Below are 72,089 nucleotides of genomic sequence, written 5' to 3'. Positions count from 1 at the left end.
TGCCTAACCCTAACTTGGTTACTCACAATTTGTGCCTAATCCTAACACCTCTCTCTAGCTTAAGCCCTACCCTGAGTTGCTTATCCTAACCCTAACCGTATTCGAAGTAGTTGCCTAACCCGCAACTGGGTTCGCATAGGATGGCTGGCCTTGACCTAAATGACCTATCCTAACCCTTACGGATTTGAGTCGGTGCCTAATCCTAACCGACGCTCCTCAAAATAATTTGAACAAAACATTGCAGAAAAGGCTCCAAAGCCACAATAACGGAATTACAAAAATATCTTCATGAACAACTTGCCAAATAATTTTGAATAAACACACAGGAGGCACACAGTGTCCTATTCGGATACACAACACCACATTTCATAGGCAACATAGGAGCATTAGCTATAATAAACCACACATCACCCATACAACTACAGTTCATACTTACCAAAACTTGGTAAATAATACACAAAACACAATCCTAAAAACAACATCACCCATAAAAACAAAGTTCATATTTACCTAAACCTGAAAAAAATATACAAAATACAAAAACAAAGTTCATACTTACCAAACCTGGAAGACAAAAATACACAAAACACAATCCTAAAAACAAAATTCAAGCAACACAGTTCACAATACTATTGGATGATTAAAATCCAGGTAATACGACCATCAAAGTGAATAAAAACCCAGCAACAGCCACACAAGTGTAAAACTCTTTAATTAAAAACATTCAAAAAAAGAGAAAAAACAAAAAACAAACAACATACTGGATTAAATACCAGAAAAAGAGGAATGTTAGTGAAGAACAGTGTTTTCTCTTTCCCAGATGCAGGCTCCTCCCACAAACTTCACTCAGTATAAAGGGAGGGCACTGCTCCACTCCTCACTTTCCCCTGGGATTGCAGACAGAGAACACCTCCTCACAGAGACTATATTAGATTGCCTACTGGCACTTTCAATTTCACCTTCCAGAACAAGCCAGCCTGAAGAAGGTTCTTTTAAGAACCGAAACGTTGCAACAAGGCTTGTTCAATCATTTACACTAGCAAGCTAAAAGGATAAACGGATATAAATACATAAAATTCTAATAAATAGCAGACAACACATCATTTTATATTGCATAGCTTAATAAATAACATATATTCATTAATAAATATACAAAGAATAAATAACTCAGATATATGTATGAACAACTAATTCATAAATAATACAAGAATTAAAAACAAATAAATATATAAATAAGAAACTCATTGCTAGTTTGTGTTGTCAGACTCACGAGCTCACCATGACAAGGCAGAGAGATGATGGGGGTTGGAATGTGGTCAGCTATAGCCGAGGGCGCAGGCGTGTTGCTCCCTTCGCTGACCCATCTTACCAGCCACCTCTCAGTCACGACCGTAGCAGACACCCCAACCCTGGGCGTTCGTACGCGTCTGTGCTTCGCTTTGGTAGAGCCACAAACGAGAGAAAGAGCTCTCAAAACAGACCACTTCGACAACAGGGCCATGAGCCACAATTTTTTGATCCCAGGATCCAGAGAGGACCATACTCTGCCGTGCGCAGAAAACAATTACACAGTACACCAAGCACAAACAACAGACAGACACACACATCCAAACAAAAACAGGGGAATGTAAAAAGATCAGAGGACCCTGATTTTGCCATTAAAGTGAGGATCATATATAAGGTCATCAAGATAATCCATCACTTGAACAATGTCTCCTCTGAAGACCAACCACCCACTATCACCCGACTCACACACCACCTATCTACCATAATCAAACCAGCAATTCCCAACACAAACACACAGACTAATAGTTGGGAATGCCAAAAACTGGGCCTACACCACAATGCTAATACTGCGCAATCATTATGAACAAACACTGGACACAGAGGTGGACAAACTGACCAAAATGTCCACTCATGACTGGAGAGACCCCTTTCAGATTGCCAAAGCATGGGCCAGAAAATATCTAGGCCGACGGCTCAGCAATGACACGATCGACCACGCGGAAGCAACTCTCGTCGCTAGACTGCCACCACCTACACACCCCCTAGTCGACTTTTCTGTAGCTACAACTGACACGCCCCACCGAGGCAATGCAACACAGGCCCTTTGCTTGGCCAGCCGAGGGGCTCACTCAGAGACCACAACAGCACAGGTCCACATTCGGTTACACACAAGCACGCACACAACAGACACACAGACAACAGACACACAGACCTACACACCGCAACAACCTGTGAGGCCCCACATACACACGGAGGAAACTAAGACAGTAGCTACTATGACAGATCAGGCTTCAGACTGGTCCCCATTCAGACAGGAAGAAAGGGAAAATTCACCCACTCTGACCCACACTACGCCTCCTCCTCCAATGGTGACTCACACAGATGTGGGGCCCCCTCCCAAACCTCAAAGGCCTAAACGAGCCTCAACTCAACTAACAACTCCAAATCCTTGTGTGGTCACTGAAAACGACTCAATCTTAGATCTTACAATTGAGGAACTGGAGGAGCACATAGGCTCTGAGGCTGGCACACACACCTACCCGCCCGAGTTCCACAGCAGATACACCACGCTCACCCCACGCAGAATCACTAGGCTCCAGTCAGCGATACAATCGCAGCTAAAGTTGAGCGACATCCCAGCAACGACTTTGACAAACAGCCCACAAAGCCAAGCACCGAGCACATCCCAAACTCCCACACGCAGACCCACCAGACACCTTCAGACAACCAAAAAGCTGCAGGACTGGGGGCTCAGTGTGGGAAAGAAATGGCTCATTATGGGGGACTCTAATGTGAGCAGGTTCCCACCTTTTCAGGTGCCTGACCTGCAGATCGACAGTTACCCCGGGGCGACATTTAGGCACGCTGAGGTCATCTTGACCAAGGCGACTGTCTCCACCGCAGTGGAGAAGGTCATTTTGTCATTCGGCCTCAATAACAGGGGTCAACATGTGAAGGGGACCACCATCAAACAGCTGCAATCAGCTGTCAGGGCAGCCACAAACAGATTTCCACACGCTGAAATCTGGATCCCTGAAATCAATTATGACAGAACTCTCCCTCACAGAGAGCAGAGCAATCTCCTTTCACTCAACGCACACATTCTCCGAAACTACAAATATATACCAGAACTTCCCATGGACACATTTGAAACAGAAGATGACAAAGTACACTGGACCAGAGGGACAGCTGCACGCATGCTGGAACACTGGTGCAAGTCGGTAAACTAGTCATCCCCGTAAGCCTGTGCGTACAGGAGGGGAACAAAAATGTCATTGTTTTGGCCAAAAATTTCAAACTCAGAGCCTCAGCTTGCTCTGCTTAGCAAAGGGCTTTCATTTATCCCCACCATGGGTATTAATAAAAACCAATTGCAACAGATTAGATGGGACCTACAACAATACCACAGAAGGTTAAAATTGGCTATACACTACAAAAACACACCAGACTCTCAACCTCTCCCTTTTACTCCAAAATCAGACTGGACTCCTCCTAACAATACACTGCCGACTGAATTAATCACACTGATAGAACGGGACATCAAAAGTTTTCAGTCCACTTCCCGGTTCATCCAAGAGAGGCACAACCTCACCATAGACGAGGCTGTAGCCCTCCGAGAACTGAGTAGGAATAAACAGATTGTCATCAAACCGGCCGACAAAGGCAATGTAGTGGTTATCATGGACAGACAACAGTACTTGTGGGAGGGCTATAGACAACTCCATGACCAAAATTATTACTCAGTGCTACAAAGTCCCATCTACCCCGACACCATTCCTATGGTGGAGAAAATAGTTCAGTCATTGCATGACAAAAGATTCATCAATGCCAAGCAGAAAACCTACCTCTTAGGTGACCAAGAGCCAAGGGCCAGACTCTTTTACATGCTGCCCAAAATCCATAAAGACCCTGCTAAATGGAGCAAACCATATGAGATTCCCCCCGGCAGACCCATAGTCTCCGACTGCAACAGTGAAACCTACTTCACAGCTGAATACCTGGACTACTTCCTGAACCCACTGTCAGACACAACAGCTATATCAAAGACACCTATGATTTTGTGGAGAAAACAAAGCAGCTCCGCATCCCTCTGGATGCTATTTTGTTTACAATGGACATTGATAGTCTCTACACCAATATTGACATCCAAGAAGGCATACAGGCTGTCAAAAATGTCTTCCAAAAATATCCTGACAGGAGAAGACCAGATAGAGAGTTGCTTCAGCTCCTAGAAATTAATCTAAGGAGAAATGATTTTGAATTCAATGGCGAATACTTCCTACAAACCAAGGGCACTGCCATGGGCAAAAAGTTTGCCCCGGCCTATGCAAACATATTCATGGCAGAATGGGAAACCCCAAGAAACCTCTGCATTATTATAGATATTTGGATGACATATGGGGGCTCTGGACGCACTCTGGGCCAGACTTTGAATTGTTTTTGGCTACTCTGAACAACCACAATTCTTCCATACAGTTAAAATCCACTACCAACAACAGATCAATCGACTTTCTGGACACAACCACATTTAAAGGGAAAAATTTCACACAAACCAACCAATTAGACATAAAAGTATTCTTCAAGGACACAGACACACATGCACTACTCTTCAAAACCAGTTTCCATCCAAAACACACTTTTGCCGGGCTGGTTAAATCCCAATTACTCAGATTCCACAGAATCTGCACGCAGGAAGAGGACTTTACTCAAGCCACAAAAACCTTATTCTCTGCTTTGAGGAAGAGAGGCTACGCACGATCCTTCCTCAGAAAATCATTTAAAACCTTCCTAGACCTCAAACCTAGATTAGACACAAAAATATTACCCTTGGTCACCAAATACTCTTCATTCTCAGTGAAATTCATCAGAGCAATCAAACACAATTATCAGAACCTGATTGAAGCAGCTAACCTACTACAAGGTCACAGGCTTATTGAGGCCTTCCGTAAAAATAGTAGCCTACAAGACCATTTGGTCAAGGCAAAACTACCAGCACTACACACCCCAAAGTCCAAAGGACACAAAGAATTTTTTCAGCAACAAACCTGGGTGCAAAACAAATACAACAACAGTGTTTTCTTGACCTACCAAAGAGGAAGTCCACGCACAAAAAATTGTGTTTACCTAATTACATGCAAAGAATGCAGCCTACAATACGTAGGGGAAACAGGCAACACTCTGCTTATACGATTCACACAACATAGACACAATATTTTGAAAAACAAAGAGAGTCACACTCCCTTGGTCCGACATTTTTTATTACTAACAAGACCTACCAAAGAGGAAGTCCACGCACTAAAAATTGTGTGTACCTAATCACAAGCAAAGAATGCAATGTAATTTAACAGGCAACACTGCTTGTACAGTTCACACAACTTAGACATAATATTTAAAAAACAAAACAAAAGAGTCACACTCCTCTGGTCCCACATTTTTATTGCATGACTGGCATCAGTTCAAGCCAATATTTTGTAATGTGACCCAAGGTGAACGCTGTCACAGAGACAAAGAGCAGTAAACACATGCATTCAGAAACTGAGCATGTTACAGCCTACGGGACTGAATGAGACATGGTGTTGAACTGGCTGCATGGGATGATGTCAGCGCATTACATTCTGCTGCTGTTTTACATTATATTTGTGTTTGATGTCCCAGCAAAATTATTAAGCTATCTGGGAGGGATTTGTAGGACCCAGAAAGGAGAAGAACACGGAGGGGTTGGAAGGCAAACAGCAGTTTTTTTTGGTGGGAACAGATGGGACCGCAGGGGTGGCAATTCTGAATGGATGAGCATGGAGGAGGTGGCCAGAAGGCAGTAGGGCGGCCTGAGGGGGAATAAGAGACAAGGTGAGTAAAGGTAGAGTCATGGAAACTTACTCGGGACAATAGAATAGCTCAATGATCTGGGAGTAGTGCAGTAGCAGAAACTAAGGGGGGTGCAGGAACGCAGACAGCTGGAGTCAGGGAGAAAGACAACTAAAGACGGCTGAAAATACCAGAAAGAACAAACATAACAAGAGCCTAACAAAGTAACAAATAAAAAGACAAAGTAGCAAACCAACAGAAAGTCTTTAACAGGACAAAAACAAAGCACTCAGAAGGCAAAACACAAAAATCACCAAAGGGCATAGACAAAGCAGATAACCAGAGATAACTCTTACATTTAACTCTTACCATACAAAAAGAGTGACTGGTCGCTCGGGAAAAACAGGAACACAATCTGACAAAGGAGAACAGGTGAATAGGGTTTATATGGGGAAGCCAACAGGTGAAACACGTGAGGCTGATTGGGAGCCAGGAGAGAGAAAGAGGCAGGAGAGAATCAGAGCAGGGAAGAGACAGTGCTGATCACCAGGGCAACATGAGCCAGCCTCACAACTGTGACAGAAGCAGCTTAATACACTCAATGAGCTACAATTTGCTACAAAGAATGGTACAATAAGTTAAAAACTCATCTGTGTGTTTACAGAGAGATCCTGTGACAGCACCACATGATTACCTGAAGTTTTATTATTTATTAAAAAAAATTCTAATTGATTATTTTGGACAATTTTTTTTAAATATTACATTCTACAATGCCCACAATATCCCAAATCCACTCATTGCTAAAGTTACACCCTAGACGTTGTCCTTATATGCCATCGAAACTGATAATAATAAACTGACCATTTTCTAATAACATTGAATTTCCATTAATGGGCTATTCAGGAGCTCAGTAGATGCTCAGAGATGCCCCTGGACTTTATCCTTGGGATAAAGGAGGACGGTAGACAAGCTCTGATCCTTGTGGCAAAACCAATAACATGAACCCTGGTGCAGTTGTTTGTTTGATGATTGTGTACTCATTTGTACTGTATGATTGTAAAATTGTACCTATTTTTATTGTTTTTCTTGCTGCGCATTTGCTGCTGCTGTAACATGAAAATTTCCCCACTGACGGATGAACAAAGGTTTATCTTATATTATACTGAAGTAGTTAGGGTTAGGGTTAGGGTTAGGGTTAGGCAAATGTAAATAAATAAACATATAAAGCTCTGAATGGTCAAGCTCCCTCATATAAAAAAGATCTCATAGCACCATATCATCCCATTAGACCACTTCGATCTCAGAATGCAGGCCTACTTGTGGATCCCAGAATTTCCAACAATAGAATGGTAGGCAGAGCCTTTAGCTGTCAAGCTCCTCTCCTGTGGAACCAGCTCCCAGTTCAGATTCAGGAAGCAGACACCCTCTCTACTTTTAAGTCTAGGCTTAAAACTCTTTGATAGAGCTTATAATTAGTTATAGTCATGCTGCTATAGGCTTATATTGCTGGGGGACCCACCCCCTGATGCACTGAGGTCCTTTCAGAACTGCACTACCTTTATTGCCTTTATTGCTCTTATTTTTTTTTTATCTTATTTTTTATTTTATTTGTATTTTTCTTTCTATTTTTATTTTACTTTACTGTATGACATGTAGTGTGGACAGCAAATTAAGAATTTCATTGTGCAGGGAAACATGCTTTCTGTCTGTGCATATGACAATACACTCTTTGAATCTTGAATCTTTCCTCCTCTTGACCCCCTCTGCTCTCACCCCACAATTATCACCACTGTATGACATTAAATTTGGGTGTTTTCTCTGGTAGTTGTCTTTCTCCTTCTCTGCCTCCCCCTCTCTGTCCCTTTCTGTCCCCACATTTGGAGCTGTGAGTTTTCCAGTGTGCAGCTACTGGTCTTACCAACCTGTCCAAAGATCTGTTGTTGCTTTGGTGGATTGTTTTGCTCTTTTCTCTTTCCACTTTCCACTTACCCCAACAAAGCAGATGGCCGTACACCTTGAACCTGGTTCTGCTGGAGGTTTCTTCCACTAAAGGGACGTTTTCCTCTCCATTGTTGCCTAGGGCTTGCTCAAGGAGGAATTGTGGAGTTTTATTTTTTGGGGGGGTTTTAAGTGCCTTGAGATGACTTGTGTTGTGATTTGGCGCTATATAAATAAAGTCAAAAATGTCACTATAACCAAGATTAAGTAAAGCCTACTCCTCCTAGTTCAGCAGTAAGTAGAACGACTGAAGGACAGAAGAGCACATAGACAAACACAGTTTTTTAAAAAACATATTTATTTCTGTCATCACAAAACAGTCACAACAATCACACTGTTTTTTGTCTCTTGACTGATTCAATAAAAATAAAGGCTCTGTGATAAAAGTCTAAACTCACTTAGCGGTTTCTCACAGTGCAAACAACAACATGCCCATACCCCTGCACAGGTATGGGCAAATACAACCTGTAGACCAAAGGTAAAGGTGAAAGACATTTACTGGCACTCAGCTCATGTACAAACTCATAATAAAGACTTGGATGACAGTGATAACACAAACTCAACTCTTAATTTCATTTGTTTATTCATTCTTTTTTTGCATTTAATTTTTTTTCATTTAATGAATATCTTCATGAGCATCATCACTGTTTATATTATAAATGTATTAAAAAAAGACTGACTTTGTTCAGTCATCACCTCCTCTGTCAACATTTCATGTGTTTATTGGAAATTGAAAGATCATGTATGAGGCAACAGGAGTTTCTCTGTCCTAATTTACTTTTCTGTAGTCATTGTGTCCTGGAAAGGTTAGGTAAATTAGGAAGTTTATGTTTACAAGATACCAATGACATCATCAATGACATCACATAACAGCCTTTGAAGTGTTTACCTTTGAAGTTTGCCTAACCAGTTGTCAAGGAAACATTGTTTGTTTGGGCAGTTTTTGCAGGCTTACTAATGTACAACTGGAGATCTGTAAGAGTCCAACAACCTGAACCATCTCAACACGACTACCCGATACCATGAATATCCTTATCCAAAAAAGACTGAGCTACATACGTTGAGGCCTTTGGCAACATGGACTGATTAAACTGCATTGCAAGAGGTTCTCTTTGTGCATGGGATGATAACAGATGCAGAGATGGACAATATCTACTGTATACAAGGCACTCCTGACAAGTCCCAGGTCTTGATCGATTCTGCAAGGAAGAAGTGAGATGCTACTTGTAATCTGTTGATGACAACTACCCATATTGGACAAATAGCCAGCCATTGATCCTCCATTGCACCTGAGGATGATAGCATATCGGCCAAGGATGTGTTTGACATCTCGGAGGATCTGGAGGACAATGAAATCAACATGCTAAAGTTTTACTTCAGTATATTATTGATTATAAATCAAGATCCCTTCTATGAGGCAGACTTGGAATGTATGACGCATAGAAAGTGCATAGCAGAAGCTATCAAGCAGCGCCGTGTCAATAAAACAAGATAAGTGATAAGCATGCTGGTGGGAAAAATCCATAATTTTGACCTGGTGAAAGCAATCAATCCGAAGGTGGACGTAAAAACCTACCAGCACAGATCTGAGTTACCAAGGGGATCCATCATTGGTACAGTCTAATGATACTGATGTGACATAGAAGCTTTGGAAACAGTGTTAAATGTCTTCTAGGACTTTACTGAGGACAATCTGATTGCTTTCAAGTGGACATCACTCTTGCCAAAGAGCAAGTCTGAACACATCAAGAATGTATTCACTGAGTGCTTCACTGACCTTGCTAAAGCACTCAGGGAATATGTGAATCGTGACACCATTAGGTACCTGGAAACAACCTGCAATAAACTGCATAACATTGGACTAAACAATTTTAATCATGCATCTACTTGGCTTTAAGAAATGGTGATCTATTAATGCCTGTCTTGTGTATTTGTTCCTTGCAAATTTGTAACATGAGATATGTTCTATGTTGAATGAGTTTTATGAACTATTTGTTTGAGATTTTACATCTTCAACATCTTGACAATTGTTGGACCACCGAACACGAGTAAGCCTGCCTCCACATTAGTAAGAAACCATCTCTGCATTGACTAAGCATGTGGATTAAAACTCGGTATGAGTAAAGAAAGGGGAAATGGATCCAGATATAGTGGGAAAATGACTGGCAAAGCCAAGTTTTAAGGCCATGGAGAATGATTTGCAAAGCTGGACAAATGCAAGAAAGGCCAAATAAATTCTTCGTATAATGGACGACAATTGCTGAGTGGAGGAGGTGGAAACCAAACTGATGACAGAGTTCAACCAAATGTTTGCTCAATTGTGGAACGACAAACTCATCAAAATTGTGGAACATCAAAAAATTTTAAGTGTTGTGTCAACAACAACCTCTGAAGTGGATAAATATTGGACCACTAGACAAGAGTAAGCCTGCCTCTACAGATATGAGTAATAATAAAGTTATAATAGAAAAGACTGTGGTGGTGGTTTTACTTCACTGGTTCACACAAAACCCTCTCTACAAATTAAAATATTTTATGTGGATTGGCTGAAGAAGAACAAAGTAAGAACATCTTATTAGAATAAAAATTTAAATGCAAGTTTGTTCATGTTGACTGATTTCTTTAAAGCATATTAATAACCTTTATGTTAAATAATAACAATGTGTGAATGTGTCTGTGTTTTACTCTAATAACACATCCTTTGCTTCTGCATCCCAGAATGCTTTACTTTAATCTTATATTTTCATGCTAAATAAATAAATAAATCAATACACTACAGATGCTTGCAACTCATCAACTGCTCCCAAAACATGACCACATGAACTTCTCGTGACCTGAGAGTGACTCTCAACAGTTTCATACAACCATTACAATAATTTCACAGCTATTATTAAATATTTTGAACCGAAAAGGTGGTTTTCATCAGAGATTAAAAAATCAGATTTAATAACAGTTAGTCCACATAGACTTGTGGCAGATAAACCTACAACATGAAAATGTAAAAATTTATGATTGATCTATTGACACAAGTATCTCATGAAATCTTCTTTACATCCTGAATAAACTGCAAACACCAATCAGCTGTAGTAGAAAAGAATAAACATAACAATGTGCTAGAATTTGTTTTCAGCTGGAACTAATTTCTGTGTTTATTCACTTTGATGTAAAACATCCTGTGTCAGCACAGGTTGTGAGGGGCTTCAGTGGCTTAGTACAGTGTTGTGTTTGTTGCTTATGAAGTTGAATTTTGTGTGTGTTTATGTAAAATTGTCATTAGATCTACTAGTGTTGTTGCCATGGCAATTTGTATTAATGATTTACACTACCATAACTGACAGAGATGTGTTTTAATTAGTTATTTAAAATCCTGCCTGTCAAAGTGGAGGTAATCTGAAGTCACACTGGACAATAACTATAGGTCAGCAACAGTCAAACTGGAGGTACATTGAAAAAAAACCTCAGGCCAGTTTGTTTCTGGGCCAGAGGATTGAACCAAACAAAGCAACAACAAAGTATTCTCAATTTGAATTTTTTTGTTTCAATATAAAAACACCACCACACATTTCCTTCACACAGAGACTAACTGATTATCTTTAAAAATAGGGAAATTTGACAATAGATTTTTGAAGTCTTTTTACACAGATTTTATAAATACGTCCTTTTACAGCATTCTGCTACACAATTGTGAGACTTGTAAAACAACTCTGAATTTTTTAGAATGGTCAAGTACAAAAATAATGACTAGAAAGACAACATGCTACACTGGTATGGCCACACTTCCCTGCGTTCTGATCAGACCAACACCTGTTATGCTGTAGCCACATAAGCATATGATCCTTTTTCAGACATACTCTGAACTTAAACAAACAATACTGAAACATGGTTTAAAAGGAGGTGACATTCTTACTTACAAAATAATATTTTTCTTCTTCTGGTTTTACAGTAAGTATGTGTTGAAATAATCCACGCAGCACAGGACAATAGTAGTACAGAAGTAGTACTGCAGTAACTGTGCGGACAGTGACAAGGTAAATGTCAGTGAAAAGTCTCATACATGCCAGTGTCATCTTCTATGCTGAGGTCTGCTGGGTCAGCAACAAAAAGATGGCCAACACTAAGGGTTGGGAAACACCAAGCCCACCATCAGCCAGCACAAGACTGTTAGGAAGCCTCTGTCGGCCGGGGCTTGTTGCCTCTTGTATCCATTTAATGTTCAAGCATTACTTGACAGACCAGACCAAGGGACTGACCCTGCACCATTCTTTGTCAGCACTAGTTCTTGGGCATGGACTTGGTGTATTACAGTCCTCACAGACTGGTAGGGCTCTCTACATGTCATGGCAGAAAGGAAGATGTTGTCTAAACTCTTCTCATCCTGGACAATTTCCCCATCCACTGCTGGACAGAGGAGCACATTAATCTGTACAACTCTTCAACTTTCTATGGTGGAGGGGAAACTTTAACTGGACCAAGAGCTCACAGATTATGTCTGTTTCTATCATTGTGCAATACAGTGCTGTCAAATTAAGGATAAAATTTTTTTAATCAAAATACATGAATCTTTTTCTTCCTGTTTCCCAACTTAATGACACTTTGTCATTATGGTGAATTGGGTGATCAAATAAATCAAGCTTTTGACCATCATCATAAAAACTTACATTCTATCAATACTGTTCATTCATCATTCATCATTACTTGATCTTATTGACAGATTGATTTTAAGTTGTTTTTGTTTTGTTTTTTTGTTTTTTATTTTAGTGTTGCTATTCTTTTCTTTGGAGCAGAGAGCAGCTGTAACAGTTTCCCTCTGGGATGAACTAGCGATGCAAATTCCTGCAGGTTATGTTCATAAAGTACTCGGTATATTGTCTGCCCCCTCTTTTGCCAACATTTCAGCAAATTCTCAGATTGGTGATCATACCTTCGTGCCCTTTGACATGACAGGACAACACCTGCACAGTGTTTGTGAGTAAAGATTTGGGTGATTTTTTTTAAATGTAACCCTAACCCTAACCCTTAAATGTTTAGAGATTTACAAGCCAAAAGTGCATCTTAAATATTAAAAGAAATGCAGGTCATGTGGATGTTTATATCTTGGCTTCTCTTTCATATCAATTATTTCTTATGTATTTGTAATTGTCCATGTTTTATTTCAGAACAAACCAGATTCACATGACACCATGTGAACAAGGACCTGAAGAAGGCAAGCAAACAAGGAAAATATTTCAGTCTTGCTCCATGATATCCAAAATCAAAGTGTCCATAAAACAATCTTTTTTTCTTTCGCATGACCAAGGGACTTCATGTTCCGGCAGTGTCCCAGACCATTGTCTATATTTCAAATGGCGGTGTCCCAGAACACCGTGGTGGTTGTCTGTCCGGAGGTGGTAGGTGGGGCTGAATATGGAGGCGGCTGTTTCCTTTTCCAGCTTGGTAAAATGGGCATACTGTCCTGTTTACAAAGATTCTTCTCTGGTCGCTGTCGAGCTTTTATCTCTCGACACAAAACTCTTTTCTTCTCAATTATGTCCATCATGGTGGCGTCTCCACAAAGCCATGGCATCTGGTGACACACAACAGCTCAACATAATCATGTAAGGGTTAAGAGACACAGATACATTCGGTCAAGAATTCATGTCAGTCTTAAAGATTGAATGATTGATGGTATCAAAAGCAGCACTGGGAATCAATAAGAGGATCACAGAGGGGGGATCTGAATCCATATTAAGCAAAAAGGGAGTTTCAGTGGAGTTACAAGACCTAAAAGCAGAATAAGAAGCTTTAAGAAGTTTACACAACTCTTATCATTACTTTAGGAAAAACTACTTTCTTCCATGAGTAAGGGTATAGACCTCCTCGACCATCTGGTTTTGATAGTGAGAGGCTCAGCTTTACGAAGCTTTACGATGTCTGGTGCATTATTTGATATATTCTCTGATACAGAAACATGTTGAATGATAAATGCTTTTGCATTACTGCTACAAGGACAAGTTAGTGTCACTTTGAATTTGATGAGGAAAGGAACTGACATAACTGATGTGATGGGGGAGACAGTACGGACAGAAACTACCATCCAACAGGACAGAATGAAGTCAAGCGCGTTACCACTGCAGTGAATTGGCTCATGTATGAACTGGCTGAAATCAAGAATAAGTGTGAGAAAAGATTTAATTGAAGGATTTACTTACTTCTACAATATTTGCTATTTGCGGATTATGCCCAGATGCTTCTGTTCCCATCAGTTCCACTTTTGATTGATCTCTCTCTCCTAAAATGTCATCAAGGTATGTTTTGGTGAAACTGAAACAGGCTTCAAGGCCTTCTTGGCTAGTTTCACGTCTATTAAAACTATTCCGGACCAGTGCCTCTCTACAAGCAGAATCATGCACACTGACCTTCACTGACATGAGAGAGGCCTGCTAGTCCTTGGATGTATTCTGTGTTTTCCTTGTGTAACTTCCTGCATAAGTGGCTGCTGTGTTCTTGAGGGAATGTTTGAAGGTGCATCACTCCGGCAAAGGTTCATCACTGTGTTTTTAATTTGGAGATCATGATTCCCAGTGAAGTCCTTTGGAGTCTCGAGAAAACAGTTTGTTACCCTCCACTGAATTATATGTTTCAATCACTTTCTTCACCTTTCTTCTGGGATTTCCTCTGATTGTGCCATAGACCTTTGAAAAAACTGTTCGCTGCTGACAAAGATGTATTGATGTTATGTTGAAAAAAGAAGGGCTAACAGCTCCGGGTGTGTTTAGAGCAAATGAACTTGAGATTTCTTGATTATAAGGGCAAATACTATTTCACGCTGTGTCAGGGTTCAAATGTGTTTGGTTCATACAAAACGTTCTTTTAAAACTTGTATTTTCTGTTTACTCTTATTTTGATGATCTGCAACAGTTTATTCTAAGATATGGCTAAATGTATACAACAAAGATGGGTACCTTTTCACACAACTGTATGTATAAACATGCAGACGGTTACATCCAGACCAATACAGACACATAGATGTAAAATGAGATTAAAGTTTATTTTATATAGTCGTGTTCTCAGGACCTTAACATTTAAATTGTTATAGATGTGTATAAGAAGCACCAGAAAATGTAAACTCTTTATGCTTGAAAATATTTAGTCTGATAGTTCAACTTTTAATTGGGGAAATTAAACATGTTATTGTTCGAGCTCCATGAACAAATATTTCATTCTGATCACAAAGCCATTAAAAGTTTATAGGACAAAATCCCAAATTTTTAATTTCACATATAGGAGAATAAAGAAAATCCATTAAAACAAATGATAAAACTTGACGTTTGTTAGTGAATCATGCAGCAGTATTAAGGTTTAATGAAGAAGAGTTATAGAGAGTCCAAGTGACACCAGAAACAGGCAAACTATGTTCATATCTTAGAAAAAGTCCATTAATTCTTGGAAAAATGGTTTAATACCGGTTTTCAGTATTTGGGTTTTTTTCCATAAGCCTTTGATATCTGCAGGATAAAGATATTTTCCAGTTGCTGAACATAAAGAAGTCTAAACATAGCAAACGCTGTTCAAGTTCTCACATGTTCTCTGGCCCACCTTGGATGGCATGCAGGTGGACATGATGTGAGCTTACTTTAGTTACTATCTTCACTTTACCACTTCAGTGTTCTTTAATGGCATGCAGAAAAAGGCTTCATTTATTCTAATGCCATTTAACTTTCACTGGTACATAATTTCCAATAAATTACAAAACTTAAAGCAGATTTTGCTAAACTAGATTATTACCTTCCAACCTCTTGCTAACCTCAGATGGAGCTTTAGATGTTTTTAGTTTCAAGCTGCAGGCTCAGTTTGCAAATTAGGTCAATTTGTTGTATCTCATGATACAACACCTGAACTCCACACCCTGCAAACTAGGGTTAGGGTTAGGCCTAACCCTTATCTGATCTCATTATTGTAGTGAATGGGGATTTGTCTCATAATATGGATATGAACTCCAGGAACACGCTTAACCACATGTGACGCCATTAGAGTTAGGGTTAATCTTTTGAAAGGGGGGTAGGGGGAGTTTAGTATCATTTTACAAAGGAAAGGTGGCAGTTAATAGGATTAGGGTTTGGTGACATCAAAGATTTTATTTTAGAAATGGTGAAGTTTAACATTTCATAACATTTCATGCTTTAGATTGATGGTAAGTTAAGTTAGTTTAGGGTTAGTTTAATGTTAGTATTATTACACTGTACATTTCTAACTATTGGTTGTTAGTGGCAGTATTAAAAGAGCCAAAATACAAAAAAAAACATTAAATCTAAACATATTTTACATCAACATTACAGAAAAATTTCTTTGAACGGAGTAAAAAACATGTTTTACAGTTACATGTTAACTGTTCAGATGTCACTCAGTTGATGTATTGGATCTTCTGTCCGCCTGAAAGATATTTACATCCTGTTGTTCAGTTACTGCGATGATTCCATTTTCTTTCTAATCATTTGTCTGTTTATTATAAACTGCTGTTGTTTATGGTCAGTGTCCTAAATGAATAGACAGACAGATGGACTACATAGAAACAGACAGGTGCTGTACCTGGCTGAGGGCGGGGTGATGCATCTCATGCAGGTGACGTTGTGGCATCCCGCCTGGTAAAGGAACTCCTGACGTGGAAGCTGAACGACCAAGTTTACACACAGACTTTGATTCTGCAGATGATGAAGAGAAAAACACAAGGAAAGAAGACAAAAGGATGAATTCATGCTGTCACCCGGTCCACTAATGTGACACTGTCATTTATATGTAACAGCAACTACAAACACAGACACTTTGTGTTAAAGTGTAGTGTTTGAGTGGCTCTTAGAATGGTGAAGTCACTTTTCTTTTCTTCGTACATGAAGAATTACAAAAATGTGCAACACTTTTTTTATGAAAATGCTTTGGCAAAAATTATTCTATTTTATTATTAAATGCAGTATCTCAGTAATTGTTTTTCAAGTTATTATAGAAACTATATAGACTATACCTGTCAATTCAATTCAATTCAACTTTATTTATATAGCGCCAATTCACAACAAAGTCATCTCAGGGCACTTTACAGAATAAAGTCAAGATTATAAAGATATATAAAGAGAACCCAACAATTCCCCCTGGAGCAAGCCATAGGCAACAGTGGAGAGGAAAAACTCCCTTTAACGGAAGAAACCTCCAGCAGAACCAGGCTCAGGGTGGACGGCCATCTGCCTCGACCGGTTGGGGTGAGTGGAAAGGGGAGAGAGAAAAGAACAGAGCAACAAAAAGCAACAACAAAACATTGGGCAGATTGGTAGGACCAGTAGCTTCACGCTGGAAGACACACAGCTTCAAAGCCGGGGGACACCTGCAGAAAGGGACAGAGAGAGGGGGACAGAGGAGGACAAAGACAACTACGGGAGAGAACACACAGAGTTAATGACAGAGTTAATGACCTGTAACAGATACATTTGGTAAATCAGATTTTTACATACATGTCTAGCCAGGCAGGCACATTATCATTGAAATCATATGAGACATAAATAAAAGGTATATCCAAAATCGCGCTCTCATTGTGATTTTTGTGTATATTATTGCCGGTTCTTTTCATGTTGAGAATCTAAATGCATATTATATACATATATATATATATATATATATATATATATATATATATTTATATAAACACTGTATATATATATATATATATATATATATATATATATATATATATATATATATATACACTGTATATATACAACAAAAAACAGTACAATTAACACAATACAAAATATAACAGCTAGTGTAAGATAGGACAAAAGGACAAGGCACATGTGACCTATGTTCAGTGAGTGTTTGCTTGTGAAAGTGCATCAGGGTTGGAGGATTGAGGAGGGGTAGTGAGGCGATCAGATAAGAAACATACAGGATAGAATTATGTTCCTAGTGTTACAACACCTGTTTGGCATAACCACTCCAGCAGGGGGCATTGTCGGCTCATACGGTGTGGCAGACTCAGCCTGCAGAGCAGTGGTGAAGCCCTGCTTGTTTTTCAGCTCAAGTCAAGTCAAGTCAAGTGGCTTTTATTGTCATTTCTACTATACACAGTGGTACACAGTACACAGTAGAAACCTAGTGCAACCTAGTGCAAACAGTGCAGACGAAAAACAGTACAGACAGACAGTGTAGACAGACAACACAAAATAACACAGGACAGGACACAGAACCTAAGAGAGTGCCGACCAGCAAACCTATTGTATACTATTTTACAGTACAGTACAGTCAAGTCTGCTAAAGGTGCAAAAAAAGCAGCATGTAAACAGTATAGTGCATTAGCGCATAGTGCATATAGCTAACACCGCCCAGCCACGCACCCACCGCTGACTGACTTAACACACCTATACCAGGTAATCAGCATTGGGTAGGGCAGGGAGAGTCCTGGACCTGGAATGAGCGTCCAAGGCTTGACATTTAGCTTTTTCAAACATTTGCCCTTTGGGTAGAAATGTTTTGATAGGCCCACAACAAGTACCTTTGGCTATTAAAATATAAAATGAACAAGGATTTGGACAAATGTTATACTTTGATAAAATACAAAACATCAAATTGAGGGTTAATAATAATTTATTATTTCAAAATAACTTTTAAAGTTGAGGCAACTATAATTCAGTTGGTCATTCACAGATAGGGTCAGAAAAAGTTTCATGTGTTTTTCCTATGACTAAGTGATTTTATTTTTTAATCAATTGCTGAATTTGTCTTCAAATGTTAGCTCTTGTATTAAAAGTCGAAATTACCTAAAATATTCAATGTTGTATCAGTACGTTTGTTGATTGAGAAAGCAGAATTACTACAGTTTTACAGTGAAGCATAAATACTGATCCCAGGTCAGGACAAAACCAGAGAATAAGATGAACATGTCAATCTTAATATATAATATCTAAAAACATATGTTTTCTAACTTTAAACCTTATATTTATTAAACTAATTCATCAAAATGTAGTCTAAACCATTAATGTGACACACATTGAATTTATTTATTTTTGTCCTTTCAGCTTATCTTGTACTTTCAGGGTTGCCACAATGGATTTTTAGTCTGCGTGTTGATTTGGCAGTTTTTATGCCGAATGTGCTTCCCAATGTTTACCAGGGTTGTTACCGGCACTGCACAGCTGGGGATTGGCAATGGGCTGTTGGGGGTTCAGGGCCTTACCCTGGGACGCTTTGACATTTGGTTGGGAGGAGCCGGACACAAACCTCTCACCCTATGGTCAATAGGCGGCCACTTTACCAACTGAGCCACTGCCACCCCTTGTAAGGGTCTTTTGAATAGCAGAATAAAATACATATAGGCAGGAGCGTTATTCCTCCCTTTTAATATCTAAATTAAATGAAGCCTTTTGTGACATATCCCAATTTGCTAGTTTGTGTAGTGAAGATATTTAAAGCCACTTTAACACAGTGGAGTGTATTTTACCAATGGCCAGAAAATAAAAATGGTTTACTACTCATTAACAACCAGTAACCGTGGCACAGCCGTTCTTGTTAGATCTCAATATAAACTTACAGTAATCACTATTTTCAGTGGCCACCACCATTTAAACCAGGCTGACTAAACTCGAGTGTGAGAAATTTCCTATAAATGCAGCATGCTTGTTCATGGTGCCTAAATGCACATTTTGAACTCTGCTTTTACACCTCACACAGACCTTGTATCTGCACTGTCTTTAGAGCACTGTCCTCAGGAGACTGACAGACATACTGTCCCAAGGACTTACCAATGAGTTCCATGACCAATGGTATGTTTGTTTTGTAAGGTTCCTTTGCATTGACTCATTTCTTTGTTCTCTCGTGGGAACTCAGCTGTTGAGCTGAAAAGAAAACAAACCTATAGGCCTTGACCCAGAGCAAAATCTCGCCATAAATAATTTGTAAGCTGCCTTTTGCCTTTAAACTTGCACTTTGCCTTGCAGTTCTTGCCACTGCACTGAGCAGGTCTGATATTGTGGTCCTGTTACCAGGACAACAAGCACAGGGTGGCTTTGTGTGAACTACCACATCCTGGATCAACAATAGTATCAGCTAATTTGTTAATCTATGTAACAGTCACATGATCAACCCGTTCTCCTCTAACATGTAAACTGGACTGAACGTCATGTGCCTGTAGTAATGTGCTCTTACTCACCTCCTCCTCCTCCAGACAACATCATGGTTGGGCTGACAGATGACCTTCCCATTCTGCTGGCAACTGGACTGGACTGTCCATCTCTGTCTTTACTGTCACCTCTGGGCAGAGATCTAGACTCTCCTACAGGGACATAAAAGAAACAGGAGCAATACAATGAGACATTATGGATCAAAACCACAAAATCCCAGCCTGGCAACAGCAATTAGTAAATTTTTCAGTTTCTTACATACACGACAGAATCTATCTAAAAGGGGAAAAAAGCACCAAAGTCATTATAGCAGCTGTTGCTAGGTTACCAATGTTGGTTACCAAGAGTGAATATGTAGGATTTCCTAACTTGAGATGAGGATGAAATGTGAAAAGACAGAATTTGCTTCTGATTGGGAAAAATCTTTTCCTTCTGTCTTAAGACTAAGAGGTTTCTGTGATACATCCTCTGTCCATCATGGTCTTTTGTCTAATCACTAACTAGTTAGTGGGACCCAGACAATAAGGCAGGACAGACAAGGCAGTAAATGTAATTTATTGAGGTAATATTGGTTAGAGTTGGATTGTGTGGCATGGAGAAGAGGTGAGGACTGCAGAGGTAAACCAGGAGGTAACGGAATACGATATGGCCATCTAGGAGGGAAGGCAGAAGGTGAGTAAGGTGTCTTGACATAAATACAGAATATTGCTGGAATTAGTGCTTACATTAGAGCAGAGAATAAGCCTGCAGAAGGTAGATGAGGAGAGGCAGTAGAACTGAAAACAGTTCTTAAGGGTACAAAGTAACAACTCAAAGTAGCAAACTGAAAGCGAAGAGAATAAAACACTGGGAAACAGTCTACAGTCTTGCCAAAAGTCCAACAGGGGCGACTCAGAAGAGACAAAAAACAGGTAAAACTCTCAGAAGACAGGAAACCATCACAGCATAGAAGAGTAGGTGAATGGGGCATATATAGGGGAGGCAACAGGTGAGTTGTGACTGATTAGGTAGAGCAGCTGGGAGGGAGAGAGCAAAAAAACAGAATGGAGAGATAGAGATGGCCACCAGGGCAACATAGATCAGAATCACAGCTATGACACATTCACTAATTCCTTTTCTATTTGTAAATACCACACACTGTCCTCCGGGCAATTGAAAGATTTCTTTTAACACAGATTCACCTTTCAGGCATTTTCTATTACCTGGTTCATTTGATCCTTTTTGACAAAGTGTTTTAGGCCAGATAAATACTGCTAGGTGAGTGTTGGTCGGTGAGTGTTGGCCAGCTGCATAGCAGCTCCCCCATTGGTGTATGAATGTGTGTGTGATTGTGAGTGTGAATGGGTAAATAAGAAGCAGTGTAAAGCGCTTTGAGTGCCAATAGGTAGAAAAGCGCTATATAAGTGCAGACCATTTACCATTTACCATATCCCAACTAGACTGCTCAAGCAAGCTTTACCCTTAATAGATAAGTTTGTATTAGATATCATGAATCTATCTTTAGAAATAGGCTATGTACCACAGGCCTATAAGGTAGCTGTATAATTAAACCACTACTTAAAAAACCCTGTGTTGACCAGCTGTTTTAGCCAATTACAGATATATAATCTCGTCTTTATTTCGAAAATCCTTGCAAAATCCTTGAAATCCAAGTATAGAGACTAGCCCATCTGATAATGGGCTAGTCTCTTTACTTGTTAGACTAGATAGGCCGGAACATGAAATTGGGTTAAAAGTACTGCACTAGGTTGTTTTAAAACGTATCTATTTGATAGACTTGAATTTGTTCATGTTAATCATTAATCCTCTATGTACACGAAGGTTAGCTATGAAGTTCCACAAGGCTCTGTGTTAGGACTAATACTTTTTACTTTATATATGTCTCTTTTAGGCAACATTATTAGAAAAAACTCCATAAATTTCCATTGCTATCTTGATGATACCCAGCTACTGTATATCTATCTATGGAATTCCAGATGAAAAAAATCAGTTAATGAAGCTTCAAGCCTACAAGACATAAAGGCCTGGATGTCCCACAATTTCTTATTTTACTCAGACAAAACTGAAGTCATAGTATTTTGGTCTAAAAATCTCTGTTACTCTAGATGGTATAAGTCTGGCCTTCAGTACTACTGCAACTAACCTTTTTTTTACCAGGATTTGTCCTTCACCTCACATATAAAACAAATCTTTAGAACGGCCTTCTTCCATTTACAGAACATTGCCAAAATTAGGAGCATCCTGTCACAAAGTGATGCCGAAAAACTAGTCCATGCATTTGTTACTTTTAGGTTGGACAACTGTAATTCCCTACTTTCAGATGCCCCAGTAACTCGCTAAAGAGCCTGCAATTAATCCAAAATGCTGCAGCAAGAGTGCTGACTGGAATTAGCAAGAGAGATTATATTTCACCTTCACTAGCTTCTCTCCATTGGTTTCCCATAAAATATAGAATAGAATTTAGAATCCTGCTTCTTACATATAAAGCTCTGAATGGTCTTTTATATATGAAGTCTCCTATATAAAAGACTTCATAGTACCATGTCATCACAGTAGACCACTTCAATCTCAGAATGCAGGCCTACTTGTAGATCCCAGAATTTCCAAAGGTAGAATGGGAGGTAGAGCCTTTAGCTCTTCTCCTGTGGAACCAGCTCCCGGTTTAGACTGCTGGGGGACCCAACCCTGATGCACTGAGCTCCTTTCCTCCTCTTGTCCCTGTCTCCTCTCCTCTCACCCCACAATCGTCACCACGGTATGACATCTCTGTGTGTTTTCTCCCATAGTTGTCTTTCTCCTTCTCTGTCTCCTTCTATCTGTCCCTTTTTGCAGGTGTCCCCAGCTTTGGAGCTGTGTGTTTTCCAGCGCTAGGCTACTGGTCCTACCGACATGCCCGATATTTTGTTGTCTACTTTCCATTCAGCCCAACCTGATCCTGGTTCTGCTGGGGGTTTTTTCTGTTAAATGGAGTTTTTCCTCTCAACTGTTGTCTAGGGCTTGTTCAAGGGGGAATAGTTGGGTCTATACATCTTTATATTCTTGACTTTATTCTGTAAAGTGCCTTGAGATGATTTTGTTGTAAATTGGCGCTATATAAATAAAGTTCAATTGAAAGTTATATTTTCTCCTAACCTCCTCCACTGCTCATGTACCTCTTAACAAATTCAAGTTAATTCTTGTACATTTTTCTGGTAATAGTATAGTATAATAAGTTTTAATACTCCTGCTAGTATTATAAGACTAACACTAGTTTTAGTACATTCTGCTATTTAATAGCAAACTAAAATTAGTTGTGATCTTAGTGCCCTGTTAGGCTCATAAATATAAGATTGTGGTGTGTTCTATGTGTATTAATAAAGTGTAAAACAACCAGTTTGATCCATAATAGTTAAACTAGCATTAGCTTGTCCACTAATCATCCCAGTTTGCCTTTTTGAGGTGGCTCTACAACTCCATCACACAACCCTTTCCAAATATTTCTCTAACATACTACACATACACTCACTGGTCACTGTATTAAGTACAACTGCAGAATCTAATGCAATCCAATACACACTATTTAGAATATGTGGTGGCCAATTAATTAGTATTCATTAGAATAGAATTATCACCTTTCTGACAACTGAAAAACAGAAATTATAACCTTGTAAAAGTAGAATTAATGGTAGAGCTGCTGTATTGGATTGTATTAGATTTTATTGGTGCACCTAATAAAGTGGCCAGTGAGCGTATATAGATACTGATTTACATGAGATGTTAGGGGTTTAGGGCTTCCCTAACCCTAAAATAAAATCCACAGGTGTAGTTCTTACCTTCAGCTTCTCTGCTCCTACGACTTCCTGATCCTCTCTTCCCCTGTCTGCCTGAAGTACACAGGTTGTTGACATCATCCAATGGGCTTGTTGGAGTATGTGACCTCGTTGACATGTTCTGCATTGAGCCATGGGTGGAGGAGGACCCACTGAGTTTAGCTCCACCCTCCCCTAATCTGTGTGAAGATGATGATGATGAAGATGAAGAGCGAGGCATACTTCCCCCGGCCATCAGGACGTCATATGGTGGTGGCCTCTTCAGACTCAGAGGTGTCAGAGCACGCCCCATGCTGACGGGAGATGGACATGCTGATTGGCTGCGGGGGTAACCATGACCACCGTGGCTAGATGACTTGTACAGGTTGGAGGGAAGTGGTGGAGCTGATGAGCGGCCAGAAGATGTAATGGTGTGGGTGGAGGGAAGGTCCCGCTCCCGGTCCCTGTCTCTGTCTTTGCGATGGTGTGCAGAGCTCTGTTGGTGTTCAACACCACCAGATTTGCTGTAGGAGACATTGTCTAACATGGGCAGCCGGGTGACATCTAAGGGAGTGAGGGGAGACTCATCAGAGTTGGGGGAGCACTGAGCAGGAGCCGGGGGGAAGACAAGCAGAGGTGGTCGGTGAGTAAGGAGGTTAGGGAAGGGTGGAGGGATGTCACAGAGGGATCCACGGGATGACCAAGCTTCGGGGTCCATCATGGCTGAGTGAGCATCCTGCAGGAAGTCCTCCAACATTGGGTACTTCATTTCTTCATAGACAGACTCACTCTGATCGTCCTCAATGCCATCCTGACCTCCCAACTCTCGCAGAATGTTTCCCACCATCTCGATATACACTGGCTCCTCATCATCTGTGTCTCTGGATACTAGATTCTGACTCTGGGACAAAGACTTGTCCCAATGTAAGGAAGACTTCTTGTTGCCATGATTACATATACAGGACTCATCAAAGGAGGTACTGAGCTGAGTGTTTGGGTTCCTCTTGGGTTTAGGTGGAGGCATCTTCTTGTTGTCTTCAGCGGAAAGGTGGCTCCGTGCTACAGAGACAGACAGACACAAAGAGAGAGAGACAGAGACAGAGAGACAGACAGATGGTCCTGTTAAAGCCTGACTGATCCCACAGAGATGTGAGACAACAGCAGCTCAGAGCTGCACTTGTACAGACATATTAATCTCATCAGTTCTACTAACATTTTTTTCTTTGAATGTAGTAAAAAAAAAGTTTGCAACTTCATGTTTGTATACTTACAGTTCATGTAAACTGCTCTGTTTGTAAATGCCTTGATATGTGTATTTATGTTTACTGAATTGTCCACAGAATGTTTTCATGTCCAACGAAATGCGTGTTCATTGTATATTTAGACAAGGTGGCAGCAGAAAATATTACATTTAAATTCTCACACCAAGATTTATCTCCCAAATTAATTGGGGAGCTTCAGCTACACAGTCTGACCATTCTGTCAATCACAGAAAAATTCTGTGTAAATTCTGCAAATGGGCTTATTTTAAAACAGTGACCATGTTCAAAATGTCTATTTAAAGATATTATAACTAAGAAAAGTGATGTGCAAACAGTGATAAGATTAAAAGTGAGCCAGTTTCACAGGCTTTGCTGTGACAGCTGGTCAGTGCGAAGGCTTTCTGAAATATGTGAATTGTGGATAAACAGAGTGATACCTCCATTCAATTTTCTGATCTGTGTTTTGCTCAATTGAACTCACCCTCTGCCTGCTCTGATGTCTCCTTGATGTCTTGATGGTCCCTCTTAGTGACTTCAGACACCCCATCCACTGTCTCAGAGCTGCTGCTCAGTTTGGTGTTTGGGTCTCTCTTGGGTTTAGGTGGAGGTTGTTTTCGGTTGTGATTAGAGTCATCATCCACTCCACCAACTGAGTGGAGGGACTGGGAACGAACAGTAAAGCCTTGGCTGGGGGGGGGCAACCGGTCCTGAGGTGCTGGCATCGTCATAAAGCCCATCCTAAAATGTTTCCCCGAGTATGCCCCTTCTGTTGCCATGGCAACATCTTCACCAATCCTGGATAGACCAATGGAAAGACACGTTAACACAGCCTTCATGTTGATATGCAGCTAACCTGGTTGACAATGTACTTTATTTACTTTATTTTACCACATCCTTCTTACAGAAGAAAAATAATGTGACAGTGGATAGTTCAGAGAGACAAGAATACCAAAGAACAGAGTGTCATTTGTCAAAGCCACTAGCATCAGAATCTGTTGACACTGATGACATGTTGTATTTCTTTCTCTTTCCCTTGAGCATGTTACAGAAACACTAAATACTGTATGATGAGGATAAATTAACTTGGAATGATGGAAAAATTATGCACTTGTATGAATACTGACCCAACAGAACTGCTATATCCCAGTACAGATACAAACTGACTAAACTAGGTTTCTGGCAACCTGCAGTTTTTAAGAGGGAATCAGCTTTTACTTATGGATATTTAGATCAGTGTTTGCCTCTCCATTGTTGTTTCAGAGTGGCTCTATCCAAAACCTCAGGACTAAACTGAAGAAATGCTCTAAAGAAGCATTTCATCAACATCAACCAAGACCAGAGTCAACCAAGTGGCTTTTTTGACAGCTGATGTGTTTGTTTGCCTAAAGCTCTATTTAAACTCTATCTAAATCTAAAAGTATTACAGCAATGTCTGGGTGTGTTGGACAATAATATTAATACCACTAATCAATACACGAGACACACTTTAAATCCCAGTTTCACTGATAAAACTGCTTCAGGGAACTACATATTAACACAAGTTTATGTTAGTTTATATCCGTGAAGCACCTGGATAACAGAATGATTACAGCGACTACTGTAACATACATAGCTACAATGTCCTGGGTTCCATATTAGCTCAGGATCTTTTCTGCTTGTTCAACACCATCTTTATTATCATGTTTCCTAACTGCTTTTAATGGGACCTATCTAAGGGCACATCAAACTCTTTAACAGTGTGAGATTGTTTTTCTCTACTCAATCTCCGCTTACCCCAGAAATATTGCCACTCCTTCATATTGAACAAGGTTTCTCATATATTGTGATGAGGATCGAGGAGCAATGTCTGAGGAATGATAAGCAAGGATACAGAAGAACATCTTTGCAGAAGTCTAGCAAACTGACACATGCAGCTGTTCAAACTGATATGCAAGTGCTTAACAAGACAGCACAGTTTTTACATTTCCATTTAGATTTCCATTTAGTAATTTAACAGACGCTTTTATCCAAAGTGACTTACAAGTGAGGTACAAGGCAAGCAAAAATCTAAGTCAAAGTTTTATTACTGAATTACAGTAACAACAGATCCTACTTACCACTGCCAGGCTTTAACATCCTCCATCTTAATAAAAGTTGTGGATCTGTGTGAACTATTGATCACACTCATAAGAATCACCAACAACTTTCTATATTTATTAAAAAATATTAAAGATCTATCATTTTTTTATCAAAAATTGTCATAGACAGAAGGAGATTGTGATGGTCATCAAAAAGCACATTTTAATTATCTGTCAGTATGTCAATTATTCAGTCATGTGAGGCTGAAAATGTTGCGTAGAAATATATGTGAAAAATAAAAACACAATTTACATTTGTTTAAATAAAAAAATAATTCCTCTATTAAACTTTATTACCAATTATTACCATAACTAGTAATGAATACTGAATTTCTAAACACGGTACCAATCATTGCAGGAACAAACAAGAAAGCATTACAAAAATGTATTTAGGGTATTTATGTTAATGTATGCTCATGTATTCAGTGTCTACACAGTGTGGTTTGAGCAAAGTAAAAATACACAAGTGCAAAATGTGCAATTTTAAAATTTATAGATGTGAAACATTTTAAATACAAGCAGATCAGAAAGAAACATCACTGTATGCATCCTAATTACTATTTGAACAGTGTGTATTTGGGTAAATATAAAGTCCAAATACTACAGGTTGACTGAAAGCTGATTCAACCGAGTCGCCATAACCAGAAACAGACCTCACTGCAGATGAAAGTAAAGGACATCTCATGTCTCTAATAATTTATTTTCACCATTTTTCTCCCTGTGCCCCTTTTTTGCATCCCTTCGTGCATCTTTATTAGGAGGGACTTTGAAGAATGAAAAAGACATGAGTGAGATTAACTGTGCTTATGGTGCCTAAAAGAGACCTTGGATGTACCTTACCCCAATAAAGGCACAAATACCACCATCCATGATGTCAGTGATGCTGACAGGATCCAAACTCAACCATTTAACAGAATATAATAGTAGAAATTAAAACAATGTTAACCAGATGGATCTTCATCAAAATCAGTTATTAACTGCAGGTGGGAGCAGCTCACCCCATTTGTTGTGTTCCATTATGGCTGAGGGTGAGTCCAAGGACACCCCCCTACCTGGGCACATCCTTCTCAGCTGTTCCTCTTTGGTCACCACATGTTTTGAAGTTGACATGAACAAATAAAACATGTTTATTCATTCATGGACTCATGTCCATATATGGTAATTAACACAGCAGGGTCAGCCTACATTTCAAAATAAAGCTAATTTGTTGAGGCATTTTCACTCTGAGTTTAGAGGAAATAACCCAACATAATCCCAGTTTTGTCTCAGGTGTTTCTGTATTTTCTACCTCTTTATGGCTTCATCCTGTCGTCTTTTCTTCTGGTGTTTTTCTTGCAGGTACTCCCAATTTGTTTGATTACGAATGCGGTCGCTTTCTCTGGAAATGTCAGAGGCATTCTGGATCACCAAACCGTCATAAGTTCGAAGTCCGCTGTCCTCCACATACTGAAAAAAACTCCTGAACATGTCCTCCAGAGACGTCATGGCTCCTAAACACCTAAGAGGACATGAGATTGTGTTTATGAAGTTTTTGCTTTATTTTCAGAATCATAAATTTGCTGCAGCTCCATAAAAACATGAAATCAGAGGAACAGAACTGTTCATTTGGTTTCTCATCAGATTCCGAAAATGAGACAAACCAAAGGACTGGAACACAGTCATCTGATCTGATATAAATGGGTTTAATGGAGCATGTGATGGGTGAGTGGCTCAATAGGCAGAGTGACAGCAAGCTCAACTCCCGGTGGCCAAAGTACCTGAACAAAACTGAAGTTGTCAAAGCCCCCAGTGATTAAGGTTTTATAAACTAGTGCATTCTAATGTCAGTTCGGAGGAGGGTTGCATCAAAAAAGGCTTGTAGTGTAAAACCTCTGACAAATCAACGTGCAAGCTAAATGATACGATGTCCAACAGAATAGCTTCAGAAAGACTCCCTGTATACACCTCCAGCAGCCCTGTATGAACTCTGAAAAGATTTCATGTTCTTTTGTTCCACCATCTATGTTATTCTCCCAAGCTAGAGAGGAACAACTCCATCCTCAAAAAAGGTCAGTAGAGGAATTTCAACCTATCACAGGATCTGCTAATGCAGTTTTACTCTGCTTTCATTGACCCCGTCCTGTGCTTATCAGTCACAGGCCCTTTGGAGGAGAGTACTGCAGTGCCCAGACTCCAGGTCCAGGTCTGTTCCCTTTCAGGGGTCGCCAAAGGGAATCATGTGCCTCCATCTAACCCTGTCCTCTGCATCCTCTTCTCTCACACCAACTAACTTCATGTCCTCTCACTACATCCATAAATCTCCTCTTTGTTCTTCCTCCAGACCTCCTGCCTGGCAGCTCCAAACTCAGCATCCTTCTACCGATATAATAACAGTCTCTGTCTGAAAATGTGTAAACAACCTCAATTTGGTCTCTCTGAATTGATCTCCAAAACATCTAACATGAACTGTCCCTCTGATGGAGTCGTTCCTTATCCTGTCCATCATCGTCACTCGCAAAGAGAACCTCAACATCTTAAGCTCTTTTACCTCCAGCTCTGCCTCCTGTCTTTTCTTCAGTGCCACTGTCTCTAAGCCAAACAACATCACTGGTCTCACCACCATCTTCAACACCTTTTCTTTCATTCTGTCCAAGATCTTGTTAAACAAACTAGTCAGAAACTCTACTGCCACCTCTCCTAAACACTTCCATACCTCCACAGGTATGTCATCAGGACCAACTGCCTTTCCACTCTTCATCCTTTTCAACTTCCTCCTCACTTCACTCTTACTAATCTTTGCAACTTCCTGCTCCACACCAGTCACCTCTTCTACTCTTTGTTCCGTTTCATTTTCCTCATTCATCAACATCAAGTTCTCTTTCCATCTTCCCATCACACTCCTGGCACCTGTCAATACATTTCCATCCTTATCGTTAATCACCCTAACCTGCTGCACATCCTTCCCATCTCTATCTCTTTGTCTGGCCAACCTGTACAAATCCACCTCTCCCTCTTTAGTGTCCATCCTAGCATACAAGTCCTCATATGCTCTTTTTTTGGCCTTTGCCACATCTACCTTCTACCTAACTTCACCTTATGCAGCATCTCCCTGTACTCCTGTGTACTCTCTTCAGTCCTCTCAGTGTCCCACTTCTTTTAACCAACCTCTTTCTCTGTATACACTCCTGAACTTCCTCATTACACCACCAAGTCTCCTTGTCCACTTTCCTCTTTCCAGATGACACACCAAGTACCCTCCTACCTGTCTCCCTGATCACATTAGATGTAGTGGTCCATTCATCTGGAAACACTTCCTGACCACCAAGAGCCTGTCTCAGCTCCTCCCTGAAAACTACAAAACATTCTTCCTTTTTCAACTTCCACCACTTCGTCCTCTGCTCTGTCCTCCTTATCTTCCTAACCACTGGAGTCATTTTACACATGACCATCCTGTGTTTTCTGGCTACACTCTCCCCTACCAATACTTTACAGTTACTGATCTCTTTCAGATTACAACGTCTACATAAGATGTAGTCCACCTGAGTGCTTCTACCTCCGCTCTTATATGTTACCCTATGATCTTGCCTTTTCTGAAAAAAAAGTGTTCATTACAGCCATTTCCATCCTCTTTTGCAAAGTCTACCACCATCTGTCCTTCTGCACTCCTGTCCTGAAGACCAAATCTGCCCATCACATTCTCATCACCTCTGTTCCCGTAACTACATGTCCATTGAAATCGGCACCAATCACCACTATCTCACCTCTGGGGCATTCTTTTCATCATGTTAATCAACTCTCTAGACTTCCCTCTACAAGGCTCTGTGTTAGGACCAATGCTTTTTACTTCATATATATACTTCATATATGTCTCCTTTAGGCAACATTATTAGAAAACACTCAATAAATTTCCATTGCTATGCTTATGATACCCAGCTATATCTATCTATGGAACCAGATGAAAAAAATCTGGATGTCCCATCATTTTTTATTTCTAAACTCAGAAAAAACTGAAGTCATAGTATTTTGGGCCCAAAAATCTCATAAATATGCTGTCCAACCATATCGTTACTCTAGATGGCATAAGTCTGGCGTCCAGTACTACTGCAAGGAACCTTGGAGTTATTTTTGACCAGGATTTGACCGTTACCTGACATATAAAAATAATCTCTAGAACAGCCTTCTTCCACCTACGGAACATTGCCAAAATTAGGAGCATCCTGTGTCAATGTGATGACGAAAAACAAATCCATGCATTTGTTATTTCTAGGTTGGATTACTGTAATTCCCTACTTTCAGGATGCCCCAGTAACTCCCTGAAGAGCTTGCAATTAATCCAAAATTGTGCAGCAAGAGTGCTGACTGGAATGATCAAGAGACATCATATTTCACCTTCACTAGCTTTCCTCCATTGGCGTACCATTAAATTTAGAATAGAATTCAAAACCCTGCTTCTTACATAAAAAGCTCTGAATGGTCAGGCTCCATCATATATGAAAGACCTTATAGCACCATATCATCCCAGTAGACCACTTCGATTTCAGAATGCAGACCTACTTGTGGTTCCCAGAATTTCCAAAGGTAGAACGGGAGGTAGAGCCTTTAGATATCAAGCTCCTCTCCTGTGGAACCAGGTCCCAATTCTGATTCAGGAAGCAGACACCCTCTCTGCTTTTAAGTCTAGGCTCAAAACCTTCCTCTTTGATAAAGCTTATACTTAGTTATAGTTAGGCTTAGGCTCCTGGGGGACCCCCCCTCCTCCTCTCCCTTTGTCCTCTCCTCTCACCCCACAATTGTCACCACTGTATTACATTAACTCTGTGTGTTTTCTCCCGTAGTTGTCTTTTTCCTTCTCTGTCTCCCTCTCTCTGTCCCTCACTGCGGGTGTCCCCAGGCTTTGAAGCTGTGTTTTTTCTACTGTGCAGCTACCCATCCTACCAACCTGCCCGATGTTTTCTTGTTGCTTTTGTTGCTGTCTTTCTTTTCTCTCTTCACTTTCCACTCACCCCAACTGGTCACTGCAGATGACCGCCCACTCTGAGCCTGGTTCTGCTGGAGGTTTCTTCCGTTAAAGGGAGTTTTTCCTCTCCACTGTTGCCTAGGGCTTGCTCAAGGAGGAATTGTTGGGTTCTCTTTATACAGCGTTGTAGTCTTGATTTTATTCTGTAGAGTGCCTTGAGATGACTTTGTTGTGAATTGGTGCTATATAAATAAATTTGAATTGAATTGAATTGAATTGAATTGAATTGAATTGAACTTGGGACTGGCACAAGAAGACACTGGCTTGTGTCCCATTGCGGTTGCATTCAAAAGGTAAACAAGGCAATTTCCATAAAGCTAATTCTGATTCTGATCCTAAAACAAACATTTTTTGGGGGTTTTCAACATCATGTTCACTAAGTTCACAATTGTCAATAGAGTAATTTCCAATAATCATGATAAATTTAATCGTCACTATCATTTTCAACTCCTATCACTAACTAAACATCTCACACTTGAGAATTTTGATGGTTTTATTACTTTTTAAAGATAAGATAATTGAATTTGATAGATTTTCTGAAAACCTTGAGTTGTACTGTTTATTATTTTCACTAGTTTGACTCGAAATAAAGCTTTAGATTTGAGGATGTATGTTTTCTTCATCATGTTATATTATATTATTATATTAAGTCTCATGATATTTACAATATGGGATGAATTTTTTTCCCCAGTCTGAGCCTTTGCTTCACTTCCTGATTGACAGGAAATGAAAAATGTTTCTTTTTTTTACTGGAACCAGACCTTCGTCAGACCAGTATGATCCCACTCCAGACTGGTCTGCTCCCCATATCCCTACCCCCATCCCCGTCTCTCTCTCTCTCTCTCTCTCTCTCTCTCTCTCTCTCTCTCTCTCTCTCTAAAAATGGATCAGGGAGTCAGCCGGTGGTTACATAGCAACAGCAGCATCTCTCAGAGGGGCATGATGTAATGCTTCCTGTACATGAGGAGAGGGATAGAGAACACATACACAGCAACACTATCCACCTCCCCCCTCACTGTAAACCTCTCACTCTGCACTACAGCTGTATCCAGTCATGCCCATAAATATATGGACAGTGACTCCAACATGTTTTTCATCACCATAGTAGATTTGAAACAACCAACAAGTCTTTAGGTATTTACTGTCAGCTTTATATATATATATAAGGGTTTGGCTGAAAACATGGGGTGTTTGGACAAACTACAACAATTAAAAATTCTGTGCAGTCTGTGAACAGCATCACCAGATGCTGGTTTTTCACTTGGTGATGTTCTCCTGCTTCTTCACTTCCTGATGATTTTTGGGTGTTTTACCTTTAGCAGCCATGGTGCTACTCCAATTCTATCTCCAGTTTTTTTTCTTTACCATTTTGTTTTCTCCTTAACAATGAACCAAACAGTTGATTTGTCCATATCTGATGTTTTTGTTCTTTGCAACACATGAAACACCTAGACATGAAACAACTGTCTTCAGACTGTATCAACAAGAATTTGGCCTTTAAAAATGTCTTACTCCTACACGGTTCAACCAAAAAAATTTTCCAAACCCTTAAAGCTAACAGTTGACACTTCCTACACGACATGATTGCTTCATATTAAATCTATTATGGTGGCTACAGTGTCAGTGACAAAGATTAATATACATGATTGTATACAACTCCTCAGGTCTGTGTGAACTCTGACTCAGTCAAATTTCTCTTCCATCAACCCCCTGCTTATTATAAAATTATTTTTCAGTTGTTTTATCAGCATCAACACAAAATTTAATGCTAAAGCAAATAAACAGAAACAGGAAATGTCTATTTGACATTTTGTGTTTTACTATTTTTAAACTTTGACTGAAAAGCTTTGAGTTATTTTCATCTCTTGGACTTCATAAGAACAGAGTTTTAAATCAGAATCAGTTTCCTGTTTAATTGAAATATCTGAAACTTTAAATGTCTCAGTAGTGAAAGGTTTAAGTCAGAACATGACTTTGACCCTGAGACTGATCAACACCCTCCATCCCAATCACACCTGCAGGATTCGTGTTGATCAATCATTAGATGGCTATTGCTTCAGTCTCAATGTTTTAGTCATTCAGAAAGCTGTTTTTTAATGGACTCTGGGTTATTGTTGTACAGTGAAACAAATACTATTTATTTGTTGCTTCAATCAATAATATTAATTGGATTGATGTTCAACTACTCCCAGATTAGGGTTAGGGTTTGACCTTCTGGAGGAGTTCAACAACTCTTTCACAATAAGAGTTCAGTGTTAAATAATGTGGAACTTTGTCAGCAAAGATGTCAGCCAACTAAAGCGGAAACAGGTGTGAAGAAGCTAAATTCAACAAACTTTATTGACATGGTCAGCGAGGACAGAGACAAAGACAGCTCGACGAATAAAACCAGAAGCTGAAGGAGACTTACCAGAGGATCTGTAAGGACTCAAACTCCCTCCATCTTTCCTTCACTGATTTCTTTAATGTTCCCTTCAGTGTCTCCTTCCCTCCCTCAGTGTCCCCTTCCCTCCTCCAGTCGTCCGTGTGCAGAAACAAAGATGGAGAGATGTAGGAAAGGTGAAGCTTCTTGTTGTCCTTTTAGATTTCAGCAGCAAAGAGGAAGCAAATTGCTGCAGCAACATTAATTCACCTCCAACCTTCAACACATCCTTCTGCCTGTCTTCCCTCTCCTCCTTTCCTCCTCTCGTCCGTCCTTCCGTCATAAACCCTAACCGCTGGAAGAATCACAGCTCACACACAAGCACACACCCATCCATCGCCACAGAAAATGACAGACTGAAACCACGGCAACCTGACAGCATCCTCATCCCTGACTCCTCCCCCTGCTGCTGAGAGGGGGAGGAGGAGGGCATCACCAATTGAATCATGTTTGTTTTGCTGTAATTTTCATAGCAAACAACTGTTTTAATGCTGTCCTTGTCCTTTAAGATGCGGACGATGATATTGAAGATGATGTTTTGACCATAAAAGACAAGAAGCGTCCACAACATACTGATACTGAATACAAAATAAAAGCCCTAATAACCATGAAAAACATCAAGAGCTTTCAGAATTTTAGGGTGAAGCTCATTATCATCAGTACCCCCCCAACCTACACTCCCCCTAATCATTCATCAACTAAAGACACAGTTATGTCTTCCCACCACCCACCCCAGGTCCGTGACATCAGCATGACATTGTCCACTTTTTGTCCAATGAGGTGTCATTATTCTGGTCTTGTGGTTAGTCGTCAACTTGGGTGTTATTACGTAATTTCACTTTGATGTGAATTTATTTATATATTGTTTTATTATTATTTATTACATTGTTTTATTTAGATCCTATTTCAAATTCTCAATCAAGTCTCAAGCTGGTTTCCATTATTCATATGTATTAAAAGATATACTTATAATTTTCTGTTTTCTTTGATTCTCGTGTTTAATTCTTGTGTTATCACTGCTTCTCATGCGGCAGCTCTCCACCACCATCACACCCCGAGGCCTCCCGTCCTGAGGCTCTATAATGCGCATGCGCTTCGTTCTGCAGCAGTCTGCGTTTGTAGGCGTGTGCGTGTGCGCGTGTTGCCACAGACGTGCACTGATAGGTTTAACGCTGTTCAGTGTTGATTAGCCCGGACCTGTGTACGACTCGCCAGCATGCCGTCCAGCCCACAGGATCAGAGCCAGCAGCAGAACCAGGAGCCGAAACAGGAGCTGGAAAACCAGGAGCAAAGAGACGGGGGGAAGGAGGAGACGAAGGAGGAGGTGAAGGCGGAGGAGAATGAGAATAAAAACGAGGAAATGAAACAGAAGAAAAAGAAGGAAGGAAAGAAAGAGGAAATGGAACAGAGGAAGGAAACATGGAAGGATTTTATTTACAACCCGGCGACCGGAGAGTTCCTGGGCCGGAGCGCCAGCAGCTGGGGTAAGACAGTCGGCCTGGAGACTGGCGGTGAGTCCGCAGAGACTCAGACCCGCGAGTCTCTGTCGGTCTTGTGAGCCTATATTAATGTATCTTTGTACCACACATATACATACATACACACATATGTATACACACACGCACACAAATTATATATATATATATATATATATATATATATATATATACAGAGAGAGAGAGAGAAAGAGGGAGAGAGAGAGATTAAAAGATTAAAATCTATATTTTAATCATTTTATTAAATTTTCTAATATTGAGTTAGAACAATAATTAATATGAAGAAGAGCAAGATGTTTAACTAATAGCACCTGAGGTCAAGAAAAGAGCTGTCAGCTGATTAGCACCAGATTAGCCCAGATTCAGTACATCCTGGGGATGGAGGAGTCCAGAAAGTCCAGACTTGGGATCACGAGGACCAGAGCCAAGCTGAGGACCTGATCAGCTCAGGTTGCCAATGCTACATCCATAGACCCTAAAGCTCAGACATAAAAACAGTGACGTATTTCCATTGGTTTTAGTAGACCAGGAGCAATGCAATCTGGGACAACAAAGGAGAGCTAGCACCCCATTCTTAGGTCCTGGTTCACTGCTGGAAATCAGTGGATTTTTCCTTTAAGGTTGGGAGGTTTCCCTGCCCTTAATGGGAAGGTTAAAAATATCAAAATATCTTAGCATCAGGTTCACTAGTGCATGAGTTTTTTCCAGTTTCCATGTAGGATCTGCATTCAGCATGAGTGACAGTAGGATCCAGATCCAAAAAAAGAACCAATACTCCTTTATGCTGACAGGTGTCCAATTTGGCTGTTCAGGTGCTTCCCAATGGAGGGGCAGATCCAGAACATTCAGAATCTGGCAAAAGGAAGACATAGAAGTCACACCTGGATCAGTATGAACAGGTTGACTTAAGGAGGGAGCGACAGGTGTACTGAAGAAGTAGGGTTTATGTGACTGATGAGGTAAGAAACCTGCTGAGTCCCCTGCGTAAGACTAAAAGAAAAATACACCCAAAACTACATCTAGTCCAAACAGTGGCCCTGAGTGCTAACAGGTTCTGTCTGCAGATCCATGCAGATAGACAGTGGTCAGGTTTTCAGTGTCGGAGAAGTACATAGTCCAATGTCTGATGGTGAGGAGTTGAAGTGGTCTCCAACAAGTAGCCACCATGTTCTAAGCAGCTATTACCCTGGCAACATGATCTTCTCTGAAATTTCAGACCACCCACTGGTAGGAATCATATAAAAGCAACACAGCATTGGGCATAGTCTAGAAACTACTAGCGAAATGCTATTGACAGTCCAACATCCTCTAGATGAAAGATCCAGGAACATTCATGAAGCACACAGTGTTGATGGGTGATGGACAGGTTCTGTGCAGGTAACGAGGATCTGGATTATCAGTAGCCTCTTTAATGTTTCTCCAGGAGGTTAAAAATACAGCAGGTTGACCTCTGAATGGGAGTGCAATGTGATATGTGATATAATTACCAGTATATTACAGTTAAATGAAAAATTAGCATCTCTTTGTATTGAAATGGAAAAAAATACTAAAGCAAAGAATGTTTTTTGTATCAACATTATCTTTAATGCACAATCAGCTATACTAAAATATTTCTTCATCATCAGTAGTAACAAAATGGTCTTTTAAGCTATAGATTTTTTATAGATTTGAGGCAGGCTGTACATGGCAGACAACCAAACATTCTGATAGACATGGAACAATTGTGCAATGAAGAATGGGCTAAAATTACACCTGAAGGAATAGAAATGCTGCTCAGAGGGAACCCAGAGAGGTTGGAGGGGGTTATAAATGCAGAGGGAGGTTATAAAGGGAGGTGCAAACCTTTGGAATGATATCATTATCATTATTGTATTACAACTTTCTTTTTATACTTTGATGATTTTTGTTACTTTTGCTAATGAAGGTCTAGCTAATACTTTATAAAATTTTATGTTGATTTACCTTTCATTTCAATTTTAAAAGGGGGTGCTAAGTTTGCAATCGACAGTATATATCATAATTATTTCTGAGAAATAACTTATCAACCAATAAGATATCAACCAATAGGACTTTTTCAGGTTTCCATGCTTAAAACGCTCAAACGTACAGAGAGCCCACCATGTTTCTCATGTAATTTTTATTATTGAGCTAATTCAAATCATTTGAACTTTATTTATATAGCGCCAATTCACAACAAAGTCATCTCAGGGCACTTTATAGAATAAAGTCAAGATTATAAAGATGTATAGAGAGAACCCAACAATTCCCTCTTGAGCAAGTCCTAAGCAACAGTGGAGAGGAAAAACTCCCCTTAACAGAAGAAACCTTCAGAAGAACCAGGCTCAGGGTGGGTGGCCATCTGCCTTGACCGGTTGGGGTGAGTGGAAAGTGGAGAGCGAAAAGAAAAGACCAACAAGTAAAGTCAAGTGGGTTTTTCGTGTCATTTCAGCCATATACAGCACAGTACACAGTGAGTTTGTGTGCACATGTGTGTGTGCACGTGTGTCAGTACCTGTGTCGTTACCTTTTCCCAGACGGCAGGAGGGTGAAGAGTGTGTGTGAGGGGTGTGTGTGGTCAGCCACAATATTGGTGGCTTTTTGGATGCAGTATGTGTTGTAAATGTCCATGATGGAGGGAAGAGAGACCCCGATGAGCTTCCCAGCTGTCCTCACTATCCGCTGTAGGGTCTTGCAATCTGTTATGGTGCAGTTCCCAAACCAGGTAGTGATACAGCTGCTCTCGACAGACCCTCTGTAGAACACTATAGTATGTGGTGTCGGGAATTGGGCCTTCCTCAGCTTTTTCAGGAAGTAGAGACCCTGCTGGGCTTTCTTGTTGATGGCGCTGATGTTGAGGGACCAGGTGAGGTTCTCCTAGGTGAACACTTAGGAATTTGGTATTCTTGACGATCTCCATGAAGGAGCCGTTCCCAGTACTCAGTATGGTGGTGTTGGAGGTGATGTTCCCAATCCGGACTGCCTGGTCTCTGCAGCAGGTGCAAATCAAAAACACGATAGTAGATATTTTGAGAATAACAGATTTAACTTGTCCACAACCAGCTGTATCCACCTATCTGCTATTTATGGTGTCATTACTGTTTTGTTTGCCATGACTTGAACATTAACCTATTGCAATGTTGCTACAGCTTCTTTTTATGCTATGGAAAAGCAGAAGTTCTCCAAGGAAGAAATTTCATTGATAGTCAGGGATGATTAGATATAACTCCTTGTGGTTTAAATTAAATTAATTTCAAAAACTGTAGTAATCCTACTACAGAAACGTCCTCGGAGCAGCTCAAAATAGACACAACAATACATGACAATCCATAAATTATAGAATAAAAACAAAAAATACAATAAAAACACTAAGAGACAAAAGCTCCAGACATACACAAAGTTCTCAAGGAAGTCTCTAAACAATAATTCTGATGACGCTGCTCTCGTCTATGCATATGCATCGAGAACAAGCATATCTAAGGCCTGACTGCCCTGACAGTCCTGACATCCCTCAATAGGTGGTTTAACTGCTCTTAACACTTTGACTCATTTAACACAAATGATTTTTATCGATGGGACAAAAGCTCAAGTGACCACTGAAGTGTTAACAATATCACTCCATAATTTATACACCTGCCTTTTTAGGGCAGTGAGAAAATCAGTTAGAACTGATGAATCCTTTCAGATGAAACCTCTTCAAAAACTTCAAGCAAGTCAAGTTTTCACTAAACAGAACCTTTGCATTAAAAGTGGCTGTTTACATTTTATTAAATTTCTATTAGTTAATTTCTATTTCAATTAGTTAATTTTATTTCAATTAGTTAATCAATTAGTTAGAGATCACCTGCAGAAATGTGAACACACACAGCTGATGTAGGTCCAGAAATAAAGAAATTAAGAAAATAAATGTGTGTATGTCTCACTCTTCCTTTAAAATCTGGTCTTGGCAGAAACTGGGAAATGAAATGGACACCTATACACACACACACATGCATACACACACTCAGCACATTCTATCTGCAGCAGCAGAGCTGCAGATATTTATGTGTGTTTATTTTTAGCTTCTGTCTCACTAACAGCCTGGACCTGAGGGATTTCGTTCTTCTGAAGTTGTCTCAACAGACAGTTTCCTCCCACAAATGGCTGCATCCAAATGTCAGTTTTTAAATCTAAAAATGTCCGACATGCATCTGGATGAAACGCTATAAAAATCACTGCATCATTGTGACAGGTCTTGAATCCTCTTATAGTGTATGGGAATGCAAATTTAACCCTGAACCTGAGATAATAACATGGCACGTTTACTCACCAATTTGTCATTAGTCCTTTTTGTTATTTTAATGGACAACACTGTTAGAAAAAAAAAAATAAAACAGATTAAAATTATGTGAGACTTAAATAAATATATAATGTTAAAAAACACATTTTTAACTAAATGGAATATTTAATTATTAAATTTTTGTAGCCCTAAATAAAACACAACGTTGTATATTTAAACTAATTAACAGTAGAAAAGTTTTTTTTTTAATTCTCATAACATAAGCTTTAAGAGTGCTGGGAGATATACTGAACTGAAAACATACAAAAATACAAAATAAATTGATCTACAAGGTTTTTATTGTCTCAATTATAGTGGGGTTGGAAACCTAATTACAAATAAAAAACATGCCACTTGGTTCTTAAAACTACAAAATGAACTGATTATCAGTTCAATTAACAGTTTTTCAGAGCCCCCCCACAACCACAATTGTTCTTCCTATGACTCAGATTCGTTCCAAATAATCATTTGGCTGCCATTTGATTTGGCAATCAAATCTTACTTTGATTGTATTGACATAAACTTCTATATAATAACCTACATATTAAATAAAGATTATTATTGTAATGTAACAGAGAGAAAATTAGACCGTATTCTGCATTTAAGGAATGTGAGGATTTCTAGGCGACTGTTCGGTTTGGGGACCTTAGAAACTCTTCACTGCTTCTTGCAGATGATGTATTTTTGACCCCATCAGACTGTGAACTTCCACAAACTTGTAGCATGCAGTGGGATGGGCTGCCACTGAGCGTGAAGCAGCTGGGATAGGGATCAACACCTCCAAGCCTCCAAGGGTATGGTTCTCTCCTGGAATATGGTACAATGAAAGGGCCAGTTATGGTGGTCTGATCATCTAATAAGAATGCCTCCTGGGTGCCTCCAGTTGGGTTAGGGTTAGACCCAGACCATGTTCGGGATATATATATTGGAATGGTACTACATAAGAAACCCTGGCAAGAGGGGTTACATGCAGAGGATGTGGGATCTAGGGATACTTCAAAACCCAACATCTAGACTAACACAGAAAAACTATTAGCTCAGTGTTCTAATATCTGCAAGAAATACTGCTATTACAACTAGAGATCGATGAGGTACAACACAAATGCTATGGCAAGGGGGAACCAGGACCACAGGTCAGGGGGGAGATATCATCATCACCCTCACAATTGGAGATTGTGTTCCATTCCCAAAAACAACAGACGAGCTTAATGCAAGTGCAGTGGACCTGAAGCTAATCCACAACATGAGCACCTGGTGACACAAATGAACAGGCTACTAGTTGATTTAACCCACCCTGAATGGTTAACTGAAGGCCGCATAGTCCTTATCCTGAATGACCCCCAGAAGGGAACAGTCCCACCCAACTACTGACCAATAATTGCACATGTCAACATCAAGTGTGACATATACCAAGGAGATACTCTGTCTCTGCTGCTGCTCTGCAAAGGCCTGAACCCCCTCAGCCAGTTCAGAGGCCACAAGGAAAGCAGCTACTACCAAGTACCTACAAAGAGTAAGGCAAGTCACAAGAAATCAGCTGAATATATATATATACACACACACACACACACATCTGACCTAGGAATGTCTTTGAATCCCACCAGAGGAAACCATTGCTAGGACATCTGGAAAGCCTTAAAAACCTGCTGCCATCAAAACCCGACTCTGGATTAGCAAAAGATAATGTATGTGTGGAAGTTCAGCTAGGATAAATGTTCTTTTATCATCAGAAGTAACACAAATAGTCAAGGAGTGTATGAAAAAGTTATCGTAAAATAAATTTGTTATCCCAAAAGTTTGCATCCCCTTGGTAATTAAAAATTAACTGTAACCAGTTTCTGATAAAGGAAAATTTGTACTAGCTGAATGTTCATTAAATAATGTAAATGTATATAAGTAATTCTTTGTTTTACTCTGCCATTTCAAAATAGGATGATACAAACTTTAGCACCCAACTGTAGTTTCAGAAATAAAGTACTTTTACCTTCAAATTAAGATAAATAAAATTGGTATAGATACATCAGAGACTGAAGATGTGAAGGATTAACCAGATGTTTGTTTAAAATGTGAAAATATATTAATTCTGACAAATGGGGGGCACGGGAGGGGGGGGGCGGGGTGTCTGATCTGATTGGACAAAATATTTGTTCCTGAAACTAAGACTAAGATTACATAATAAAAACAGCATGGGTTACCTGCAAAATTATGTTTGTTTCCTGTTTAAGTAGAGTTACACTGTTTCTGGTGTGTTTAAAGTAATTTTGAATTGTCTCTTGCAGGTCTCATACTTCTCTTCTACCTCGTCTTCTATGGGTTTCTGGCAGGAATGTTTTCTCTCACAATGTGGGTGATGTTACAGACCCTAGACGAAAATGTTCCCCAACATCAAGACCGAGTGGCCAACCCAGGTGAGTTTACTTTTTCATTTTTGACCTTTTGAACACATTTAGGATACCTGCTAGTCAGAAGTGAACTACGAATATTATGATACCAGAAATTTAGTAGCGACTACCAATACCACTGGAATTCCTCGATTTGAATACCACTGGATTGAGCTTTCTCAGCAGCTGCTCCACGGCTCTGGAACTCTCTGCCTGAGAACCTGAGGGCACAACAGACTGTGGACTGTTAACAGTTAATGACTTTTCTGTTCAGAAAAGCATTTCTAAGTGATCATTACTTTTTATGTTATGTTATTTTATGTTTTATATGTTCTATGTTTTACATGTATTTTATGTTTTATTCTTGCTTCTGTAACACGTTGAGATTTTTGACAAATGTAAAGTGCTTTATAAATAAAATTAATTATTATTATTATTATTATTATCTTTACAAGTGAACAAACATTTATCATGTTTCATTGCATCTTTGTAAAATTTACAGTCAGTGCTTTAATATATGATGATTGGCTGAAGCCAAAGTTTAATTTAAGCCTACCCGTGTAAATAACTACACATATTATTTCATTCTAATCCTCTTTATGTTCCATGTAAGTATAAAGAATACAAGTATAAGGATACCTGCTGATGATGTGTTAACACAATAAAGAGGCACCTGTTGTTGGTCAAGTGTTGATGCATCTAGGACACCTGCTTGTAACGTGTGAGCACAGTGGACACACGTTTTATGTAAAAAATAAAATATATCTTTCAGTGATTAATTATTGTTTAATTTGTGTTTTTGCAGGTTTGGTAATTCGTCCTCGTGCAGCGGAAATCTCATTCAACCGCAGTGATGCGACAAAGTACAATCTGTACATACAACAATTGCATGAGCTACTGCAGCGTGAGTAAAAAAACATGCAAAAAGGGTAAAGCTTTATAGTTATCATTAGTAAAATATGTATATACTTATGTTGTTCTAGTGAATCATTGCTGGATGATTCTCTTCTAATGGGAAATCTCCATAATAAAATTCCAGGTTTGTGTGAGGATGTCTCTCCTCACTGTTGCTATGTTGTTTTAATTTCAGAGTATAATGACAGCATTCAGGAGCATAATGAGTTGTGTATGGTGGGAGAATACACAGAGCAGGACAATGAGATGGTAAAGAAAGTTTGTCAGTTTAAACGTAGCACACTGCATCAGTGCTCCGGTCTGCCTGACAGCAGCTTTGGATTTGCAGAGGGAAAGCCCTGCATCATTGTCAAGATGAACCGGGTTAGTGAACACTTTTCATTTTGTTTAGGATATTTTTAGGTTAATGATTAATTCAGCTTTAATCTCTTATTGTGTCCAGCACATGCCTGAAGAATCATTTGATTTCCTCTGTTGTTTATGTTTGATCAAATTGAAAGTGAATATTTTTATATAATTTTAATGAAAACTAAGAGGTGAAGAACAATAATTATCATTGTCTACGAAAGCCAAAAATGGCCATGGATCCTGTTATCCTTTTTTATGTCTCATGATAATGGGATAATTATATTGTTATCTCAGAAAAACATTATAACGTGATAATTTCTGTCATTATCTTGATATAATAAAACTCTTATCACGAAAAAAAATGTTTTTTTTTGTGATAAGACAATTTAGCAAAATCCAAGTGACTGTGTCGGCTTCTGTAGATCATATCTAATGCCTCATCCATTAAAGTTTGTGCAATAAAATGTGATGTGCTATGGTTTACCAGTAAATATAGGCTTTGATTTTCAGCATGTTTGTGGTGTTTTAATTTAGTAGTTAAGTTATAAGATAACTCATGTAAAATCACACTGTCAAAATTGCAAAGATTTAAGGGTCTGGAGGCACAGAATTAATAAATGTATGTGTATTGAGGTGTGTGGTATCTTTTTAGGAGACTGGCATCATTTGCACACAATTTAATCGATGCACACAGTGGATGGTCATGTGTAAGTTCAGTGCTCTATCAGCATGGCATTCTCTCAACATATCGATGTTTGCATGAAATTAGTTCTGTCCACAGGCTTTGAGGGGCAGCATATGAACTAGATGGATGTGTTCCATAAGTTTACAAGAATGTCAGAATAAAAAAACAATGCACTTGTAAATACCCATATAGTTGCTCTTTCAGCACCACAGGGATGTGGGACAGAGAAGGGACGATCAGGGGAGTGCTTTATGTAAGTAGTCTAATAATTTAACCACTATAGAAAAATATTAACACAGTCATGCGGAACATCAAATTGCATAAAATTTACTGTTGAATCATATCAAACCAAATCATATTTTATTTTAAGACAAGGCATCAAATTGGATCTACAGAAGCTGAAACATAATTTGGATTTTAATATTTCTCATCATCACAAGCAAACTAAATTTTTACCTGGACATAATGAGTTCCTGTTATCCCAAGATAAGGGTATAAAACAAAAACAGCATCCATGGCTGTTCCCAGCTTCCATAATTGTACTTTTTATCCTAATACATTAAATAAAAATAATAAATAAGTAGCAGTGTCTTTTCTGCAGGTGATTGGACTGAAACCTCGAGGAGATCCTTACATCAACTGCACAGCCAAGGTAACAAAAACACATTCTTATCATAATGCACAGTCAAGATGTATCACCAACAAACTTAAAGCAGACATACATGTGTCTGACATTAATCAGCAGCAGATATAGTTCATATTTAATGCTAAGCTGGATGCTTATAGTGCAGAGTTTGAATCTGCATCCCCATTATTGTTATTATGTTTCTTCCTCTCTCTCTTTATGGAAGAGAGACAGTCCATTACAGATGCAGTACTTCCCATCTGAAGGTCGCCTGGATAAAATGTTTTTCCCATACTATGGAAAGAATCTTCATGTGAGTAAATACTGTGTGGATAGTATTATTCACTTATCTGGTGTAACATTAATATATTTGAGAAGTGTTCATACAGTCCTTAAAAATAATTAAAAGTATGGGTCACATGACTGCTAGGGGTATATAATAGACATTATGGATGCAAAGAAAAGACACAGTCCCAAAACTGCACGATTCAAGAGTCGCACCTAGTAATTGTTTTTATGTTTGTGAACAATGTAGTTAATATAACTATGCATGGACAATATGATAGTTTTTATATTGTTTCAGCAATTAAAATATTATTTTCTTGTTATGGTAGTGTTTGTGCCTGTTCACTGGACTTTAAGAAGTGCAGTGTGATGCATATTTCAAACTTTATATGTTCTTTTATTTACATTTTTGTAGTGTTCACTCTGTCAGCTGAGGTACAAGAGAGAAAGAAACAAATTAAACCTTCAACATTTATCTGTATGAAAAGAAAATGTCAAACAAAACATGACATTATAACTCAGGGTGAACCAAGGCCAAAATAATAAACCAAATAAGCTATTTCCCATAGAAAGTGCTAGCTAGCCTCTAGAAAGAAACAAACAAAAAGACAGTCGCTAACCCTTACCCTAATGTGAAAACAAAAGAAAACAATCAAAAGAAAATGGCAGTTCACCCCTACAGATTCAATACTATTGACAATATTTACAATACCTATACGAAACCATGGCACAAAGCCTAACAATTCAAAAATGCTATACAAGGTTTTGGAGGCCACAAACAGAGAACAGGTGCTGCTGCCAGAAAAAAAACCCCACTGGCTGTTGGGAACCATACTTTTCAAACTGCAGGAAGTGTAGGATGGACCAATCAGCTTCCGGTACTGCCCCCCAATCCGGCCAATCAGGCAGGGCACCTATAAGAACAACAAAAAAAAACAACAACACTTACGGCAAGGGCCGTAACACCCCCCTCCCTAAAAAAACAGACACCCCATCTAAAATGTCTGATAATTAGGAACAGGTCGACACACGTGACAAAACATCAGCAACAACATTTTCTGTTCCTTTTTTGTGATGGATTTCGAGATTAAAATCTTGCACAAGCAAGGACCACCTCATTAAAGTCTAATTAGTTTGCATTCCTCCTAAGAACACAAGAGGATTGTGATCAGTAAATACATTAACTGGTTATGAGCTGGAGCCAACATAAACCTCAAAGTGTTGGAGGGCCAAAAGTAATGAGAGGGCTTCCTTTTCAATTGTGCTCTATTTTAACTAGTGTTGGTTGAATTTCTTGGAGAAGTAACAGATGGGATGATCAACCCCCTGCCCATCCTCTTCCAGCAGTACTGAACTGGCACCACTGGCACAGGCATCTACCTCCAGTTTAAAGGGGCAGGCAAAATTAGGTGCTGCTAAAACAGGTGTGCTGTACAGGAGAGCCTTGACCAAATGAAAAGCATTTTCACACAAAGAAGACCAGACAAAAGGTCTGGTAATACTAGTGAGACTGGTGAGGGGAGCAACAATATCATCAAGTTTCTGCAGAATCCTCTATAGTACCCAGCCATGCCCAGGAACCGGCGGAGTTCACGTCTGGTTGTAGTTATAGGGTAATCCAAGATAGTTTGGATTTTTGCAGTAAGCACACACACCTGACCTTGGCCCACTACCTTCCCTAAATATGTCACTGTGGCTCTACCAAAGTCACAGATTCAAGGTAAAAGAAGCTTCCGTTAGCCGTGCAAATATTGTTTTTAATGTTTCCATGTGCTCAGGCCATGTACTTGAATATGCCACAATATCATCTAGGTATACCTCACAGTGGTTAACATCAGCAAGGACAAGGTGCATCAAGCGCTGAAACGTAGCAGGTGCATTTCTAAGACCAAATGGCATGACTGTGTACTGTAAGAAACTATCGGGGGTGACGAAAGCAGAAGTTTCAGAAGCACGTGGAGTTAAAGGAACTTGCCAATATCCTTTCAACAGGTCCAGCTTCGTAACAAACTTAGCAAAACCAATGCGGTCCACACAATCTTGGATTCTGGGCAGAGGATACGAGTCTGGTTTGGTTATTGCATTTACCCTCCCAAAACCAGTAAAGAAACATGGGGTTTGGGCACAAGCAGACATGGGGAAGTCCATGCACTGGAACTAGGGACAGCTAAACCATTCTCCAACAAGTAGATAACTTCCTGCTGGAGCAGAGCACGCTTTGTCGGGTTTACACGGTAAGCATGCTGCTTGATTGGCAAATGGTCAGCGACATCAATGTCATGAGAGAGAAGGCTTGTGCGGGATTGCGTATCTGAAAAAAAAGGGTAGGATTATTTTTAATCAGCTGCATAACAACGCTCCTAGTGGACTTGTGTAAGTGGCACAAATGGGTTTCTAAATCCTCTTGAATCTCTGAATTTTGGAGACGGGAGCAGGGTTCATTGCCACTGAGGCAGAAGTGGTCACTCTGGGGACAATACTGGGAGGGAGAGGACGCGATGAAGGACGAACCAGCAGCAGCTTTACGAGCGAAGTAAGGCTTTAACATATTTATGTGAGACACATGAGATTTTCATTTCCTATCCGGGGTGCACAAAACATAGTCTGTGTCACTTATTTTACTTTCCACAACATAAGGGCCACAAAATTTGGCCTGCAAGGCAGAACCAGGTATTGGAAGTAGTGCTAAGACCTGCTCTCCAGGTTGGAAATTTCTCTTTACTGGCTTTCTGTCAAATTTCTTTTTCATCTGAGTCTGCGACGCAGAGAGAGACATGTGTGCAAAGTCACAGGCTTTGTGCAGTCACTCTCGAAATGAGCTCACATAATTTCTAGTAGGGGTTGTAACTTCTGACAAAAAAACTTTCTTTCAATACTCTCAGAGGACCACGCACAGTGTGACCAAACACTAAATCTGCAGGGCTAAAACCAGTGGACTCCTGCACACTTTCACGTGTGGCAAGGAGAAGGAACGGTAATCCCTCATCCCATTCTTTTCCTGGAGGATTTTGTGTTCAAATTTTTCTCCTATTACTGGATTAGGATGCAGTGGAGCGGGAGGAATAACCTGATTTGGTTTTCCACAAAGCTGACAGACATGGTAGGTGCAGCAGAACCTGGCAACATCGGCTTTTAAGCCTGGCCAAAAGAAATAATGCAGAATGCGTTGATAAGTTTTCCTTATCCCTAAATGACCCGAAACGCTATCATGGGCAAAGCCGAGTACCTGAGAACGAAATTTTGCTGGCACAACAATCTGCTGAACTGAAATCACCAGTCAGAGGAGGATGCCAATAACCCATTAACACACCATTTTCAAAGTTATACGCACAGGGACTAGAGCTGGTGACAGAGGATACACAGGTAGCCAGAGATGGGTCGGTCTGTTGCGCGTGGATAGGCTTGGTTTTGTCAACAGCAAAAGACAGATTAGCAGCAGTAGGCAGTAAGTTGGCAGTTACAGGCTTTTCACAGCTATCTAAGTGTGGCTCTATTTTTTTAAGATCCACGACAAACAAGGCGGCATCAGAAAAATCCGGTCACATCATCAAACTTGCGCATCTGTGAGCGTGTAACAGCACAAGCAGGCAACACAGCGGGCAAACTGACAGCAGCGGGTCTGCAGCGGGGTTTTCAACAACCTTGGGAGTCAGAAAAACTCTCCCCCCTGCCAAATCATTCCCGAGAATTAGAGCTATTCCCTGTAAGTTTGGCAAAACTCCAAGTTTTACTGGACCAGAAAACAACAGAGAGCTTAGTAAGACAGTGTGCAAAGGAGCTCTCATAATGCACATTTTTAATGGATGTGAAAGTACACATGAGTGAAGTGGGACAAGAGGAGTACAATGCCAAAGCAGAAAATTCAAGACTTTGCACGGTGTTTGACAGAGAGCATTTCCAGTCAAAAACTGGATTGAGGGAATCAATTAAACTAAGACAAAGTGTTTTTCTGACAGCCTGCAGAAATGCAATGTCATACACCAAGGTGTTCAACTGTTAAATGATTGTGATGGGAATCAACAGCCTGTTCAAAACCCACTTAATGGGTAATGCCTAGCTGGGATCAATCATGTCACAAAGCAGTTGGGACAAACATAAGAATATCCTAATGTCAAGGAATTTGCTGATTTCTTTGCACAAGAACTAGAAATCACTTGCAATCCTCTAACATCTTTCATGCCTCAACATCCACTGAATATAAGCCTTCAAGAAATATAAAGCACCCCAGGGCTAATGGGTTTATCACAAATGTGAAAGCATAAAAAAATTGAAGGACAGATGAAATCATGCAGTGTAGGGGAGAACAGCATCTGCTAATATAGCGATTTTATTGAAAGCACTTTACAGTGTTGTAGTCAACAGCAGGTGACAAAAAGCCTTACACAAAAAAGACTGGCCTGGAAAAGACTGGCCTGGGTTGGACTTCTGATGGCAACTCTCCACAAATGACAAGGTTAAGAGAAGTGGCAGGCTTGACCAGATGGATGTAGATGTGGTATAGCAGGTTGATGAGGGCATCCTCTACCCGAGGTGAGGCTGATAAGTAAACTGGGGCAGTCCAGAGATGGTTTCACCAGAGGCTGGAGGAAGTCCAGGACCAGTCTCTCCAACAATTTTATGATGTGGGAGGTTAGAGCCACAGGTCTGTTGTCACTGGGAACAGTGGGATGGGCCACTTTCGGTACTGGTACCAGGCACGAGGTTTTCCAACTCACAGGCACCCTCTCCAGCTGTAGGCTAAGGTTAAAGATGTGCTGAAGGATGCCACCAAACTGTGGGGCACAGGCTTTCAGTACCCTTCGGCTGACTCCATCACTACCTGCAGCCTTTGTGGGGCAAAGCCTGGATAGCTCCCTCCTAACCTGCTCTGATGAGATGTTCATTACCCCAGATGAGTCATGCTGGGGCGAGATGTGGGCACCTGTGGTTAAACTCCTTGGGGGGTGAATATGAGGCAAATCAAATCTCCTGAAAAAGGTGTTAAAAACATTAGCTCTATCTACACTCACCTCTGTCCTCTGGCTGCTTTTATCCAGTGATGCTCTTCATGCCATTCCAGGCTGCTCTGGTATCCTTCTATTGGAACCTCTGTTCCAGTTTCCACCTGTAACCCTCCTTCCCCTCTTTTATCTTGACTGACTGCAGTCTCTGGAACTCAGTCATTGCTTCCCTGTCACCTGACCTTAACGCTTCATTCTTCTCATTAAGGATTACTTTAATGTCTTTGGTGACTCATAGCTTATTGTTTGGGACAGTTTTTGCTGGTACACAGATATCAACACAGGGCCACACAAGGCCACTTTAGCTGCCGCTCGTCCAGTTCCTGTTCGTCCAGTTCCTTTTCATCCAGTTCCTGTCTCTGGGTCGGTCGACGTTGCCGCCAGTTCTGATTCTGTTCCTGTGCCTGTCTTCAGGGAGGCTGACGTCGCCGCCGGTTCTGATCCTGTTCCTCTCTCCAGGTTGGTCGTCGTTTGTCCTGGACCTGATTCTGATCATGTTGTTGTTCCTGTCTTTAGGCAGGCCAGCGCCGCCACCTATTCTGTTCCTGATCCTGCTCTTGCTTCAGGGTCGGCCCGCATCTGTCCTGGTTCTGAGCCCCCTCTTGCCTTCAGGTCGGCTGATATCTGCCCTGCACCTGACTCTGCTCCTGCCTTCGACCCCTGGAGGGCTCATGCCTTAGATGCCGGCCTGTTGTTATCCCTCATTGTTGTTCCCCTCACTATTTAGGTCCAGTTTTTCCCACAGTTCCCTGCCAGATCTGCATCTCTCTCCCAGCCTACATCCCGAACGCGTGATTTACCTGACCCAAGCAATCCTGACTCCTGTGAATCAGACTCTGTTTCCCAGCATCTTTTGGTCTGACGTTTGGTGTGTTTCTGTTCATTTATCCCCTTTCCCGAGTGTTAGTTTGGTTTCCCTGTAGTTTAGGTCTAGTGGGTTTGCGTTTTTGTTTGAGGGTTCATTAGATGTGTGGTGTCTCTGTTTGTTACTCAGTATTTTCCATTACCTGTCGTGTCACTTCGTTCCGCCTTAGTACTAAATCGTAACAGTAAGAGATGCCAGTAGTTCTTAGGTGGGGTAATTCCCAGAATGATAGATGTAAAAGTGACATCATTAATTCCAACAATAATAATACTCTTGCTTAAAAAAATAAAACAGGGGTTTGCTGTGTCTACAGTACACTGATTTGTATGTATTTGTACACATGTATTTTGTGAACAAAGCACTACCTGAGCTGCTATAGCTGTAGGCACATTCACAGCCCAGTGATGTAGGGTCGTTATTACTCCTAGTCGTTGCTCCAATGGGTGGTAGGAATCAAAGAGTAAATACTGATCTATGTGTTTCCTGTATAATTAAATGTTGAGGCTTCTGTCTTCTTTGATGCACAATCCAAGAAGACCAGACAGTTCCTTCCATAATCTTCCCCATGTTTTATTGAAGCTTTCACCTCTGTTTTAATTTTGAACCAGGTGGCATACATTTGCCCAGAACAAATGTCTGGGTGTAATTTCTATGAGCAAAAAAACCCAAACAAACATGGCTAAAGCTAAACATAAACAACTATAAAAGCTAAGCATGGATACGATAAAGAAACATGGCAGACTATGGTATTGACAAGGATCTAGCAATGACTGAAAAAAGTGAGTATTTATGGTCCTGGCAGGGCATAGGTATGGTCAGAGGCAACAGAAGGAAAGTGAGTAAAGGAGGAGACTGAGCTGAAAGAATGAAGATTTGCGGACAAACAGAGTTCTGGTGTGTGTGTGTGAGAGTGGTTAAGCCAGGGTGGAAGAAACTTGGGAACAAGACTAAGTCAAAAACATGAATCCTAACAAAAAAAAGTCCAAGAGGCAGATTCTGACAGGTATAGTGGCTTTTTATTACTTATCTGATAAAATGGGTGGTGGGTCTAAATTAGGATTTGTTTTGGGGATGTCAATGATTGCAGGCTTCTCTAAGTTACAGGTAGTAGCGTGCCGTTAGTTGCCCTTTACCGGTTATTGTAGGCATGTTTCTCAACAATAACCCTTTGTCTCTCTGTGTGTCTGCAGCCTGACTACGTGCAGCCTCTGGTCGCCGTCAAGTTGCTGTTAACGAAAGATGACTTTAACATCGAGCAGGTGGTTGAGTGTAAACTTGAGGGTTCCAACCTGAGGAACGACGATGAGCGTGACAAGTTTCAGGGTCGTGTTACTTTCCGGATAAAAATATCTGAGTAACCGGTCTTGCTAGTTGCCATGGTAAAGACACCCTCAGTTTACATTGAAAATAAAATTTTGTTCAGGACAATTTACTCTAGACCTGATTTAATCCTGGATGTCTGAATGTTGTTCATCTTGTTCAGACTAATGAGGAAACCAGATCTGGGCCACTGATAAACACATGTGGTAACACTGCCAGAACCTTACAGACTTCCAAGCCTAAACCCTAATCCTGGTTCAGACCTGAACTTTGATCCTAGTTCATACCTGATCCTGTTTCAGACCTGGTTCCAGTTAGCATTAACATTGGTCTCGATGTTTTACTCTGTGGTTCAGATCTGGTCCTTAGTAGAACAAACAGGGACCAAAGCAACTCTGGTTCTTTTTGTTTGGACTGTAGGAGCAGATCAGGTCTGAGGAAGCATGTGAGCCATCATTGATGTGTTGTTTTAAACTGTGTGAAAATGTAATGTAACAATATTGAGTTCCCAGTAGATTAAAACACTGAAATTTGTTTTGTAGTTTAGATCAAACTCATCAATAATTACTCCACTGAAGATTTTTATAAACTTGTTCTAAAGATGTGATAATTTTTATATTTGTTGTAATTGTGAACGTTTCCATAAGCAAAATCTTAAATGTTTTAGTTACATTACCACGTTTGGAAACACCTACCTCTACCAACAATCCCAAAGTATTTGGTTCAATCTCTGGCTCCTCCGGTCACATGTTGAAGTGTCCCTGAGCAAGACACTGAACAACATATTGGCTCCTGATGAGCGTTGGCCAGCTGCATAGCAGCACCCATCATCAGCGTGTGAGTGTGTGTGATTGTGAGTGTGAATCTGTGAATGACAAGCAGTGTAAAGTGCTTTGAGTGCCAATAGGTAGAAATAAGTGCTATACAAGTGCAGATCGTTTACCTAAAAATGTATGTTATTTTGCAAATTTTTTGTTGGTTTTATTCAATAAAATTGTTGTAAATAGATCACAAAATGTTTATTTTAAGCATATTTGACCACAGAATAATGCTTAAATCAAATTTGCATTTTAAACATTATTTTCATCAAAAAGCTGCCCTTTGCACCAGTGACTGCCTGAAAAATCAGTGATATTCTACTAATGAGTTTTTGCAGATTTGCTGAAGTGATTTTTCTCCCAGGCCTTTTGCAGAACTTCTCAAAGGCCTGATGTGCTGATTAGGCAGTGTTTCTTTGGTCCATGTAGACAACACCAGATTAAGTCAGTTCAGATCTGATTATTGAGCCGGTCAAGTCATTAGAGAGTTTTTCAGCAGCCACTTTCTTCTTCAGATCATACTTATACAACCAGGAATAGTTTGGGGTCATTGTCTTGCTTCAAAATGAATTTATTCCCAATCAGTCATTGCCCAGAGGGAATGGCATGCCTTTTCAGTAAGGAGTAGTATCCATGCTAGTTGAAGATCAACCAATTTTCCATCTATCATTTTTTTCATGAGCTCTTACATATGTTCTTTGCTTGAATCCAAATGTCTCAATCTTTTACTCATTAGTCTACAACACATTGTTGCAGATATCTAAAGTCCATTGTTTGTGTATCTTGGCCCACAGCAACATTTTCTTCTGATTCGTAGGTGTTTTTTTCTCAGCATCTCTGCCCATAAGATCAGTTGACTAAATCTCCTACTTAGTGTCTGTGCACACTGGTTTCTTTGTTTTATTCAACAAAGCAGCGAATTCTGGAGCAGTTAGGGATCTGTTTTTCAAGGACACTTGTAATACTTGTCTTCTTGTGAATTTGATCATTGCATTTTCTTTACTTATGGAATCCAGTAACAGAAAGTCTCTGGAGATTATAGTGTGCACTTTTCAATTAAATCTTTAATTTCTTGGTCATATCCCGTAGAAAATAATGTTCGTTTTTCAAGTATAGACTGATGAGTTTCAGAGGAAAGTTGTTTTTGCTTAACCATTTTTAGTTTTAATATACACTGAAAATGAAAGGCCACACTAACTATGAAAGAAGACCCATATAAAAACTCATTGGCTTACTGGATATAAATTTATTTTAAGTTGTTTTAAAACCTGGGAGAGCATGCATTATCAATTTAAAAGCAGCCAAACTTTCTGGATTTAACTATTATTGTGTGCTCAAATATCCTTAAAAATTATTTTTTATGTGTTTTGTTATCCGTACAACCATTTCACTAAATAAAATCAGCAAAAGATAGTGGAAATACAAAAGTATGTCGGTGTTTCTTAACTTATTCTTCCCAATGTATGTTATTTTGGCAGTTTTGAGTTACGCAATGTCTGAAAGTCCACACACTGAAGAGTCCATTGGAGCAATCTAAATTGTGCTCAAACATATGTAATTGTTTCAAAAATAAAAGTATAATTTATGTAAACAAAAATGGAGTTTAATAAATAAGAAATATTTAAAACCCTGAACTCTGGTTTTGTGTCGGAAAGTAAAATTTTAAATTTGTATTAATGATGAAAGGCAGACACAACAACTCCACCTCCAACCCCCTCCCTCATCTGCACATCTGTCAGAAACAAGTTTAGCCCTTCCTTCATCACATTCTCTGTTTGAGGTATTTCAACTTTACTTGAGTAGTTCTATTTTCTGCTACATCATACCTTGATGTCACCAAATATATTGTACTTTTACTTTGCTACATTAACATGGGGGGCCTGGTGGCTTAATTGGTTGAGCACTGGACGGGGATGCTGAAGCCCAAAGGACTGAACCCCACCCTCTTCCACCCCCCCAGCCAAAAACAGCCACCCCTGTGCCTGCAACATTAAAGTGACGAAAGCAATGCATCAATAATATAATACTAGAATGGGCATTTCCTGCAGAAAATGCGTGTGATTGCTGAAAGCCAGCCGCTGCACCTGCTGCAGCCATCGCCGAATCTGCAGCTCTGAAAGTTGTAGAAGCGACAGGCAACACTGTAGCATGTGTAGTTTTTTAAAATATTGAACAACTAGTGAAAGCACATGAAACAATGAAGTTTTCAATTGCTATTCACCATCTCTCCAGCAGATGGCAGCCTGTCCAAAGGAATCAACTGTTGCCATCTTGCCCTCTCAACACTAATGAAGTTCTGAGGATAAAATACCAAAAAAAAAAAAAGAACCAACAATAGCGCCCCCCCAGTGGAGAAACGTTTAACATGCGTGTTCAGGGCAGTGTCCTGCACATATTTGTAACGTTTCATTCAAGTAAGTAAGTAAAAAAAAAAGGTAGTACTGGTAGTACTAAAGGCCCTGTACAATATAGAAGTGAAATCAGAAAGAAAAAAAAAATTTTTTTTGAGGTAAAAAACGAGTTAAATAACTGACCACACGGTGGCGCTAGAGAGCCCACACTGTAACATGTGAAGCATTTCATCGTTGGGCAGCTTTCCTGAAAGTTTCATAACAATATCACGTAAAGTTTCCGAGATACAGCCGTGTTAAGATTGCTCTCATAGACGGCAAAAAAGAAATCATACAAATATTCATAACAATTATTGTACATCAGCTGTCAGCCCACAGAGTAATACGTCATCTCTCCTAACTGTACTTAACATATTACAGTTGGAACCATGTTTCTAGCTTTAAGCGTGTAGGAGTAGTAGCACGTGAAAACAACTAACATAAACATGCTGATATCTGACCACACGGTGGCGCTATAGAGCCCACGCTGTAACATGTGAAGCTGTTTATCATGGGACAGTACTAGACAAAGCTGCATCATGCTACCATGTGTAGTTTTTGAGATATTGCAGTATTAAGATTCCTCTCATAGACGGCAATGCAAAAAACAAATCGTACAAATATTCATAACAATTATTGTACATCAGCTGTCAGCCCACAGAGTAATACATCAACTCTCCTAACTGTACTTAACATATTACAGTTGGAACCATGTTTCTAGCTGTAAGCGTGTAGGACTAGTAGCATGTCAAAAAACGCACATAAGCATGCTGATAGCTGACCACACGGTGGTGCTATAGAGCCCACGCTGTAACATGTGAAGCATTTCATTATGGGACAGCATCCCACAAAGCAGCATCATGCTACCATGTGTAGTTTTTGAGATATTGCAGTTTAAACATCACTCCCATAGACTTTCCATTCAAAAAAAAATTCATATTAATATTCATAATAATTACAGTACATTAGCTGACAGCACACAAGGTAGTGAGCACACCTCTCCCAAACATGCTAAACATATTACAGTTGGAACCATGTTTGCAGCTTTTAGCATTCAGGACTTACAGCACGCCGAAAAACGTACGGAAGAATCCGTAATAATAATAATAATAATAATAACTAGAATGGGCATTTCCTGCAGAAAATGCGTGTGATTGCTGAAAGCCAGCCGCTGCACCTGCTGCAGCCATCGCCGAATCTGCAGCTTTGAAAGTTGTAGAAGCGACAGGCAACACTGTAGCATGTGTAGTTTTTTAAAATATTGAACAACTAGTGAGTTGCAGTACCGCGAACGGCCGCCAGGTGGCGCACGTGGTAGTACTAAAGGCCCTGTACAATATAGAAGTGAAATCAGAAAGAAAAAAAAAATTTTTTTTGAGGTAAAAAACGAGTTAAATAACTGACCACACGGTGGCGCTAGAGAGCCCACACTGTAACATGTGAAGCATTTCATCATGGGGCAGCTTTCCTGAAAGTTTCATAACAATATCACGTATAGTTTCCGAGATATAGCCGTGTTAAGATTGCTCTCATAGACGGCAAAAAAGAAATCATACAAATATTCATAATAATTATTGTACATCAGCTGTCAGCCCACAGAGTAATACGTCATCTCTCCTAACTGTACTTAACATATTACAGTTGGAACCATGTTTCTAGCTGTAAGCGTGTAGGAGTAGTAGCACGTGAAAACAACTAACATAAACATGCTGATATCTGACCACACGGTGGCGCTATAGAGCCCACGCTGTAACATGTGAAGCTCTTCATCATGGGACAGTACTAGACAAAGCTGCATCATGCTACCATGTGTAGTTTTTGAGATATTGCCGTGTGAAGATTCCTCTCATAGACGGCAATGCAAAAAACCAATCATACAAATATTCATAACAATTATTGTACATCAGCTGTCAGCCCACAGAGTAATACATCAACTCTCCTAACTGTACTTAACATATTACAGTTGGAACCATGTTTCTAGCTGTAAGCGTGTAGGAGTAGTAGCATGTCAAAAAACGCACATAAACATGCTGACATCTGACCACACGGTGGCGCTATAGAGCCCACGCTGTAACATGTGAAGCATTTCATTATGGGACAGCATCCCACAAAGCAGCATCATGCTACCATGTGTAGTTTTAGAGATATTGGAGTTTGAACATCACTTCCATAGACTTTCCATTCAAAAAAAAATTCATATTAATATTCATAATAATTACAGTACATTAGCTATCAGCACACAGGGTAGTGAGCACACCTCTCCCAACCATGCTTAACATATTACAGTTGGAACCATGTTTGCAGCTTTTAGCATTCAGGACTTACAGCACGCCAAAAAACGTACGGAAGAATCCGTAATAATAATAACTAGAATGGGCATTTCCTGCAGAAAATGCGTGTGATTGCTGAAAGCCAGCCGCTGCACCTGCTGCAGCCATCGCCGAATCTGCAGCTTTGAAAGTTGTAGAAGCGACAGGCAACACTGTAGCATGTGTAGTTTTTTAAAATATTGAACAACTAGTGAGTTGCAGTACCGCGAACGGCCGCCAGGTGGCGCACGTGGTAGTACTAAAGGCCCTGTACAATATAGAAGTGAAATCAGAAAGAAAAAAAAAATTTTTTTTGAGGTAAAAAACGAGTTAAATAACTGACCACACGGTGGCGCTAGAGAGCCCACACTGTAACATGTGAAGCATTTCATCATGGGGCAGCTTTCCTGAAAGTTTCATAACAATATCACGTATAGTTTCCGAGATATAGCCGTGTTAAGATTGCTCTCATAGACGGCAAAAAAGAAATCATACAAATATTCATAATAATTATTGTACATCAGCTGTCAGCCCACAGAGTAATACGTCATCTCTCCTAACTGTACTTAACATATTACAGTTGGAACCATGTTTCTAGCTGTAAGCGTGTAGGAGTAGTAGCACGTGAAAACAACTAACATAAACATGCTGATATCTGACCACACGGTGGCGCTATAGAGCCCACGCTGTAACATGTGAAGCTCTTCATCATGGGACAGTACTAGACAAAGCTGCATCATGCTACCATGTGTAGTTTTTGAGATATTGCCGTGTGAAGATTCCTCTCATAGACGGCAATGCAAAAAACCAATCATACAAATATTCATAACAATTATTGTACATCAGCTGTCAGCCCACAGAGTAATACATCAACTCTCCTAACTGTACTTAACATATTACAGTTGGAACCATGTTTCTAGCTGTAAGCGTGTAGGAGTAGTAGCATGTCAAAAAACGCACATAAACATGCTGACATCTGACCACACGGTGGCGCTATAGAGCCCACGCTGTAACATGTGAAGCATTTCATTATGGGACAGCATCCCACAAAGCAGCATCATGCTACCATGTGTAGTTTTAGAGATATTGGAGTTTGAACATCACTTCCATAGACTTTCCATTCAAAAAAAAATTCATATTAATATTCATAATAATTACAGTACATTAGCTATCAGCACACAGGGTAGTGAGCACACCTCTCCCAACCATGCTTAACATATTACAGTTGGAACCATGTTTGCAGCTTTTAGCATTCAGGACTTACAGCACGCCAAAAAACGTACGGAAGAATCCGTAATAATAATAACTAGAATGGGCATTTCCTGCAGAAAATGCGTGTGATTGCTGAAAGCCAGCCGCTGCACCTGCTGCAGCCATCGCCGAATCTGCAGCTTTGAAAGTTGTAGAAGCGACAGGCAACACTGTAGCATGTGTAGTTTTTTAAAATATTGAACAACTAGTGAGTTGCAGTACCGCGAACGGCCGCCAGGTGGCGCACGTGGTAGTACTAAAGGCCCTGTACAATATAGAAGTGAAATCAGAAAGAAAAAAAAATTTTTTTTGAGTTAAAAAACGAGTTAAATAACTGACCACACGGTGGCGCTAGAGAGCCCACACTGTAACATGTGAAGCATTTCATCATGGGGCAGCTTTCCTGAAAGTTTCATAACAATATCACGTGTAGTTTCCGAGATACAGCCATGTGTAGATTGCTCTCATAGACGGCAACAAACAAATCATACAAATATTCATAATAATTATTGTACATCAGCTGTCAGCCCACAGAGTAATACATCAACTCTCCTATCTGTACTTAACATATTACAGTTGGAACCATGTTTCTAGCTGTAAGCGTGTAGGACTAGTTGCATGTCAAAACAACTAACATAAACATGCTGATATCTGACCACACGGTGGCGCTATAGAGCCCACGCTGTAACATGTGAAGCACTTCATCATGGGACAGCACTACACAAAGCTGCATCATGCTACCATGTGTAGTTTTTGAGATATTGCAGTATTAAGATTGCTCTCGTAGACGGCAATGCAAAAAACAAATCATACAAATATTCATAACAATTATTGTACATCAGCTGTCAGCCCACAGAGTAATACATGAACTCTCCTAACTGTACTTAACATATTACAGTTGGAACCATGTTTCTAGCTGTAAGCGTGTAGGACTAGTAGCATGTCAAAAAACGCACATAAACATGTTGATATCTGACCACACGGTGGCGCTATAGAGCCCACGCTGTAACATGTGAAGCACTTCATCATGGGACAGCATCTCACAAAGCTGCATCATGCTACCATGTGTAGTTTTAGAGATATTGCAGTTTAAACATCACTTCCATAGACTTTCCATTCAAAAAAAAATTCATATTAATATTCATAATAATTACAGTACATTAGCTATCAGCACACAGGGTAGTGAGCACACCTCTCCCAACCATGCTTAACATATTACAGTTGGAACCATGTTTGCAGCTTTTAGCATTCAGGACTTACAGCACGCCGAAAAACGTACGGAAGAATCCGTAATAATAATAATAACTAGAATGGGCATTTCCTGCAGAAAATGCGTGTGATTGCTGAAAGCCAGCCGCTGCACCTGCTGCAGCCATCGCCGAATCTGCAGCTTTGAAAGTTGTAGAAGCAACAGGCAACACTGTAGCATGTGTAGTTTTTTAAAATATTGAACAACTAGTGAGTTGCAGTACCGCGAACGGCCGCCAGGTGGCGCACGTGGTAGTACTAAAGGCCCTGTACAATATAGAAGTGAAATCAGAAAGAAAAAAAATTTTTTTTTGAGTTAAAAAACGAGTTAAATAACTGACCACACGGTGGCGCTAGAGAGCCCACACTGTAACATGTGAAGCATTTCATCATGGGGCAGCTTTCCTGAAAGTTTCACAACAATATCACGTGTAGTTTCCGAGATACAGCCATGTGTAGATTGCTCTCATAGACGGCAACAAACAAATCATACAAATATTCATAATAATTATTGTACATCAGCTGTCAGCCCACAGAGTAATACATCAACTCTCCTATCTGTACTTAACATATTACAGTTGGAACCATGTTTCTAGCTGTAAGCGTGTAGGACTAGTTGCATGTCAAAACAACTAACATAAACATGCTGATATCTGACCACACGGTGGCGCTATAGAGCCCACGCTGTAACATGTGAAGCATTTCATCATGGGGCAGCTTTCCTGAAAGTTTCATAACAATATCACGTGTAGTTTCCGAGATACAGCCATGTGTAGATTGCTCTCATAGACGGCAACAAACAAATCATACAAATATTCATAATAATTATTGTACATCAGCTGTCAGCCCACAGAGTAATACATCAACTCTCCTAACTGTACTTAACATATTACAGTTGGAACCATGTTTCTATCTGTAAGCGTGTAGGACTAGTTGCATGTCAAAACAACTAACATAAACATGCTGATATCTGACCACACGGTGGCGCTATAGAGCCCACGCTGTAACATGTGAAGCACTTCATCATGGGACAGCACTACACAAAGCTGCATCATGCTACCATGTGTAGTTTTTAGATATTGCAGTATTAAGATTGCTCTCGTAGACGGCAATGCAAAAAACAAATCATACAAATATTCATAACAATTATTGTACATCAGCTGTCAGCCCACAGAGTAATACATGAACTCTCCTAACTGTACTTAACATATTACAGTTGGAACCATGTTTCTAGCTGTAAGCGTGTAGGACTAGTTGCATGTCAAAAAACGCACATAAACATGCTGACATCTGACCACACGGTGGCGCTATAGAGCCCACGCTGTAACATGTGAAGCACTTCATTATGGGACAGCATCCCACAAAGCTGCATCATGCTACCATGTGTAGTTTTAGAGATATTGCAGTTTAAACATCACTTCCATAGACTTTCCATTCAAAAAAAAATTCATATTAATATTCATAATAATTACAGTACATTAGCTATCAGCACACAGGGTAGTGAGCACACCTCTCCCAACCATGCTTAACATATTACAGTTGGAACCATGTTTGCAGCTTTTAGCATTCAGGACTTACAGCACGCCGAAAAACGTACGGAAGAATCCGTAATAATAATAATAATAATAATAACTAGAATGGGCATTTCCTGCAGAAAATGCGTGTGATTGCTGAAAGCCAGCCGCTGCACCTGCTGCAGCCATCGCCGAATCTGCAGCTTTGAAAGTTGTAGAAGCGACAGGCAACACTGTAGCATGTGTAGTTTTTTAAAATATTGAACAACTAGTGAGTTGCAGTACCGCGAACGGCCGCCAGGTGGCGCACGTGGTAGTACTAAAGGCCCTGTACAATATAGAAGTGAAATCAGAAAGAAAAAAAAATTTTTTTTGAGTTAAAAAACGAGTTAAATAACTGACCACACGGTGGCGCTAGAGAGCCCACACTGTAACATGTGAAGCATTTCATCATGGGGCAGCTTTCCTGAAAGTTTCATAACAATATCACGTGTAGTTTCCGAGATACAGCCATGTGTAGATTGCTCTCATAGACGGCAACAAACAAATCATACAAATATTCATAATAATTATTGTACATCAGCTGTCAGCCCACAGAGTAATACATCAACTCTCCTATCTGTACTTAACATATTACAGTTGGAACCATGTTTCTAGCTGTAAGCGTGTAGGACTAGTTGCATGTCAAAACAACTAACATAAACATGCTGATATCTGACCACACGGTGGCGCTATAGAGCCCACGCTGTAACATGTGAAGCACTTCATCATGGGACAGCACTACACAAAGCTGCATCATGCTACCATGTGTAGTTTTTGAGATATTGCAGTATTAAGATTGCTCTCATAGACGGCAATGCAAAAAACAAATCATACAAATATTCATAACAATTATTGTACATCAGCTGTCAGCCCACAGAGTAATACATGAACTCTCCTAACTGTACTTAACATATTACAGTTGGAACCATGTTTCTAGCTGTAAGCGTGTAGGACTAGTAGCATGTCAAAAAACGCACATAAACATGTTGATATCTGACCACACGGTGGCGCTATAGAGCCCACGCTGTAACATGTGAAGCACTTCATCATGGGACAGCATCCCACAAAGCTGCATCATGCTACCATGTGTAGTTTTAGAGATATTGCAGTTTAAACATCACTTCCATAGACTTTCCATTCAAAAAAAAATTCATATTAATATTCATAATAATTACAGTACATTAGCTATCAGCACACAGGGTAGTGAGCACACCTCTCCCAACCATGCTTAACATATTACAGTTGGAACCATGTTTGCAGCTTTTAGCATTCAGGACTTACAGCACGCCGAAAAACGTACGGAAGAATCCGTAATAATAATAATAATAATAATAATAATAACTAGAATGGGCATTTCCTGCAGAAAATGCGTGTGATTGCTGAAAGCCAGCCGCTGCACCTGCTGCAGTCATCGCCGAATCTGCAGCTCTGAACGTTGTAGAAGCGACAGGCAACACTGTAGCATGTGTAGTTTTTTAGAATATTGAACAACTAGTGAAAGCACATGAAACAATGAAGAAGTTTTCAATTGCTATTCACCAACTGTCCAGCAGATGGCAGCCTGTCCAAAGAAATCAACTGTTGCCATCTTGCCCTCTCAACACTAATGAAGTTCTGAGGATAAAATACCAAAAAAAAAAAAAACACCCACAATAGCACCCCACAGTGGAGAAACGTTTAACACGCGTGTTTAGGGCAGTGTCCTGCACATATTTGTAAAGTTTCATTCAAGTCAGTCATTGCATTAGCTTAAAAAAAAAAAGATCGAAACAGTTGCAGTACCGCGAACGGCCGCCAGGTGGTGCACGTGGTAGTACTAAAGGCCCTGTACAATAAAAGTGAAATCAGAAAGAAAAAAAAATTTTTTTTGAGTTAAAAAACGAGTTAAATAACTGACCACACGGTGGCGCTAGAGAGCCAATACTGTAACATGTGAAGCATTTCATCATGGGGCAGCGTGGGTCAAAGCTTCATAACAATATCACGTGTAGTTTCCGAGATACAGCCATGTGAAGATTGCTCTCATAGACGGCAAAAAACAAATCATACAAATATTCATAATAATTATTGTACATCAGCTGTCAGCCCACAGAGTAATACATCAACTCTCCTAACTGTACTTAACATATTACAGTTGGAACCATGTTTCTATCTGTAAGCGTGTAGGACTACTTGCATGTCAAAACAACTAACATAAACATGCTGATATCTGACCACACGGTGGCGCTATAGAGCCCACGCTGTAACATGTGAAGCACTTCATCATGGGACAGCACTACACAAAGCTGCATCATGCTACCATGTGTAGTTTTTGAGATATTGCAGTATTAAGATTGCTCTCATAGACGGCAATGCAAAAAACAAATCATACAAATATTCATAACAATTATTGTACATCAGCTGTCAGCCCACAGAGTAATACATCAACTCTCCTAACTGTACTTGACATATTACAGTTGGAACCATGTTTCTAGCTGTAAGCGTGTAGGACTAGTTGCATGTCAAAAAACGCACATAAACATGTTGATATCTGACCACACGGTGGCGCTATAGAGCCCACGCTGTAACATGTGAAGCACTTCATCATGGGACAGCATCCCACAAAGCTGCATCATGCTACCATGTGTAGTTTTTGAGATATTGCAGTTTAAACATCACTCCCATAGACTTTCCATTCAAAAAAAAAATCATATTAATATTCATAATAATTACAGTACATTAGCTGACAGCACACAAGGTAGTGAGCACACCTCTCCCAACCATGCTTAACATGTTACAGTTGGAACCATGTTTGCAGCTTTTAGCATTCAGGACTTACAGCACGCCGAAAATCAACGGAAGAATCCGTAATAATAATAATAATAATAATAATAAAATTAAATACTGGAAACAACAATAGTGTGATTGCTTTCAGCAATCACACTAATAATGAAACTAGAATGGGCATTTCCTGCAGAAAATGCGTGTGATTGCTGAAAGCCAGCCGCTGCACCTGCTGCAGCCATCGCCGAATCTGCAGCTCTGAACGCCGTAGAAGCGACAGGCAGCACTGTAGCATGTGTAGTTTTTTAAAATATTGAACAACTAGTGAAAGCACATGAAACAATAAGGAAGTTTTCAATTGCTATTCACCAACTCTCCAGCAGATGGCAGCCTGTCCAAAGGAATCAACTGTTGCCATCTTGCCCTCTCAACACTAATTAATTTCTGAAGATAAAATACAAAAAATAAAAACACTCACAATAGCGCCCCCCAGTGGAGAAACGTTTAACACGCGTGTTTAGGGCAGTGTCCTGCACATATTTGTAAAGTTTCATTCAAGTCAGTCATTGCATTACCTTAAAAAAAAAAGATCGAAACAGTTGCAGTACCGCGAACGGCCGCCAGGTGGCGCACGTGGTAGTACTAAAGGCCCTGTACAAGAAACATGGTAGCTAGAAACATGGAACCATGTTTCTAGCTGTAAGCGTGTAGGAGTAGTAGCACGTGAAAACAACTAACATAAACATGCTGATATCTGACCACACGGTGGCGCTATAGAGCCCACGCTGTAACATGTGAAGCTCTTCATCATGGGACAGTACTAGACAAAGCTGCATCATGCTACCATGTGTAGTTTTTGAGATATTGCCGTGTGAAGATTCCTCTCATAGACGGCAATGCAAAAAACCAATCATACAAATATTCATAACAATTATTGTACATCAGCTGTCAGCCCACAGAGTAATACATCAACTCTCCTAACTGTACTTAACATATTACAGTTGGAACCATGTTTCTAGCTGTAAGCGTGTAGGACTAGTTGCATGTCAAAAAACGCACATAAACATGCTGACATCTGACCACACGGTGGCGCTATAGAGCCCACGCTGCAACATGTGAAGCATTTCATTATGGGACAGCATCCCACAAAGCAGCATCATGCTACCATGTGTAGTTTTAGAGATATTGGAGTTTGAACATCACTTCCATAGACTTTCCATTCAAAAAAAAATTCATATTAATATTCATAATAATTACAGTACATTAGCTGACAGCACACAAGGTAGTGAGCACACCTCTCCCAACCATGCTTAACATGTTACAGTTGGAACCATGTTTGCAGCTTTTAGCATTCAGGACTTACAGCACGCCGAAAATCAACGGAAGAATCCGTAATAATAATAATAATAATAATAATAAAATTAAATACTGGAAACAACAATAGTGTGATTGCTTTCAGCAATCACACTAATAATGAAACTAGAATGGGCATTTCCTGCAGAAAATGCGTGTGATTGCTGAAAGCCAGCCGCTGCACCTGCTGCAGCCATCGCCGAATCTGCAGCTCTGAACGCCGTAGAAGCGACAGGCAACACTGTAGCATGTGTAGTTTTTTAAAATATTGAACAACTAGTGAAAGCACATGAAACAATAAGGAAGTTTTCAATTGCTATTCACCAACTCTCCAGCAGATGGCAGCCTGTCCAAAGGAATCAACTGTTGCCATCTTGCCCTCTCAACACTAATTAATTTCTGAAGATAAAATACAAAAAATAAAAACACTCACAATAGCGCCCCCCAGTGGAGAAACGTTTAACACGCGTGTTTAGGGCAGTGTCCTGCACATATTTGTAAAGTTTCATTCAAGTCAGTCATTGCATTACCTTAAAAAAAAAAGATCGAAACAGTTGCAGTACCGCGAACGGCCGCCAGGTGGCGCACGTGGTAGTACTAAAGGCCCTGTACAATATAGAAGTGAAATCAGAAAGAAAAAAAAAATTTTTTTTGAGGTAAAAAACGAGTTAAATAACTGACCACACGGTGGCACTAGAGAGCCCACACTGTAACATGTGAAGCATTTCATCGTTGGGCAGCTTTCCTGAAAGTTTCATAACAATATCACGTATAGTTTCCGAGATATAGCCGTGTTAAGATTGCTCTCATAGACGGCAAAAAAGAAATCATACAAATATTCATAATAATTATTGTACATCAGCTGTCAGCCCACAGAGTAATACGTCATCTCTCCTAACTGTACTTAACATATTACAGTTGGAACCATGTTTCTAGCTGTAAGCGTGTAGGAGTAGTAGCACGTGAAAACAACTAACATAAACATGCTGATATCTGACCACACGGTGGCGCTATAGAGCCCACGCTGTAACATGTGAAGCTCTTCATCATGGGACAGTACTAGACAAAGCTGCATCATGCTACCATGTGTAGTTTTTGAGATATTGCCGTGTGAAGATTCCTCTCATAGACGGCAATGCAAAAAACCAATCATACAAATATTCATAACAATTATTGTACATCAGCTGTCAGCCCACAGAGTAATACATCAACTCTCCTAACTGTACTTAACATATTACAGTTGGAACCATGTTTCTAGCTGTAAGCGTGTAGGAGTAGTAGCATGTCAAAAAACGCACATAAACATGCTGACATCTGACCACACGGTGGCGCTATAGAGCCCACGCTGCAACATGTGAAGCATTTCATTATGGGACAGCATCCCACAAAGCAGCATCATGCTACCATGTGTAGTTTTAGAGATATTGGAGTTTGAACATCACTTCCATAGACTTTCCATTCAAAAAAAAATTCATATTAATATTCATAATAATTACAGTACATTAGCTATCAGCACACAGGATAATAGCACACCTCTCCCAACCATGCTTAACATGTTACAGTTGGAACCATGTTTACAGCTGTTAGCACTTAGGAGTTTTAGCACGCCGAAAAATTGGCGGATCAATACGGGATAATAATAAAATATAAAGACAGTTAGTGTGATTGCTTTCAGCAATCACACTAACTAGAATGGGCATTTCCTGCAGAAAATGCGTGTGATTGCTGAAAGCCAGCCGCTGCACCTGCTGCAGCCATCGCCGAATCTGCAGCTCTGAACGTTGTAGAAGCGACAAGCAACACTGTAACATGTGTATTTTTTTTGGTGGTCAGGAGATGCTTTCAGATGACTAGGACCATTACAGCTAATGTGATCAGGGAGACAGGTAGAAGGGTACTGTGTGTCATAGGGAAAGAGTAAAGTGGACAAGTGTGGAACGAGGAAGTTCAGGAGTGTATACAGAGAAGGAGGTTAGCTAAGAAGAAGTGGGACTTTGAGAACACTGAAGAAAGTAGACAGGAGTACAGGGAAAATGCAGCGTGAGGTGAAGGTAGAGGTGGCAATGGCCAAACAAAGAGGATATGAGGACTTGTATGCTAGTGTGACCTTGAGTATCCTTAGATACCCATTGAAGATTGAACGTATAAATTAAGGGGCTTCAATAAAAAGGCCATAACAGTTAGTGTGAGTTTATTGCCATAACGGATATTTAATAAAAATAAAACAATATTAAAATCCTAAAATTAAAAAGGAAAAGAAGAAGAAGACAGATAGTCATACAACAGCCAGGAGACCAACCACCCACTGATAGGGGGCTGGGAGTATCCTAAATGTTAAGTAACCACACAACAGACCAAAATCATATTTAAATAAAGGGTCAACAAACCATACAAACACTAAACATGCAGTACAACAGTGAGTGAACTCCCAATATACACACCTGTGCAGCAGGTTAGGGTGATTAAAGATAAGATGGAAGATGGAAGGAGTACTGTGAGGAGTTAATGAACTTCGAAAATGAAAGAGAACAAAGAGTAAAAGGTGACCGGTGTGGAGCAGGAAGTAGCTAAGATTAGTAAAATTAATCTAAGCTAATTAAGATTAAGTGATGGTAAATTGAAAATAGTTCCTCATATAGCATTTTTATTCAAAGTGCTTTACAGTGTTTCTTCTCATTCACCCATTCACCCATTCACACATACACACACTCACACACCAATGGCAGTGGCTGCCATTAAAGATGCTCACCTCCCTCACCAGGAGCAACATGGGGTTAACATAACAAGACAAGACACCTACGTTGGGGATAGGTGTCTTGCCCAAGGACCCTTCGACACATAGCCAGGAGGGACCGGGAATTCAATCACTGACCCTGTGATCTGTGGACAACTGATTTACAAACTGAGTTATAGATGTAAAGGGAGGAGAGTGTTGAAGAGGATGAAGGGTGGAAATGACGTTGGTGCATTGGAGGTATGGAAGTGTCTAGGAAAGGTGGCAGTAGAGTTACTGACTAGTTTGTTTAACAAGATCTTGAAGAGTGAGAGAACGTCTGTGACAACTACAGAGGCATAAAGTTGATGAACCATACAATGATGTGTTGTGGGAACAAGTAGTGGAAGATAATGGCAGAGATGAGCATTTGTGAGCAGAAATACGATTTCATACCTAGAAAGAGTACAACATATGCAGTATTTGCTTTGAGGATGTTGATGGAGAATTACAGAGAAGATCATAGGGAGTTGTATTGTGTCTTTGTTGAGAAAATGGATGATAGGGTGCAGAGAGAGGAGCTGTGGTATGGTATGAGGAAGTCTGGAGTGGCAGAGAAGTATGTTAGAGTGGTGCAGGACATGTATGAGAGCTGTAAGACTGTGGTGAGGTGTGCTGTAGGTGTGACAGAGGAGTTCAAGGTGGAGGTGTGTCTGCATCAAGGATCGGCTTTGAGCCCCTTCTTGTTTGCTCTGGTGATGTACAGGGTGACAGATCAGGTTAGACAGGAGTCTCCATGGACTATGATGTTTGCAAATGACCTTGTGATCAGTAGTGAGAGCAGGGAGGAGGTGAAGGAAAATCTAGAGAGGTGGAGGTTTGCTCTGAAAACCAGAGGAATGAAGGTTAGACACAGCAAGACAGAATACAAGTGTGTGAATGAGAGGGACCCAAGTGAAACGATGAGGTTACAGTGAAGAAGGTGCAGAACTTTAGGTACTTAGGGTCAACAGTTTAGAGCAATGGAGAGTGGGTCAAAAGATGTGAAGAGGTGTGTGCAAGCAGGTTGGAAAAACCTCTGCACCTTCAAATCCACTTAAATCTATAAAAAAATAACTTATTTTCTGCCCTTTCTTCCACTTGCATCTCATGAAATGTAAACACTTTTCTGATAAGACTTTGCTTTGATGTTTTCTCCTTAACGTAGATTTTTGTTGCCTTGTACCTCACTTGTAAGTCATATTGGATAAAAGCATCTGCTAAATGACTAAATGTAAATGTAAATTAAAGAGTACTCACTTACTGACACTATAAAAATGCCACGAGCATCGTCATTCCACAATGTATGGCTAATGTTTTCCACTGAAATGTGTAGTTCATTCCCAAATCAAAGAATAGCATGTGTATATTAATAAAAATGACTTGAAATCAAATATAAATAATGTATACAGGATTTACAATTGTTACATTGACATTTGGTCATTGTATCAGTTTAATAGCATGCAATATTATTCTGTTAAGTTATGTTAATGAATGACACAGTGATAACACTCTTCCCCACCTAAGTTACAAAAGGCACATGGCTACACACAATTAAATATTTTTATTGTTGCAGAATTCTAAAATGTAGCAGTTCTTCAAAGAATATGAAGAATGTGGTCTCTAAATCTTTGAATCACTGTTTAAAAACACTGAGCCATTTACTGAATTAACTGCTTCAACTGGTTCAAAGCTTCAGAAGGCCTCGATCCTCCCACTATAACATCTGGGCTTAGTCCCCAACGCGTTTAGAAACGGCCCTTCATGCTAAAACATCCGGCGAAGAATTTCACAATAAAATGCGGGACAGCTAGAGAAACCCTGCCCTGAAATAAAGTGATTTTAAGAAACAAAAAATCTCAGTAGTAATAAAGAATGACGTTATGGTGATTGCTGAAGGATTTGGTGGGATTGTAAGAATTGTTTCTCTCCTTCCGGTGGAAAGGTTGGCTGGGTCCTGAACCTAATGAACCGGATGGAAACTGCAGATCATGGCGCCATATTGTCAGTAAATAGCAGATAAACATCGTCAGTTTGTTTTCCCGGCATTCGCTCTACGCCACAGATTCAAAGTTGAAATCTGACCGGACCAACGACTGGTTGTCGTTAACCTCGTCAAGTTTGTCTGGTGGTAGAAGCCGTTAGACTGCGACCCACGGAGCGGAGCAAGATGGCAGCAATGGAAACTTTTTCCCGTCAGACGGAGCTTATCATGGAAACGGCGGTGGAGTCTGTAGCCATCGTTTTAACACAGAAATTCGGGGCGCAGTGGACAGACGGCAAGGACGGCGGCGACAGCGAGGTGAAGAGATAAATAACAAAACTATGGATCGAAATAATCTGAGAAAATAAAGAGAGGGAAATCCGCCTTCACTTCCTTCTTCGTGTGGCGCGGTTAAAATGGGTTAAACAAATGAACCTCGAAGTAGCATGATTTTTATTTAAGTTAAAACAATTTTATTTAATTTACTATTTATTTGGGGCAAAAGTTATCTGGCTGTAAAAAGACACTGATGATTGTTCAGCTGATTGTACCAAATTAACTGAGTGTGTCCTCATTAACGACCAATAACAAACAATTATACAATTGAGAAAACTATTCTGAAAAATATGATAATATAGCGCTAAATGGCTAAGGTGCAGGCTGAGGCAGTAGAAACATTGAACTTGTTACTCAGGATAAACAGACCTTAATAAAACGGATCAGTTTGTTTTTTAGTCTTTGTTTGATGTCTCCTGCAGATTAATCTGAGCGCTGTCCTTCACGTCATGTCCAGAGAAGTTGTTCGCAAAGTCTGCAGCGTTTTTAAACAGCTGTTCATGAGTTTAGAGAAAGAAACTGAAGCTCTGAAGAACAAAGTCAAACATCTGGAGTCTGAACAG

At 40.0% G+C, this 72,089-nt stretch overlaps 3 protein-coding genes across 12 annotated transcripts in view; 2 read left to right on the top strand and 1 right to left on the bottom strand.

Annotated features, from left to right (window-relative positions):
- Positions 1–11,427: 11,427 nt before the first annotated feature.
- Positions 11,428–35,136, bottom strand: nyap2a (neuronal tyrosine-phosphorylated phosphoinositide-3-kinase adaptor 2a). Of its 5 annotated transcripts, none has more exons than XM_067506280.1 (7): positions 34,520–35,129; positions 28,402–28,611; positions 25,478–25,791; positions 23,759–24,793; positions 19,976–20,098; positions 16,375–16,487; positions 11,428–13,372 (listed from the first exon to the last, which is right to left on the bottom strand). In XM_067506280.1, exons 2-7 carry the CDS (start codon positions 28,596–28,598, stop codon positions 13,148–13,150), a joined length of 2,007 nt encoding a protein of 668 aa, XP_067362381.1. In that variant the 5' UTR covers positions 28,599–28,611; positions 34,520–35,129; the 3' UTR covers positions 11,428–13,147. The 5 variants fall into 5 exon arrangements, with proteins under 5 accessions (XP_067362381.1, XP_067362384.1, XP_067362385.1 ...); XM_067506283.1 differs by lacking the exon at positions 34,520–35,129 and adding an exon at positions 28,112–28,192 and having other exon boundaries at positions 28,402–28,541; XM_067506282.1 differs by lacking the exon at positions 11,428–13,372 and adding an exon at positions 13,716–16,218 and having other exon boundaries at positions 34,520–35,130.
- Positions 35,137–35,620: 484 nt separating this feature from the next.
- LOC137128383 (sodium/potassium-transporting ATPase subunit beta-3-like) lies at positions 35,621–53,774 on the top strand. 3 transcript variants are annotated; one of them, XM_067506285.1, is made up of 7 exons: positions 35,626–36,015; positions 42,622–42,750; positions 43,529–43,627; positions 43,814–44,001; positions 45,273–45,323; positions 45,523–45,609; positions 52,637–53,774. In XM_067506285.1, exons 1-7 carry the CDS (start codon positions 35,748–35,750, stop codon positions 52,802–52,804), a joined length of 990 nt encoding a protein of 329 aa, XP_067362386.1. In that variant the 5' UTR covers positions 35,626–35,747; the 3' UTR covers positions 52,805–53,774. The 3 variants fall into 3 exon arrangements, with proteins under 3 accessions (XP_067362388.1, XP_067362387.1, XP_067362386.1); XM_067506287.1 differs by lacking the exon at positions 43,814–44,001 and having other exon boundaries at positions 35,621–36,015; positions 45,259–45,323; XM_067506286.1 differs by lacking the exon at positions 45,523–45,609 and having other exon boundaries at positions 35,623–36,015.
- Positions 53,775–71,100: 17,326 nt separating this feature from the next.
- LOC137128380 (zinc finger protein 431-like) overlaps positions 71,101–72,089 on the top strand; it is an 8,890-nt gene continuing 7,901 nt past the window's right edge. For 3 of the 4 annotated variants that reach the window (XR_010914558.1, XR_010914557.1, XM_067506278.1), the window contains exons 1-2: positions 71,112–71,508; positions 71,949–72,089. The exon at positions 71,949–72,089 is cut by the window's right edge and continues 67 nt beyond it. Coding sequence is in view for 2 of the 4 variants with exons in the window: in XM_067506278.1 (XP_067362379.1) it covers positions 71,377–71,508; positions 71,949–72,089 (273 nt within the window). In the remaining 2 variants the exon portion in view is untranslated. Of the gene's footprint in view, positions 71,509–71,948 lie in introns of all 4 variants that reach the window. The other variant, XM_067506279.1, reaches the window with a different exon arrangement.

The sequence above is a fragment of the Channa argus genome, chromosome 6 (assembly GCF_033026475.1).
Source record: "Channa argus isolate prfri chromosome 6, Channa argus male v1.0, whole genome shotgun sequence".
In the NCBI taxonomy this organism is placed as follows: domain Eukaryota; kingdom Metazoa; phylum Chordata; class Actinopteri; order Anabantiformes; family Channidae; genus Channa; species Channa argus.
The sequence above is the reverse complement of the archived record's forward strand: the minus strand, read 5'-3'. Positions and strand labels throughout refer to the sequence as shown.

Coding starts and splice junctions, on each gene's coding strand:
- nyap2a (XM_067506280.1), bottom strand. CDS start 28,598: ATGACGTCTCTGGAGGACATGTTCAGGAGTTTTTTTCAGTATGTGGAG. Junction 20,099..23,758: donor TAGGAGCAGAGAAGCTGAAG/GTAAGAACTACA, acceptor ATGTCCCTGTAG/GAGAGTCTAGATCTCTGCCC. Junction 13,373..16,374: donor ATCACCCCGCCCTCAGCCAG/GTACAGCACCTG, acceptor GTGTGTCACCAG/ATGCCATGGCTTTGTGGAGA.
- LOC137128383 (XM_067506285.1), top strand. CDS start 35,748: ATGCCGTCCAGCCCACAGGATCAGAGCCAGCAGCAGAACCAGGAGCCG. Junction 36,016..42,621: donor CCGGAGCGCCAGCAGCTGGG/GTAAGACAGTCG, acceptor TGTCTCTTGCAG/GTCTCATACTTCTCTTCTAC. Junction 45,610..52,636: donor ACTATGGAAAGAATCTTCAT/GTGAGTAAATAC, acceptor GTGTGTCTGCAG/CCTGACTACGTGCAGCCTCT.